The sequence below is a fragment of the Alosa pseudoharengus genome, unplaced genomic scaffold (genome assembly GCF_046254945.1).
Source record: "Alosa pseudoharengus isolate Yale_2024_CS ecotype anadromous, Long Island Sound unplaced genomic scaffold, YU_APseudo_1.1 YU_APseudo_1.1_scf_18, whole genome shotgun sequence".
In the NCBI taxonomy this organism is placed as follows: Eukaryota; Metazoa; Chordata; class Actinopteri; order Clupeiformes; family Clupeidae; genus Alosa; species Alosa pseudoharengus.
The window spans coordinates 35,198,446-35,270,534 of NW_027468650.1; positions in this window are offsets into that span (position 1 = coordinate 35,198,446).

Here is a 72,089-nt window from a genome sequence, read left to right on the forward strand (position 1 = left end):
CACACATGGGAAAGGCAGCGCTGTCCTACATAGCACGTTAAGAATGGCATCGACGGTTCGAATCCGGCCTGAAGCACCGTCCGGCAGTTTCCGCGGACTCACGTTGTTTTACGCGATGGTGCCCTCTGCTCAGCGTCTTCCCGATCGCCCGCGACATCTTATGAAGCAGAGAACCTGAGTGTTTGTAACTGTTTGCGTCCTGTTTCTTGTGTTTTTTTACTGAGGGCAATCATATGAATCATTGATATCCATTGCAACACCCAGAGGAGTAAAAAAGAATTTTACAAAATAGGGGAATGACGCGATCAGCGGACTTTGACCTACACACGCATGCACGCAGTAGCCGGCAGTCACGAGACTCTAATCATGTATAATGAGCACTATATTAATCAGCGTCTCCGTAGCACACATGGGAAAGGCAGCGCTGTGCTACATAGCACTTTAAGAATGGCATCGCCGGTTCGAATCCGGCCTGAAGCACCGTCCGGCAGTTTCCGTGGTCTCACGTTGTTTTACGCGACGGTGCCCTCTGCTCAGCGTCTTCCCGATCGCCCGCGACATCTTATGAAGCAGAGAACCTGAGTGTTTGTAACTGTTTGCGTCCTGTTTCTTGTGTTTTTTTACTGAGGGCAATCATATGAATCATTGATATCCATTGCAACATCCAGAGGAGTAAAAAATAATTTTACAAAATAGGGGAATGCCGCGATCAGCGGACTTTGACCTACGCACGCACGCAGTAGCCGGCAGTCACGAGACTCTTATCATGTATAATGAGCACTGCATTAATCAGCGTCTCCGTAGCACACATGGGAAAGGCAGCGCTGTGCTACATAGCACTTTAAGCCGGCAGTCACGAGACTCTTATCATGTATAATGAGCACTGCATTAATCAGCGTCTCCGTAGCACACATGGGAAAGGCAGCGCTGTGCTACATAGCACTTTAAGAATGGCATCGCCGGTTCGAATCCGGCCTGAAGCACCGTCCGGCAGTTTCCGTGGTCTCACGTTGTTTTACGCGACGGTGCCCTCTGCTCAGCGTCTTCCCGATCGCCCGCGACATCTTATGAAGCAGAGAACCTGAGTGTTTGTAACTGTTTGCGTCCTGTTTCTTGTGTTTTTTTACTGAGGGCAATCATATGAATCATTGATATCCATTGCAACATCCAGAGGAGTAAAAAATAATTTTACAAAATAGGGGAATGCCGCGATCAGCGGACTTTGACCTACGCACGCACGCAGTAGCCGGCAGTCACGAGACTCTAATCATGTATAATGAGCACTGCATTAATCAGCGTCTCCGTAGCACACATGGGAAAGGCAGCGCTGTGCTACATAGCACTTTAAGAATGGCATCGCCGGTTCGAATCCGGCCTGAAGCACCGTCCGGCAGTTTCCGCTGACTCACGTTGTTTTACGTGACGGTGCCCTCTGCTCAGAGTCTTCCCGATCGCCCGCGACATCTTATGAAGCAGAGAACCTGAGTGTTTGTAACTGTTTGCATCCTGTTTCTTGTGTTTTTTTACTGAGGGCAATCATATGAATCATTGATATCCATTGCAACACCCAGAGGAGTAAAAAAATATTTTACAAAATAGGGGAATGCCGCGATCAGCGGACTTTGACCTACGCACGCACGCAGTAGCCGGCAGTCACGAGACTCTAATCATGTATAATGAGCACTGCATTAATCAGCGTCTCCGTAGCACACATGGGAAAGGCAGCGCTGTGCTACATAGCACTTTAAGAATGGCATCGCCGGTTCGAATCCGGCCTGAAGCACCGTCCGGCAGTTTCCGTGGTCTCACGTTGTTTTACGCGACGGTGCCCTCTGCTCAGCGTCTTCCCGATCGCCCGCGACATCTTATGAAGCAGAGAACCTGAGTGTTTGTAACTGTTTGCGTCCTGTTTCTTGTGTTTTTTTACTGAGGGCAATCATATGAATCATTGATATCCATTGCAACATCCAGAGGAGTAAAAAATAATTTTACAAAATAGGGGAATGCCGCGATCAGCGGACTTTGACCTACGCACGCACGCAGTAGCCGGCAGTCACGAGACTCTAATCATGTATAATGAGCACTGCATTAATCAGCGTCTCCGTAGCACACATGGGAAAGGCAGCGCTGTGCTACATAGCACTTTAAGAATGGCATCGCCGGTTCGAATCCGGCCTGAAGCACCGTCCGGCAGTTTCCGTGGTCTCACGTTGTTTTACGCGACGGTGCCCTCTGCTCAGCGTCTTCCCGATCGCCCGCGACATCTTATGAAGCAGAGAACCTGAGTGTTTGTAACTGTTTGCGTCCTGTTTCTTGTGTTTTTTTACTGAGGGCAATCATATGAATCATTGATATCCATTGCAACATCCAGAGGAGTAAAAAATAATTTTACAAAATAGGGGAATGCCGCGATCAGCGGACTTTGACCTACGCACGCACGCACGCAGTAGCCGGCAGTCACGAGACTCTAATCATGTATAATGAGCACTGCATTAATCAGCGTCTCCGTAGCACACATGGGAAAGGCAGCGCTGTGCTACATAGCACTTTAAGAATGGCATCGCCGGTTCGAATCCGGCCTGAAGCACCGTCCGGCAGTTTCCGCTGACTCACGTTGTTTTACGTGACGGTGCCCTCTGCTCAGCGTCTTCCCGATCGCCCGCGACATCTTATGAAGCAGAGAACCTGAGTGTTTGCGTCCTGTTTCTTGTGTTTTTTTACTGAGGGCAATCATATGAATCATTGATATCCATTGCAACATCCAGAGGAGTAAAAAATAATTTTACAAAATAGGGGAATGCCGCGATCAGCGGACTTTGACCTACGCACGCACGCACGCAGTAGCCGGCAGTCACGAGACTCTAATCATGTATAATGAGCACTGCATTAATCAGCGTCTCCGTAGCACACATGGGAAAGGCAGCGCTGTCCTACATAGCACGTTAAGAATGGCATCGACGGTTCGAATCCGGCCTGAAGCACCGTCCGGCAGTTTCCGCGGACTCACGTTGTTTTACGCGATGGTGCCCTCTGCTCAGCGTCTTCCCGATCGCCCGCGACATCTTATGAAGCAGAGAACCTGAGTGTTTGCGTCCTGTTTCTTGTGTTTTTTTACTGAGGGCAATCATATGAATCATTGATATCCATTGCAACATCCAGAGGAGTAAAAAATAATTTTACAAAATAGGGGAATGCCGCGATCAGCGGACTTTGACCTACGCACGCACGCAGTAGCCGGCAGTCACGAGACTCTAATCATGTACAATGAGCACTGCATTAATCAGCGTCTCCGTAGCACACATGGGAAAGGCAGCGCTGTCCTACATAGCACGTTAAGAATGGCATCGACGGTTCGAATCCGGCCTGAAGCACCGTCCGGCAGTTTACGCGGACTCACGTTGTTTTACGCGATGGTGCCCTCTGCTCAGCGTCTTCCCGATCGCCCGCGACATCTTTTGAAGCAGAGAACCTGAGTGTTTGCGTCCTGTTTCTTGTGTTTTTTTACTGAGGGCAATCATATGAATCATTGATATCCATTGCAACATCCAGAGGAGTAAAAAATAATTTTACAAAATAGGGGAATGCCGCGATCAGCGGACTTTGACCTACGCACGCACGCAGTAGCCGGCAGTCACGAGACTCTAATCATGTATAATGAGCACTGCATTAATCAGCGTCTCCGTAGCACACATGGGAAAGGCAGCGCTGTGCTACATAGCACTTTAAGAATGGCATCGCCGGTTCGAATCCGGCCTGAAGCACCGTCCGGCAGTTTCCGTGGTCTCACGTTGTTTTACGCGACGGTGCCCTCTGCTCAGCGTCTTCCCGATCGCCCGCGACATCTTATGAAGCAGAGAACCTGAGTGTTTGTAACTGTTTGCGTCCTGTTTCTTGTGTTTTTTTACTGAGGGCAATCATATGAATCATTGATATCCATTGCAACACCCAGAGGAGTAAAAAATAATTTTACAAAATAGGGGAATGACGCGATCAGCGGACTTTGACCTACACACGCACGCACGCACGCAGTAGCCGGCAGTCACGAGACTCTAATCATGTATAATGAGCACTACATTAATCAGCGTCTCCGTAGCACACATGGGAAAGGCATCGCTGTGCTACATATCACTTTAAGAATGTCATCGCAGGTTCGAATCCGGCCTGAAGCACCGTCCGGCAGTTTCCGCGGACTCACGTTGTTTTACGCGACGGTGCCCTCTGCTCAGCGTCTTCCCGATCGCCCGCGACATCTTATGAAGCAGAGAACCTGAGTGTTTGTAACTGTTTGCGTCCTGTTTCTTGTGTTTTTTTACTGAGGGCAATCATATGAATCATTGATATCCATTGCAACACCCAGAGGAGTAAAAAATAATTTTACAAAATAGGGGAATGCCGCGATCAGCGGACTTTGACCTACACACGCACGCACGCACGCAGTAGCCGGCAGTCACGAGACTCTAATCATGTATAATGAGCACTGCATTAATCAGCGTCTCCGTAGCACACATGGGAAAGGCAGCGCTCTGCTACATAGCACTTTAAGAATGGCATCGCCGGTTCGAATCCGGCCTGAAGCACCGTCCGGCAGTTTCCGCTGACTCACGTTGTTTTACGTGACGGTGCCCTCTGCTCAGCGTCTTCCCGATCGCCCGCGACATCTTATGAAGCAGAGAACCTGAGTGTTTGTAACTGTTTGCGTCCTGTTTCTTGTGTTTTTTTACTGAGGGCAATCATATGAATCATTGATATCCATTGCAACACCCAGAGGAGTAAAAAAATATTTTACAAAATAGGGGAATGCCGCGATCAGCGGACTTTGACCTACGCACGCACGCACGCAGTAGCCGGCAGTCACGAGACTCTAATCATGTATAATGAGCACTGCATTAATCAGCGTCTCCGTAGCACACATGGGAAAGGCAGCGCTGTCCTACATAGCACGTTAAGAATGGCATCGACGGTTCGAATCCGGCCTGAAGCACCGTCCGGCAGTTTCCGCGGACTCACGTTGTTTTACGCGATGGTGCCCTCTGCTCAGCGTCTTCCCGATCGCCCGCGACATCTTATGAAGCAGAGAACCTGAGTGTTTGTAACTGTTTGCGTCCTGTTTCTTGTGTTTTTTTACTGAGGGCAATCATATGAATCATTGATATCCATTGCAACACCCAGAGGAGTAAAAAAGAATTTTACAAAATAGGGGAATGACGCGATCAGCGGACTTTGACCTACACACGCATGCACGCAGTAGCCGGCAGTCACGAGACTCTAATCATGTATAATGAGCACTACATTAATCAGCGTCTCCGTAGCACACATGGGAAAGGCAGCGCTGTGCTACATAGCACTTTAAGAATGGCATCGCCGGTTCGAATCCGGCCTGAAGCACCGTCCGGCAGTTTCCGTGGTCTCACGTTGTTTTACGCGACGGTGCCCTCTGCTCAGCGTCTTCCCGATCGCCCGCGACATCTTATGAAGCAGAGAACCTGAGTGTTTGTAACTGTTTGCGTCCTGTTTCTTGTGTTTTTTTACTGAGGGCAATCATATGAATCATTGATATCCATTGCAACATCCAGAGGAGTAAAAAATAATTTTACAAAATAGGGGAATGCTGCGATCAGCGGACTTTGACCTACGCACGCACGCAGTAGCCGGCAGTCACGAGACTCTAATCATGTATAATGAGCACTGCATTAATCAGCGTCTCCGTAGCACACATGGGAAAGGCAGCGCTGTGCTACATAGCACTTTAAGAATGGCATCGCCGGTTCGAATCCGGCCTGAAGCACCGTCCGGCAGTTTCCGTGGTCTCACGTTGTTTTACGCGACGGTGCCCTCTGCTCAGCGTCTTCCCGATCGCCCGCGACATCTTATGAAGCAGAGAACCTGAGTGTTTGTAACTGTTTGCGTCCTGTTTCTTGTGTTTTTTTACTGAGGGCAATCATATGAATCATTGATATCCATTGCAACACCCAGAGGAGTAAAAAATAATTTTACAAAATAGGGGAATGACGCGATCAGCGGACTTTGACCTACACACGCACGCACGCACGCAGTAGCCGGCAGTCACGAGACTCTAATCATGTATAATGAGCACTACATTAATCAGCGTCTCCGTAGCACACATGGGAAAGGCATCGCTGTGCTACATATCACTTTAAGAATGTCATCGCAGGTTCGAATCCGGCCTGAAGCACCGTCCGGCAGTTTCCGCGGACTCACGTTGTTTTACGCGATGGTGCCCTCTGCTCAGCGTCTTCCCGATCGCCCGCGACATCTTATGAAGCAGAGAACCTGAGTGTTTGTAACTGTTTGCGTCCTGTTTCTTGTGTTTTTTTACTGAGGGCAATCATATGAATCATTGATATCCATTGCAACATCCAGAGGAGTAAAAAATAATTTTACAAAATAGGGGAATGCCGCGATCAGCGGACTTTGACCTACGCACGCACGCAGGCAGTAGCCGGCAGTCACGAGACTCTAATCATGTATAATGAGCACTGCATTAATCAGCGTCTCCGTAGCACACATGGGAAAGGCAGCGCTGTCCTACATAGCACGTTAAGAATGGCATCGACGGTTCGAATCCGGCCTGAAGCACCGTCCGGCAGTTTCCGCGGACTCACGTTGTTTTACGCGATGGTGCCCTCTGCTCAGCGTCTTCCCGATCGCCCGCGACATCTTATGAAGCAGAGAACCTGAGTGTTTGTAACTGTTTGCGTCCTGTTTCTTGTGTTTTTTTACTGAGGGCAATCATATGAATCATTGATATCCATTGCAACATCCAGAGGAGTAAAAAATAATTTTACAAAATAGGGGAATGCCGCGATCAGCGGACTTTGACCTACGCACGCACGCACGCAGTAGCCGGCAGTCACGAGACTCTAATCATGTATAATGAGCACTGCATTAATCAGCGTCTCCGTAGCACACATGGGAAAGGCAGCGCTGTCCTACATAGCACGTTAAGAATGGCATCGACGGTTCGAATCCGGCCTGAAGCACCGTCCGGCAGTTTCCGCGGACTCACGTTGTTTTACGCGATGGTGCCCTCTGCTCAGCGTCTTCCCGATCGCCCGCGACATCTTATGAAGCAGAGAACCTGAGTGTTTGTAACTGTTTGCGTCCTGTTTCTTGTGTTTTTTTACTGAGGGCAATCATATGAATCATTGATATCCATTGCAACATCCAGAGGAGTAAAAAATAATTTTACAAAATAGGGGAATGCCGCGATCAGCGGACTTTGACCTACGCACGCACGCAGTAGCCGGCAGTCACGAGACTCTAATCATGTATAATGAGCACTGCATTAATCAGCGTCTCCGTAGCACACATGGGAAAGGCAGCGCTGTCCTACATAGCACGTTAAGAATGGCATCGACGGTTCGAATCCGGCCTGAAGCACCATCCGGCAGTTTCCGCGGACTCACGTTGTTTTACGCGATGGTGCCCTCTGCTCAGCGTCTTCCCGATCGCCCGCGACATCTTATGAAGCAGAGAACCTGAGTGTTTGCGTCCTGTTTCTTGTGTTTTTTTACTGAGGGCAATCATATGAATCATTGATATCCATTGCAACATCCAGAGGAGTAAAAAATAATTTTACAAAATAGGGGAATGCCGCGATCAGCGGACTTTGACCTACGCACGCACGCACGCAGTAGCCGGCAGTCACGAGACTCTAATCATGTATAATGAGCACTGCATTAATCAGCGTCTCCGTAGCACACATGGGAAAGGCAGCGCTGTCCTGCATAGCACGTTAAGAATGGCATCGACGGTTCGAATCCGGCCTGAAGCACCGTCCGGCAGTTTCCGCGGACTCACGTTGTTTTACGCGATGGTGCCCTCTGCTCAGCGTCTTCCCGATCGCCCGCGACATCTTATGAAGCAGAGAACCTGAGTGTTTGTAACTGTTTGCGTCCTGTTTCTTGTGTTTTTTTACTGAGGGCAATCATATGAATCATTGATATCCATTGCAACACCCAGAGGAGTAAAAAATAATTTTACAAAATAGGGGAATGACGCGATCAGCGGACTTTGACCTACACACGCATGCACGCAGTAGCCGACAGTCACGAGACTCTAATCATGTATAATGAGCACTACATTAATCAGCGTCTCCGTAGCACACATGGGAAAGGCAGCGCTGTGCTACATAGCACTTTAAGAATGGCATCGCCGGTTCGAATCCGGCCTGAAGCACCGTCCGGCAGTTTCCGTGGTCTCACGTTGTTTTACGCGACGGTGCCCTCTGCTCAGCGTCTTCCCGATCGCCCGCGACATCTTATGAAGCAGAGAACCTGAGTGTTTGTAACTGTTTGCGTCCTGTTTCTTGTGTTTTTTTACTGAGGGCAATCATATGAATCATTGATATCCATTGCAACACCCAGAGGAGTAAAAAATAATTTTACAAAATAGGGGAATGTCGCGATCAGCGGACTTTGACCTACGCACGCACGCAGGCAGTAGCCGGCAGTCACGAGACTCTAATCATGTATAATGAGCACTGCATTAATCAGCGTCTCCGTAGCACACATGGGAAAGGCAGCGCTGTCCTACATAGCACGTTAAGAATGGCATCGACGGTTCGAATCCGGCCTGAAGCACCGTCCGGCAGTTTCCGCGGACTCACGTTGTTTTACGCGATGGTGCCCTCTGCTCAGCGTCTTCCCGATCGCCCGCGACATCTTATGAAGCAGAGAACCTGAGTGTTTGTAACTGTTTGCGTCCTGTTTCTTGTGTTTTTTTACTGAGGGCAATCATATGAATCATTGATATCCATTGCAACACCCAGAGGAGTAAAAAATAATTTTACAAAATAGGGGAATGACGCGATCAGCGGACTTTGACCTACACACGCATGCACGCAGTAGCCGGCAGTCACGAGACTCTAATCATGTATAATGAGCACTACATTAATCAGCGTCTCCGTAGCACACATGGGAAAGGCAGCGCTGTGCTACATAGCACTTTAAGAATGGCATCGCCGGTTCGAATCCGGCCTGAAGCACCGTCCGGCAGTTTCCGTGGTCTCACGTTGTTTTACGCGACGGTGCCCTCTGCTCAGCGTCTTCCCGATCGCCCGCGACATCTTATGAAGCAGAGAACCTGAGTGTTTGTAACTGTTTGCGTCCTGTTTCTTGTGTTTTTTTACTGAGGGCAATCATATGAATCATTGATATCCATTGCAACATCCAGAGGAGTAAAAAATAATTTTACAAAATAGGGGAATGCCGCGATCAGCGGACTTTGACCTACGCACGCACGCAGTAGCCGGCAGTCACGAGACTCTAATCATGTATAATGAGCACTGCATTAATCAGCGTCTCCGTAGCACACATGGGAAAGGCAGCGCTGTCCTACATAGCACGTTAAGAATGGCATCGACGGTTCGAATCCGGCCTGAAGCACCGTCCGGCAGTTTCCGCGGACTCACGTTGTTTTACGCGATGGTGCCCTCTGCTCAGCGTCTTCCCGATCGCCCGCGACATCTTATGAAGCAGAGAACCTGAGTGTTTGCGTCCTGTTTCTTGTGTTTTTTTACTGAGGGCAATCATATGAATCATTGATATCCATTGCAACATCCAGAGGAGTAAAAAATAATTTTACAAAATAGGGGAATGCCGCGATCAGCGGACTTTGACCTACGCACGCACGCAGTAGCCGGCAGTCACGAGACTCTAATCATGTATAATGAGCACTGCATTAATCAGCGTCTCCGTAGCACACATGGGAAAGGCAGCGCTGTGCTACATAGCACTTTAAGAATGGCATCGCCGGTTCGAATCCGGCCTGAAGCACCGTCCGGCAGTTTCCGTGGTCTCACGTTGTTTTACGCGACGGTGCCCTCTGCTCAGCGTCTTCCCGATCGCCCGCGACATCTTATGAAGCAGAGAACCTGAGTGTTTGTAACTGTTTGCGTCCTGTTTCTTGTGTTTTTTTACTGAGGGCAATCATATGAATCATTGATATCCATTGCAACATCCAGAGGAGTAAAAAATAATTTTACAAAATAGGGGAATGCCGCGATCAGCGGACTTTGACCTACGCACGCACGCACGCAGTAGCCGGCAGTCACGAGACTCTAATCATGTATAATGAGCACTGCATTAATCAGCGTCTCCGTAGCACACATGGGAAAGGCAGCGCTGTGCTACATAGCACTTTAAGAATGGCATCGCCGGTTCGAATCCGGCCTGAAGCACCGTCCGGCAGTTTCCGCTGACTCACGTTGTTTTACGTGACGGTGCCCTCTGCTCAGCGTCTTCCCGATCGCCCGCGACATCTTATGAAGCAGAGAACCTGAGTGTTTGCGTCCTGTTTCTTGTGTTTTTTTACTGAGGGCAATCATATGAATCATTGATATCCATTGCAACATCCAGAGGAGTAAAAAATAATTTTACAAAATAGGGGAATGCCGCGATCAGCGGACTTTGACCTACGCACGCACGCACGCAGTAGCCGGCAGTCACGAGACTCTAATCATGTATAATGAGCACTGCATTAATCAGCGTCTCCGTAGCACACATGGGAAAGGCAGCGCTGTCCTACATAGCACGTTAAGAATGGCATCGACGGTTCGAATCCGGCCTGAAGCACCGTCCGGCAGTTTCCGCGGACTCACGTTGTTTTACGCGATGGTGCCCTCTGCTCAGCGTCTTCCCGATCGCCCGCGACATCTTATGAAGCAGAGAACCTGAGTGTTTGCGTCCTGTTTCTTGTGTTTTTTTACTGAGGGCAATCATATGAATCATTGATATCCATTGCAACATCCAGAGGAGTAAAAAATAATTTTACAAAATAGGGGAATGCCGCGATCAGCGGACTTTGACCTACGCACGCACGCAGTAGCCGGCAGTCACGAGACTCTAATCATGTATAATGAGCACTGCATTAATCAGCGTCTCCGTAGCACACATGGGAAAGGCAGCGCTGTCCTACATAGCACGTTAAGAATGGCATCGACGGTTCGAATCCGGCCTGAAGCACCGTCCGGCAGTTTACGCGGACTCACGTTGTTTTACGCGATGGTGCCCTCTGCTCAGCGTCTTCCCGATCGCCCGCGACATCTTATGAAGCAGAGAACCTGAGTGTTTGCGTCCTGTTTCTTGTGTTTTTTTACTGAGGGCAATCATATGAATCATTGATATCCATTGCAACATCCAGAGGAGTAAAAAATAATTTTACAAAATAGGGGAATGCCGCGATCAGCGGACTTTGACCTACGCACGCACGCAGTAGCCGGCAGTCACGAGACTCTAATCATGTATAATGAGCACTGCATTAATCAGCGTCTCCGTAGCACACATGGGAAAGGCAGCGCTGTGCTACATAGCACTTTAAGAATGGCATCGCCGGTTCGAATCCGGCCTGAAGCACCGTCCGGCAGTTTCCGTGGTCTCACGTTGTTTTACGCGACGGTGCCCTCTGCTCAGCGTCTTCCCGATCGCCCGCGACATCTTATGAAGCAGAGAACCTGAGTGTTTGTAACTGTTTGCGTCCTGTTTCTTGTGTTTTTTTACTGAGGGCAATCATATGAATCATTGATATCCATTGCAACATCCAGAGGAGTAAAAAATAATTTTACAAAATAGGGGAATGCCGCGATCAGCGGACTTTGACCTACGCACGCACGCACGCAGTAGCCGGCAGTCACGAGACTCTAATCATGTATAATGAGCACTGCATTAATCAGCGTCTCCGTAGCACACATGGGAAAGGCAGCGCTGTGCTACATAGCACTTTAAGAATGGCATCGCCGGTTCGAATCCGGCCTGAAGCACCGTCCGGCAGTTTCCGCTGACTCACGTTGTTTTACGTGACGGTGCCCTCTGCTCAGCGTCTTCCCGATCGCCCGCGACATCTTATGAAGCAGAGAACCTGAGTGTTTGCGTCCTGTTTCTTGTGTTTTTTTACTGAGGGCAATCATATGAATCATTGATATCCATTGCAACATCCAGAGGAGTAAAAAATAATTTTACAAAATAGGGGAATGCCGCGATCAGCGGACTTTGACCTACGCACGCACGCACGCAGTAGCCGGCAGTCACGAGACTCTAATCATGTATAATGAGCACTGCATTAATCAGCGTCTCCGTAGCACACATGGGAAAGGCAGCGCTGTCCTACATAGCACGTTAAGAATGGCATCGACGGTTCGAATCCGGCCTGAAGCACCGTCCGGCAGTTTCCGCGGACTCACGTTGTTTTACGCGATGGTGCCCTCTGCTCAGCGTCTTCCCGATCGCCCGCGACATCTTATGAAGCAGAGAACCTGAGTGTTTGCGTCCTGTTTCTTGTGTTTTTTTACTGAGGGCAATCATATGAATCATTGATATCCATTGCAACATCCAGAGGAGTAAAAAATAATTTTACAAAATAGGGGAATGCCGCGATCAGCGGACTTTGACCTACGCACGCACGCAGTAGCCGGCAGTCACGAGACTCTAATCATGTATAATGAGCACTGCATTAATCAGCGTCTCCGTAGCACACATGGGAAAGGCAGCGCTGTCCTACATAGCACGTTAAGAATGGCATCGACGGTTCGAATCCGGCCTGAAGCACCGTCCGGCAGTTTACGCGGACTCACGTTGTTTTACGCGATGGTGCCCTCTGCTCAGCGTCTTCCCGATCGCCCGCGACATCTTATGAAGCAGAGAACCTGAGTGTTTGCGTCCTGTTTCTTGTGTTTTTTTACTGAGGGCAATCATATGAATCATTGATATCCATTGCAACATCCAGAGGAGTAAAAAATAATTTTACAAAATAGGGGAATGCCGCGATCAGCGGACTTTGACCTACGCACGCACGCAGTAGCCGGCAGTCACGAGACTCTAATCATGTATAATGAGCACTGCATTAATCAGCGTCTCCGTAGCACACATGGGAAAGGCAGCGCTGTGCTACATAGCACTTTAAGAATGGCATCGCCGGTTCGAATCCGGCCTGAAGCACCGTCCGGCAGTTTCCGTGGTCTCACGTTGTTTTACGCGACGGTGCCCTCTGCTCAGCGTCTTCCCGATCGCCCGCGACATCTTATGAAGCAGAGAACCTGAGTGTTTGTAACTGTTTGCGTCCTGTTTCTTGTGTTTTTTTACTGAGGGCAATCATATGAATCATTGATATCCATTGCAACACCCAGAGGAGTAAAAAATAATTTTACAAAATAGGGGAATGACGCGATCAGCGGACTTTGACCTACACACGCACGCACGCACGCAGTAGCCGGCAGTCACGAGACTCTAATCATGTATAATGAGCACTACATTAATCAGCGTCTCCGTAGCACACATGGGAAAGGCATCGCTGTGCTACATATCACTTTAAGAATGTCATCGCAGGTTCGAATCCGGCCTGAAGCACCGTCCGGCAGTTTCCGCGGACTCACGTTGTTTTACGCGACGGTGCCCTCTGCTCAGCGTCTTCCCGATCGCCCGCGACATCTTATGAAGCAGAGAACCTGAGTGTTTGTAACTGTTTGCGTCCTGTTTCTTGTGTTTTTTTACTGAGGGCAATCATATGAATCATTGATATCCATTGCAACACCCAGAGGAGTAAAAAATAATTTTACAAAATAGGGGAATGCCGCGATCAGCGGACTTTGACCTACACACGCACGCACGCACGCAGTAGCCGGCAGTCACGAGACTCTAATCATGTATAATGAGCACTGCATTAATCAGCGTCTCCGTAGCACACATGGGAAAGGCAGCGCTGTGCTACATAGCACTTTAAGAATGGCATCGCCGGTTCGAATCCGGCCTGAAGCACCGTCCGGCAGTTTCCGCTGACTCACGTTGTTTTACGTGACGGTGCCCTCTGCTCAGCGTCTTCCCGATCGCCCGCGACATCTTATGAAGCAGAGAACCTGAGTGTTTGTAACTGTTTGCGTCCTGTTTCTTGTGTTTTTTTACTGAGGGCAATCATATGAATCATTGATATCCATTGCAACACCCAGAGGAGTAAAAAAATATTTTACAAAATAGGGGAATGCCGCGATCAGCGGACTTTGACCTACGCACGCACGCAGTAGCCGGCAGTCACGAGACTCTAATCATGTATAATGAGCACTGCATTAATCAGCGTCTCCGTAGCACACATGGGAAAGGCAGCGCTGTGCTACATAGCACTTTAAGAATGGCATCGCCGGTTCGAATCCGGCCTGAAGCACCGTCCGGCAGTTTCCGTGGTCTCACGTTGTTTTACGCGACGGTGCCCTCTGCTCAGCGTCTTCCCGATCGCCCGCGACATCTTATGAAGCAGAGAACCTGAGTGTTTGTAACTGTTTGCGTCCTGTTTCTTGTGTTTTTTTACTGAGGGCAATCATATGAATCATTGATATCCATTGCAACATCCAGAGGAGTAAAAAATCATTTTACAAAATAGGGGAATGCCGCGATCAGCGGACTTTGACCTACGCACGCACGCACGCAGTAGCCGGCAGTCACGAGACTCTAATCATGTATAATGAGCACTGCATTAATCAGCGTCTCCGTAGCACACATGGGAAAGGCAGCGCTGTCCTACATAGCACGTTAAGAATGGCATCGACGGTTCGAATCCGGCCTGAAGCACCGTCCGGCAGTTTCCGCGGACTCACGTTGTTTTACGCGATGGTGCCCTCTGCTCAGCGTCTTCCCGATCGCCCGCGACATCTTATGAAGCAGAGAACCTGAGTGTTTGTAACTGTTTGCGTCCTGTTTCTTGTGTTTTTTTACTGAGGGCAATCATATGAATCATTGATATCCATTGCAACACCCAGAGGAGTAAAAAAGAATTTTACAAAATAGGGGAATGACGCGATCAGCGGACTTTGACCTACACACGCATGCACGCAGTAGCCGGCAGTCACGAGACTCTAATCATGTATAATGAGCACTACATTAATCAGCGTCTCCGTAGCACACATGGGAAAGGCAGCGCTGTGCTACATAGCACTTTAAGAATGGCATCGCCGGTTCGAATCCGGCCTGAAGCACCGTCCGGCAGTTTCCGTGGTCTCACGTTGTTTTACGCGACGGTGCCCTCTGCTCAGCGTCTTCCCGATCGCCCGCGACATCTTATGAAGCAGAGAACCTGAGTGTTTGTAACTGTTTGCGTCCTGTTTCTTGTGTTTTTTTACTGAGGGCAATCATATGAATCATTGATATCCATTGCAACATCCAGAGGAGTAAAAAATAATTTTACAAAATAGGGGAATGCCGCGATCAGCGGACTTTGACCTACGCACGCACGCAGTAGCCGGCAGTCACGAGACTCTAATCATGTATAATGAGCACTGCATTAATCAGCGTCTCCGTAGCACACATGGGAAAGGCAGCGCTGTCCTACATAGCACGTTAAGAATGGCATCGACGGTTCGAATCCGGCCTGAAGCACCGTCCGGCAGTTTACGCGGACTCACGTTGTTTTACGCGATGGTGCCCTCTGCTCAGCGTCTTCCCGATCGCCCGCGACATCTTATGAAGCAGAGAACCTGAGTGTTTGCGTCCTGTTTCTTGTGTTTTTTTACTGAGGGCAATCATATGAATCATTGATATCCATTGCAACATCCAGAGGAGTAAAAAATAATTTTACAAAATAGGGGAATGCCGCGATCAGCGGACTTTGACCTACGCACGCACGCAGTAGCCGGCAGTCACGAGACTCTAATCATGTATAATGAGCACTGCATTAATCAGCGTCTCCGTAGCACACATGGGAAAGGCAGCGCTGTGCTACATAGCACTTTAAGAATGGCATCGCCGGTTCGAATCCGGCCTGAAGCACCGTCCGGCAGTTTCCGTGGTCTCACGTTGTTTTACGCGACGGTGCCCTCTGCTCAGCGTCTTCCCGATCGCCCGCGACATCTTATGAAGCAGAGAACCTGAGTGTTTGTAACTGTTTGCGTCCTGTTTCTTGTGTTTTTTTACTGAGGGCAATCATATGAATCATTGATATCCATTGCAACACCCAGAGGAGTAAAAAATAATTTTACAAAATAGGGGAATGACGCGATCAGCGGACTTTGACCTACACACGCACGCACGCACGCAGTAGCCGGCAGTCACGAGACTCTAATCATGTATAATGAGCACTACATTAATCAGCGTCTCCGTAGCACACATGGGAAAGGCATCGCTGTGCTACATATCACTTTAAGAATGTCATCGCAGGTTCGAATCCGGCCTGAAGCACCGTCCGGCAGTTTCCGCGGACTCACGTTGTTTTACGCGACGGTGCCCTCTGCTCAGCGTCTTCCCGATCGCCCGCGACATCTTATGAAGCAGAGAACCTGAGTGTTTGTAACTGTTTGCGTCCTGTTTCTTGTGTTTTTTTACTGAGGGCAATCATATGAATCATTGATATCCATTGCAACACCCAGAGGAGTAAAAAATAATTTTACAAAATAGGGGAATGCCGCGATCAGCGGACTTTGACCTACACACGCACGCACGCACGCAGTAGCCGGCAGTCACGAGACTCTAATCATGTATAATGAGCACTGCATTAATCAGCGTCTCCGTAGCACACATGGGAAAGGCAGCGCTGTGCTACATAGCACTTTAAGAATGGCATCGCCGGTTCGAATCCGGCCTGAAGCACCGTCCGGCAGTTTCCGCTGACTCACGTTGTTTTACGTGACGGTGCCCTCTGCTCAGCGTCTTCCCGATCGCCCGCGACATCTTATGAAGCAGAGAACCTGAGTGTTTGTAACTGTTTGCGTCCTGTTTCTTGTGTTTTTTTACTGAGGGCAATCATATGAATCATTGATATCCATTGCAACACCCAGAGGAGTAAAAAAATATTTTACAAAATAGGGGAATGCCGCGATCAGCGGACTTTGACCTACGCACGCACGCAGTAGCCGGCAGTCACGAGACTCTAATCATGTATAATGAGCACTGCATTAATCAGCGTCTCCGTAGCACACATGGGAAAGGCAGCGCTGTGCTACATAGCACTTTAAGAATGGCATCGCCGGTTCGAATCCGGCCTGAAGCACCGTCCGGCAGTTTCCGTGGTCTCACGTTGTTTTACGCGACGGTGCCCTCTGCTCAGCGTCTTCCCGATCGCCCGCGACATCTTATGAAGCAGAGAACCTGAGTGTTTGTAACTGTTTGCGTCCTGTTTCTTGTGTTTTTTTACTGAGGGCAATCATATGAATCATTGATATCCATTGCAACATCCAGAGGAGTAAAAAATCATTTTACAAAATAGGGGAATGCCGCGATCAGCGGACTTTGACCTACGCACGCACGCACGCAGTAGCCGGCAGTCACGAGACTCTAATCATGTATAATGAGCACTGCATTAATCAGCGTCTCCGTAGCACACATGGGAAAGGCAGCGCTGTCCTACATAGCACGTTAAGAATGGCATCGACGGTTCGAATCCGGCCTGAAGCACCGTCCGGCAGTTTCCGCGGACTCACGTTGTTTTACGCGATGGTGCCCTCTGCTCAGCGTCTTCCCGATCGCCCGCGACATCTTATGAAGCAGAGAACCTGAGTGTTTGTAACTGTTTGCGTCCTGTTTCTTGTGTTTTTTTACTGAGGGCAATCATATGAATCATTGATATCCATTGCAACACCCAGAGGAGTAAAAAAGAATTTTACAAAATAGGGGAATGACGCGATCAGCGGACTTTGACCTACACACGCATGCACGCAGTAGCCGGCAGTCACGAGACTCTAATCATGTATAATGAGCACTACATTAATCAGCGTCTCCGTAGCACACATGGGAAAGGCAGCGCTGTGCTACATAGCACTTTAAGAATGGCATCGCCGGTTCGAATCCGGCCTGAAGCACCGTCCGGCAGTTTCCGTGGTCTCACGTTGTTTTACGCGACGGTGCCCTCTGCTCAGCGTCTTCCCGATCGCCCGCGACATCTTATGAAGCAGAGAACCTGAGTGTTTGTAACTGTTTGCGTCCTGTTTCTTGTGTTTTTTTACTGAGGGCAATCATATGAATCATTGATATCCATTGCAACATCCAGAGGAGTAAAAAATAATTTTACAAAATAGGGGAATGCCGCGATCAGCGGACTTTGACCTACGCACGCACGCAGTAGCCGGCAGTCACGAGACTCTAATCATGTATAATGAGCACTGCATTAATCAGCGTCTCCGTAGCACACATGGGAAAGGCAGCGCTGTCCTACATAGCACGTTAAGAATGGCATCGACGGTTCGAATCCGGCCTGAAGCACCGTCCGGCAGTTTACGCGGACTCACGTTGTTTTACGCGATGGTGCCCTCTGCTCAGCGTCTTCCCGATCGCCCGCGACATCTTATGAAGCAGAGAACCTGAGTGTTTGCGTCCTGTTTCTTGTGTTTTTTTACTGAGGGCAATCATATGAATCATTGATATCCATTGCAACATCCAGAGGAGTAAAAAATAATTTTACAAAATAGGGGAATGCCGCGATCAGCGGACTTTGACCTACGCACGCACGCAGTAGCCGGCAGTCACGAGACTCTAATCATGTATAATGAGCACTGCATTAATCAGCGTCTCCGTAGCACACATGGGAAAGGCAGCGCTGTGCTACATAGCACTTTAAGAATGGCATCGCCGGTTCGAATCCGGCCTGAAGCACCGTCCGGCAGTTTCCGTGGTCTCACGTTGTTTTACGCGACGGTGCCCTCTGCTCAGCGTCTTCCCGATCGCCCGCGACATCTTATGAAGCAGAGAACCTGAGTGTTTGTAACTGTTTGCGTCCTGTTTCTTGTGTTTTTTTACTGAGGGCAATCATATGAATCATTGATATCCATTGCAACACCCAGAGGAGTAAAAAATAATTTTACAAAATAGGGGAATGACGCGATCAGCGGACTTTGACCTACACACGCACGCACGCACGCAGTAGCCGGCAGTCACGAGACTCTAATCATGTATAATGAGCACTACATTAATCAGCGTCTCCGTAGCACACATGGGAAAGGCATCGCTGTGCTACATATCACTTTAAGAATGTCATCGCAGGTTCGAATCCGGCCTGAAGCACCGTCCGGCAGTTTCCGCGGACTCACGTTGTTTTACGCGACGGTGCCCTCTGCTCAGCGTCTTCCCGATCGCCCGCGACATCTTATGAAGCAGAGAACCTGAGTGTTTGTAACTGTTTGCGTCCTGTTTCTTGTGTTTTTTTACTGAGGGCAATCATATGAATCATTGATATCCATTGCAACACCCAGAGGAGTAAAAAATAATTTTACAAAATAGGGGAATGCCGCGATCAGCGGACTTTGACCTACACACGCACGCACGCACGCAGTAGCCGGCAGTCACGAGACTCTAATCATGTATAATGAGCACTGCATTAATCAGCGTCTCCGTAGCACACATGGGAAAGGCAGCGCTGTGCTACATAGCACTTTAAGAATGGCATCGCCGGTTCGAATCCGGCCTGAAGCACCGTCCGGCAGTTTCCGCTGACTCACGTTGTTTTACGTGACGGTGCCCTCTGCTCAGCGTCTTCCCGATCGCCCGCGACATCTTATGAAGCAGAGAACCTGAGTGTTTGTAACTGTTTGCGTCCTGTTTCTTGTGTTTTTTTACTGAGGGCAATCATATGAATCATTGATATCCATTGCAACACCCAGAGGAGTAAAAAAATATTTTACAAAATAGGGGAATGCCGCGATCAGCGGACTTTGACCTACGCACGCACGCAGTAGCCGGCAGTCACGAGACTCTAATCATGTATAATGAGCACTGCATTAATCAGCGTCTCCGTAGCACACATGGGAAAGGCAGCGCTGTGCTACATAGCACTTTAAGAATGGCATCGCCGGTTCGAATCCGGCCTGAAGCACCGTCCGGCAGTTTCCGTGGTCTCACGTTGTTTTACGCGACGGTGCCCTCTGCTCAGCGTCTTCCCGATCGCCCGCGACATCTTATGAAGCAGAGAACCTGAGTGTTTGTAACTGTTTGCGTCCTGTTTCTTGTGTTTTTTTACTGAGGGCAATCATATGAATCATTGATATCCATTGCAACATCCAGAGGAGTAAAAAATAATTTTACAAAATAGGGGAATGCCGCGATCAGCGGACTTTGACCTACGCACGCACGCACGCAGTAGCCGGCAGTCACGAGACTCTAATCATGTATAATGAGCACTGCATTAATCAGCGTCTCCGTAGCACACATGGGAAAGGCAGCGCTGTCCTACATAGCACGTTAAGAATGGCATCGACGGTTCGAATCCGGCCTGAAGCACCGTCCGGCAGTTTCCGCGGACTCACGTTGTTTTACGCGATGGTGCCCTCTGCTCAGCGTCTTCCCGATCGCCCGCGACATCTTATGAAGCAGAGAACCTGAGTGTTTGTAACTGTTTGCGTCCTGTTTCTTGTGTTTTTTTACTGAGGGCAATCATATGAATCATTGATATCCATTGCAACACCCAGAGGAGTAAAAAAATATTTTACAAAATAGGGGAATGCCGCGATCAGCGGACTTTGACCTACGCACGCACGCAGTAGCCGGCAGTCACGAGACTCTAATCATGTATAATGAGCACTGCATTAATCAGCGTCTCCGTAGCACACATGGGAAAGGCAGCGCTGTGCTACATAGCACTTTAAGAATGGCATCGCCGGTTCGAATCCGGCCTGAAGCACCGTCCGGCAGTTTCCGTGGTCTCACGTTGTTTTACGCGACGGTGCCCTCTGCTCAGCGTCTTCCCGATCGCCCGCGACATCTTATGAAGCAGAGAACCTGAGTGTTTGTAACTGTTTGCGTCCTGTTTCTTGTGTTTTTTTACTGAGGGCAATCATATGAATCATTGATATCCATTGCAACATCCAGAGGAGTAAAAAATAATTTTACAAAATAGGGGAATGCCGCGATCAGCGGACTTTGACCTACGCACGCACGCACGCAGTAGCCGGCAGTCACGAGACTCTAATCATGTATAATGAGCACTGCATTAATCAGCGTCTCCGTAGCACACATGGGAAAGGCAGCGCTGTCCTACATAGCACGTTAAGAATGGCATCGACGGTTCGAATCCGGCCTGAAGCACCGTCCGGCAGTTTCCGCGGACTCACGTTGTTTTACGCGATGGTGCCCTCTGCTCAGCGTCTTCCCGATCGCCCGCGACATCTTATGAAGCAGAGAACCTGAGTGTTTGTAACTGTTTGCGTCCTGTTTCTTGTGTTTTTTTACTGAGGGCAATCATATGAATCATTGATATCCATTGCAACACCCAGAGGAGTAAAAAAGAATTTTACAAAATAGGGGAATGACGCGATCAGCGGACTTTGACCTACACACGCATGCACGCAGTAGCCGGCAGTCACGAGACTCTAATCATGTATAATGAGCACTACATTAATCAGCGTCTCCGTAGCACACATGGGAAAGGCAGCGCTGTGCTACATAGCACTTTAAGAATGGCATCGCCGGTTCGAATCCGGCCTGAAGCACCGTCCGGCAGTTTCCGTGGTCTCACGTTGTTTTACGCGACGGTGCCCTCTGCTCAGCGTCTTCCCGATCGCCCGCGACATCTTATGAAGCAGAGAACCTGAGTGTTTGTAACTGTTTGCGTCCTGTTTCTTGTGTTTTTTTACTGAGGGCAATCATATGAATCATTGATATCCATTGCAACATCCAGAGGAGTAAAAAATAATTTTACAAAATAGGGGAATGCCGCGATCAGCGGACTTTGACCTACGCACGCACGCAGTAGCCGGCAGTCACGAGACTCTAATCATGTATAATGAGCACTGCATTAATCAGCGTCTCCGTAGCACACATGGGAAAGGCAGCGCTGTGCTACATAGCACTTTAAGAATGGCATCGCCGGTTCGAATCCGGCCTGAAGCACCGTCCGGCAGTTTCCGTGGTCTCACGTTGTTTTACGCGACGGTGCCCTCTGCTCAGCGTCTTCCCGATCGCCCGCGACATCTTATGAAGCAGAGAACCTGAGTGTTTGTAACTGTTTGCGTCCTGTTTCTTGTGTTTTTTTACTGAGGGCAATCATATGAATCATTGATATCCATTGCAACACCCAGAGGAGTAAAAAATAATTTTACAAAATAGGGGAATGACGCGATCAGCGGACTTTGACCTACACACGCACGCACGCACGCAGTAGCCGGCAGTCACGAGACTCTAATCATGTATAATGAGCACTACATTAATCAGCGTCTCCGTAGCACACATGGGAAAGGCATCGCTGTGCTACATATCACTTTAAGAATGTCATCGCAGGTTCGAATCCGGCCTGAAGCACCGTCCGGCAGTTTCCGCGGACTCACGTTGTTTTACGCGACGGTGCCCTCTGCTCAGCGTCTTCCCGATCGCCCGCGACATCTTATGAAGCAGAGAACCTGAGTGTTTGTAACTGTTTGCGTCCTGTTTCTTGTGTTTTTTTACTGAGGGCAATCATATGAATCATTGATATCCATTGCAACACCCAGAGGAGTAAAAAATAATTTTACAAAATAGGGGAATGCCGCGATCAGCGGACTTTGACCTACACACGCACGCACGCACGCAGTAGCCGGCAGTCACGAGACTCTAATCATGTATAATGAGCACTGCATTAATCAGCGTCTCCGTAGCACACATGGGAAAGGCAGCGCTGTGCTACATAGCACTTTAAGAATGGCATCGCCGGTTCGAATCCGGCCTGAAGCACCGTCCGGCAGTTTCCGCTGACTCACGTTGTTTTACGTGACGGTGCCCTCTGCTCAGCGTCTTCCCGATCGCCCGCGACATCTTATGAAGCAGAGAACCTGAGTGTTTGTAACTGTTTGCGTCCTGTTTCTTGTGTTTTTTTACTGAGGGCAATCATATGAATCATTGATATCCATTGCAACACCCAGAGGAGTAAAAAAATATTTTACAAAATAGGGGAATGCCGCGATCAGCGGACTTTGACCTACGCACGCACGCAGTAGCCGGCAGTCACGAGACTCTAATCATGTATAATGAGCACTGCATTAATCAGCGTCTCCGTAGCACACATGGGAAAGGCAGCGCTGTGCTACATAGCACTTTAAGAATGGCATCGCCGGTTCGAATCCGGCCTGAAGCACCGTCCGGCAGTTTCCGTGGTCTCACGTTGTTTTACGCGACGGTGCCCTCTGCTCAGCGTCTTCCCGATCGCCCGCGACATCTTATGAAGCAGAGAACCTGAGTGTTTGTAACTGTTTGCGTCCTGTTTCTTGTGTTTTTTTACTGAGGGCAATCATATGAATCATTGATATCCATTGCAACATCCAGAGGAGTAAAAAATCATTTTACAAAATAGGGGAATGCCGCGATCAGCGGACTTTGACCTACGCACGCACGCAGGCAGTAGCCGGCAGTCACGAGACTCTAATCATGTATAATGAGCACTGCATTAATCAGCGTCTCCGTAGCACACATGGGAAAGGCAGCGCTGTCCTACATAGCACGTTAAGAATGGCATCGACGGTTCGAATCCGGCCTGAAGCACCGTCCGGCAGTTTCCGCGGACTCACGTTGTTTTACGCGATGGTGCCCTCTGCTCAGCGTCTTCCCGATCGCCCGCGACATCTTATGAAGCAGAGAACCTGAGTGTTTGTAACTGTTTGCGTCCTGTTTCTTGTGTTTTTTTACTGAGGGCAATCATATGAATCATTGATATCCATTGCAACATCCAGAGGAGTAAAAAATAATTTTACAAAATAGGGGAATGCCGCGATCAGCGGACTTTGACCTACGCACGCACGCAGGCAGTAGCCGGCAGTCACGAGACTCTAATCATGTATAATGAGCACTGCATTAATCAGCGTCTCCGTAGCACACATGGGAAAGGCAGCGCTGTCCTACATAGCACGTTAAGAATGGCATCGACGGTTCGAATCCGGCCTGAAGCACCGTCCGGCAGTTTCCGCGGACTCACGTTGTTTTACGCGATGGTGCCCTCTGCTCAGCGTCTTCCCGATCGCCCGCGACATCTTATGAAGCAGAGAACCTGAGTGTTTGTAACTGTTTGCGTCCTGTTTCTTGTGTTTTTTTACTGAGGGCAATCATATGAATCATTGATATCCATTGCAACATCCAGAGGAGTAAAAAATAATTTTACAAAATAGGGGAATGCCGCGATCAGCGGACTTTGACCTACGCACGCACGCACGCAGTAGCCGGCAGTCACGAGACTCTAATCATGTATAATGAGCACTGCATTAATCAGCGTCTCCGTAGCACACATGGGAAAGGCAGCGCTGTCCTACATAGCACGTTAAGAATGGCATCGACGGTTCGAATCCGGCCTGAAGCACCGTCCGGCAGTTTCCGCGGACTCACGTTGTTTTACGCGATGGTGCCCTCTGCTCAGCGTCTTCCCGATCGCCCGCGACATCTTATGAAGCAGAGAACCTGAGTGTTTGTAACTGTTTGCGTCCTGTTTCTTGTGTTTTTTTACTGAGGGCAATCATATGAATCATTGATATCCATTGCAACACCCAGAGGAGTAAAAAATAATTTTACAAAATAGGGGAATGACGCGATCAGCGGACTTTGACCTACACACGCATGCACGCAGTAGCCGGCAGTCACGAGACTCTAATCATGTATAATGAGCACTACATTAATCAGCGTCTCCGTAGCACACATGGGAAAGGCAGCGCTGTGCTACATAGCACTTTAAGAATGGCATCGCCGGTTCAAATCCGGCCTGAAGCACCGTCCGGCAGTTTCCGTGGTCTCACGTTGTTTTACGCGACGGTGCCCTCTGCTCAGCGTCTTCCCGATCGCCCGCGACATCTTATGAAGCAGAGAACCTGAGTGTTTGTAACTGTTTGCGTCCTGTTTCTTGTGTTTTTTTACTGAGGGCAATCATATGAATCATTGATATCCATTGCAACATCCAGAGGAGTAAAAAATAATTTTACAAAATAGGGGAATGCCGCGATCAGCGGACTTTGACCTACGCACGCACGCAGGCAGTAGCCGGCAGTCACGAGACTCTAATCATGTATAATGAGCACTGCATTAATCAGCGTCTCCGTAGCACACATGGGAAAGGCAGCGCTGTCCTACATAGCACGTTAAGAATGGCATCGACGGTTCGAATCCGGCCTGAAGCACCGTCCGGCAGTTTCCGCGGACTCACGTTGTTTTACGCGATGGTGCCCTCTGCTCAGCGTCTTCCCGATCGCCCGCGACATCTTATGAAGCAGAGAACCTGAGTGTTTGCGTCCTGTTTCTTGTGTTTTTTTACTGAGGGCAATCATATGAATCATTGATATCCATTGCAACATCCAGAGGAGTAAAAAATAATTTTACAAAATAGGGGAATGCCGCGATCAGCGGACTTTGACCTACGCACGCACGCAGTAGCCGGCAGTCACGAGACTCTAATCATGTATAATGAGCACTGCATTAATCAGCGTCTCCGTAGCACACATGGGAAAGGCAGCGCTGTGCTACATAGCACTTTAAGAATGGCATCGCCGGTTCGAATCCGGCCTGAAGCACCGTCCGGCAGTTTCCGTGGTCTCACGTTGTTTTACGCGACGGTGCCCTCTGCTCAGCGTCTTCCCGATCGCCCGCGACATCTTATGAAGCAGAGAACCTGAGTGTTTGTAACTGTTTGCGTCCTGTTTCTTGTGTTTTTTTACTGAGGGCAATCATATGAATCATTGATATCCATTGCAACACCCAGAGGAGTAAAAAATAATTTTACAAAATAGGGGAATGCCGCGATCAGCGGACTTTGACCTACACACGCACGCACGCACGCAGTAGCCGGCAGTCACGAGACTCTAATCATGTATAATGAGCACTGCATTAATCAGCGTCTCCGTAGCACACATGGGAAAGGCAGCGCTGTGCTACATAGCACTTTAAGAATGGCATCGCCGGTTCGAATCCGGCCTGAAGCACCGTCCGGCAGTTTCCGCTGACTCACGTTGTTTTACGTGACGGTGCCCTCTGCTCAGCGTCTTCCCGATCGCCCGCGACATCTTATGAAGCAGAGAACCTGAGTGTTTGTAACTGTTTGCGTCCTGTTTCTTGTGTTTTTTTACTGAGGGCAATCATATGAATCATTGATATCCATTGCAACACCCAGAGGAGTAAAAAAATATTTTACAAAATAGGGGAATGCCGCGATCAGCGGACTTTGACCTACGCACGCACGCACGCAGTAGCCGGCAGTCACGAGACTCTAATCATGTATAATGAGCACTGCATTAATCAGCGTCTCCGTAGCCCACATGGGAAAGGCAGCGCTGTCCTACATAGCACGTTAAGAATGGCATCGACGGTTCGAATCCGGCCTGAAGCACCGTCCGGCAGTTTCCGCGGACTCACGTTGTTTTACGCGATGGTGCCCTCTGCTCAGCGTCTTCCCGATCGCCCGCGACATCTTATGAAGCAGAGAACCTGAGTGTTTGTAACTGTTTGCGTCCTGTTTCTTGTGTTTTTTTACTGAGGGCAATCATATGAATCATTGATATCCATTGCAACACCCAGAGGAGTAAAAAAGAATTTTACAAAATAGGGGAATGACGCGATCAGCGGACTTTGACCTACACACGCATGCACGCAGTAGCCGGCAGTCACGAGACTCTAATCATGTATAATGAGCACTACATTAATCAGCGTCTCCGTAGCACACATGGGAAAGGCAGCGCTGTGCTACATAGCACTTTAAGAATGGCATCGCCGGTTCGAATCCGGCCTGAAGCACCGTCCGGCAGTTTCCGTGGTCTCACGTTGTTTTACGCGACGGTGCCCTCTGCTCAGCGTCTTCCCGATCGCCCGCGACATCTTATGAAGCAGAGAACCTGAGTGTTTGTAACTGTTTGCGTCCTGTTTCTTGTGTTTTTTTACTGAGGGCAATCATATGAATCATTGATATCCATTGCAACATCCAGAGGAGTAAAAAATAATTTTACAAAATAGGGGAATGCTGCGATCAGCGGACTTTGACCTACGCACGCACGCAGTAGCCGGCAGTCACGAGACTCTAATCATGTATAATGAGCACTGCATTAATCAGCGTCTCCGTAGCACACATGGGAAAGGCAGCGCTGTGCTACATAGCACTTTAAGAATGGCATCGCCGGTTCGAATCCGGCCTGAAGCACCGTCCGGCAGTTTCCGTGGTCTCACGTTGTTTTACGCGACGGTGCCCTCTGCTCAGCGTCTTCCCGATCGCCCGCGACATCTTATGAAGCAGAGAACCTGAGTGTTTGTAACTGTTTGCGTCCTGTTTCTTGTGTTTTTTTACTGAGGGCAATCATATGAATCATTGATATCCATTGCAACACCCAGAGGAGTAAAAAATAATTTTACAAAATAGGGGAATGACGCGATCAGCGGACTTTGACCTACACACGCACGCACGCACGCAGTAGCCGGCAGTCACGAGACTCTAATCATGTATAATGAGCACTACATTAATCAGCGTCTCCGTAGCACACATGGGATAGGCATCGCTGTGCTACATATCACTTTAAGAATGTCATCGCAGGTTCGAATCCGGCCTGAAGCACCGTCCGGCAGTTTCCGCGGACTCACGTTGTTTTACGCGACGGTGCCCTCTGCTCAGCGTCTTCCCGATCGCCCGCGACATCTTATGAAGCAGAGAACCTGAGTGTTTGTAACTGTTTGCGTCCTGTTTCTTGTGTTTTTTTACTGAGGGCAATCATATGAATCATTGATATCCATTGCAACACCCAGAGGAGTAAAAAATAATTTTACAAAATAGGGGAATGCCGCGATCAGCGGACTTTGACCTACACACGCACGCACGCAGTAGCCGGCAGTCACGAGACTCTAATCATGTATAATGAGCACTGCATTAATCAGCGTCTCCGTAGCACACATGGGAAAGGCAGCGCTGTGCTACATAGCACTTTAAGAATGGCATCGCCGGTTCGAATCCGGCCTGAAGCACCGTCCGGCAGTTTCCGCTGACTCACGTTGTTTTACGTGACGGTGCCCTCTGCTCAGCGTCTTCCCGATCGCCCGCGACATCTTATGAAGCAGAGAACCTGAGTGTTTGTAACTGTTTGCGTCCTGTTTCTTGTGTTTTTTTACTGAGGGCAATCATATGAATCATTGATATCCATTGCAACACCCAGAGGAGTAAAAAAATATTTTACAAAATAGGGGAATGCCGCGATCAGCGGACTTTGACCTACGCACGCACGCAGTAGCCGGCAGTCACGAGACTCTAATCATGTATAATGAGCACTGCATTAATCAGCGTCTCCGTAGCACACATGGGAAAGGCAGCGCTGTGCTACATAGCACTTTAAGAATGGCATCGCCGGTTCGAATCCGGCCTGAAGCACCGTCCGGCAGTTTCCGTGGTCTCACGTTGTTTTACGCGACGGTGCCCTCTGCTCAGCGTCTTCCCGATCGCCCGCGACATCTTATGAAGCAGAGAACCTGAGTGTTTGTAACTGTTTGCGTCCTGTTTCTTGTGTTTTTTTACTGAGGGCAATCATATGAATCATTGATATCCATTGCAACATCCAGAGGAGTAAAAAATAATTTTACAAAATAGGGGAATGCCGCGATCAGCGGACTTTGACCTACGCACGCACGCAGGCAGTAGCCGGCAGTCACGAGACTCTAATCATGTATAATGAGCACTGCATTAATCAGCGTCTCCGTAGCACACATGGGAAAGGCAGCGCTGTCCTACATAGCACGTTAAGAATGGCATCGACGGTTCGAATCCGGCCTGAAGCACCGTCCGGCAGTTTCCGCGGACTCACGTTGTTTTACGCGATGGTGCCCTCTGCTCAGCGTCTTCCCGATCGCCCGCGACATCTTATGAAGCAGAGAACCTGAGTGTTTGTAACTGTTTGCGTCCTGTTTCTTGTGTTTTTTTACTGAGGGCAATCATATGAATCATTGATATCCATTGCAACATCCAGAGGAGTAAAAAATAATTTTACAAAATAGGGGAATGCCGCGATCAGCGGACTTTGACCTACGCACGCACGCACGCAGTAGCCGGCAGTCACGAGACTCTAATCATGTATAATGAGCACTGCATTAATCAGCGTCTCCGTAGCACACATGGGAAAGGCAGCGCTGTCCTACATAGCACGTTAAGAATGGCATCGACGGTTCGAATCCGGCCTGAAGCACCGTCCGGCAGTTTCCGCGGACTCACGTTGTTTTACGCGATGGTGCCCTCTGCTCAGCGTCTTCCCGATCGCCCGCGACATCTTATGAAGCAGAGAACCTGAGTGTTTGTAACTGTTTGCGTCCTGTTTCTTGTGTTTTTTTACTGAGGGCAATCATATGAATCATTGATATCCATTGCAACACCCAGAGGAGTAAAAAATTATTTTACAAAATAGGGGAATGACGCGATCAGCGGACTTTGACCTACACACGCATGCACGCAGTAGCCGGCAGTCACGAGACTCTAATCATGTATAATGAGCACTACATTAATCAGCGTCTCCGTAGCACACATGGGAAAGGCAGCGCTGTGCTACATAGCACTTTAAGAATGGCATCGCCGGTTCGAATCCGGCCTGAAGCACCGTCCGGCAGTTTCCGCGGACTCACGTTGTTTTACGCGACGGTGCCCTCTGCTCAGCGTCTTCCCGATCGCCCGCGACATCTTATGAAGCAGAGAACCTGAGTGTTTGTAACTGTTTGCGTCCTGTTTCTTGTGTTTTTTTACTGAGGGCAATCATATGAATCATTGATATCCATTGCAACACCCAGAGGAGTAAAAAATTATTTTACAAAATAGGGGAATGCCGCGATCAGCGACTTTGACCTACGCACTGCACGCACGCAGTAGCCGGCAGTCACGAGACTCTAATCATGTATAATGAGCACTTCATTAATCAGCGTCTCCGTAGCACACATGGGAAAGGCATCGCTGTGCTACATATCACTTTAAGAATGTCATCGCAGGTTCGAATCCGGCCTGAAGCACCGTCCGGCAGTTTCCGCGGACTCACGTTGTTTTACGCGACGGTGCCCTCTGCTCAGCGTCTTCCCGATCGCCCGCGACATCTTATGAAGCAGAGAACCTGAGTGTTTGTAACTGTTTGCGTCCTGTTTCTTGTGTTTTTTTACTGAGGGCAATCATATGAATCATTGATATCCATTGCAACACCCAGAGGAGTAAAAAATAATTTTACAAAATAGGGGAATGACGCGATCAGCGGACTTTGACCTACACACGCACGCACGCACGCAGTAGCCGGCAGTCACGAGACTCTAATCATGTATAATGAGCACTACATTAATCAGCGTCTCCGTAGCACACATGGGAAAGGCAGCGCTGTGCTACATAGCACTTTAAGAATGGCATCGCCGGTTCGAATCCGGCCTGAAGCACCGTCCGGCAGTTTCCGCGGACTCACGTTGTTTTACGCGACGGTGCCCTCTGCTCAGCGTCTTCCCGATCGCCCGCGACATCTTATGAAGCAGAGAACCTGGGTGTTTGTAACTGTTTGCGTCCTGTTACTTGTGTTTTTTTACTGAGGGCAATCATATGAATCATTGATATCCATTGCAACACCCAGAGGAGTAAAAAATAATTTTACAAAATAGGGGAATGCCGATCAGCGGACTTTGACCTACGCACGCACGCACGCAGTAGCCGGCAGTCACGAGACTCTAATCATGTATAATGAGCACTGCATTAATCAGCGTCTCCATAGCACACATGGGAAAGGCAGCGCTGTGCTACATAGCACTTTAACCATGTCATCGCAGGTTCGAATCCGGCCTTAAGCACCGTCCGCCAGTTTCCGTGGTCTCACGTTGTTTTACGCGACGGTGCCCTCTGCTCAGCGTCTTCCCGATCACCCGCGACATCTTATGAAGCAGAGTTTGTAACTGTTTGCGTCCTGTTTCTTGTGCTTTTTTACTGAGGGCAATCATATGAATCATTGATATCCATTGCAACACCCAGAGGAGTAAAAAATAATTTTACAAAATAGGGGAATGCCGCGATCAGCGGACTTTGACCTACACACGCACGCACGCACGCAGTAGCCGGCAGTCACGAGACTCTAATCATGTATAATGAGCACTACATTAATCAGCGTCTCCGTAGCACACATGGGAAAGGCATCGCTGTGCTACATATCACTTTAAGAATGTCATCGCAGGTTCGAATCCAGCCTGAAGCACCGTCCGGCAGATTCCGCGGACTCACGTTGTTTTACGCGACGGTGCCCTCTGCTCAGCGTCTTCCCGATCGCCCGCGACATCTTATGAAGCAGAGAACCTGAGTGTTTGTAACTGTTTGCGTCCTGTTTCTTGTGTTTTTTTACTGAGGGCAATCATATGAATCATTGATATCCATTGCAACATCCAGAGGAGTAAAAAATAATTTTACAAAATAGGGGAATGCCGCGATCAGCGGACTTTGACCTACGCACGCACGCACGCAGTAGCCGGCAGTCACGAGACTCTAATCATGTATAATGAGCACTGCATTAATCAGCGTCTCCGTAGCACACATGGGAAAGGCAGCGCTGTGCTACATAGCACTTTAAGAATGGCATCGCCGGTTCGAATCCGGCCTGAAGCACCGTCCGGCAGTTTCCGCTGACTCACGTTGTTTTAAGTGACGGTGCCCTCTGCTCAGCGTCTTCCCGATCGCCCGCGACATCTTATGAAGCAGAGAACCTGAGTGTTTGTAACTGTTTGCGTCCTGTTTCTTGTGTTTTTTTACTGAGGGCAATCATATGAATCATTGATATCCATTGCAACACCCAGAGGAGTAAAAAAATATTTTACAAAATAGGGGAATGCCGCGATCAGCGGACTTTGACCTACGCACGCACGCAGTAGCCGGCAGTCACGAGACTCTAATCATGTATAATGAGCACTTCATTAATCAGCGTCTCCGTAGCACACATGGGAAAGGCAGCGCTGTGCTACATAGCACTTTAAGAATGGCATCGCCGGTTCGAATCCGGCCTGAAGCACCGTCCGGCAGTTTCCGCGGACTCACGTTGTTTTACGCGACGGTGCCCTCTGCTCAGCGTCTTCCCGATCGCCCGCGACATCTTATGAAGCAGAGAACCTGAGTGTTTGTAACTGTTTGCGTCCTGTTTCTTGTGTTTTTTTACTGAGGGCAATCATATGAATCATTGATATCCATTGCAACATCCAGAGGAGTAAAAAATAATTTTACAAAATAGGGGAATGCCGCGATCAGCGGACTTTGACCTACGCACGCACGCACGCAGTAGCCGGCAGTCACGAGACTCTAATCATGTATAATGAGCACTGCATTAATCAGCGTCTCCGTAGCACACATGGGAAAGGCAGCGCTGTGCTACATAGCACTTTAAGAATGGCATCGCCGGTTCGAATCCGGCCTGAAGCACCGTCCGGCAGTTTCCGCTGACTCACGTTGTTTTACGTGACGGTGCCCTCTGCTCAGCGTCTTCCCGATCGCCCGCGACATCTTATGAAGCAGAGAACCTGAGTGTTTGTAACTGTTTGCGTCCTGTTTCTTGTGTTTTTTTACTGAGGGCAATCATATGAATCATTGATATCCATTGCAACACCCAGAGGAGTAAAAAAATATTTTACAAAATAGGGGAATGCCGCGATCAGCGGACTTTGACCTACGCACGCACGCAGTAGCCGGCAGTCACGAGACTCTAATCATGTATAATGAGCACTTCATTAATCAGCGTCTCCGTAGCACACATGGGAAAGGCAGCGCTGTGCTACATAGCACTTTAAGAATGGCATCGCCGGTTCGAATCCGGCCTGAAGCACCGTCCGGCAGTTTCCGCGGACTCACGTTGTTTTACGCGACGGTGCCCTCTGCTCAGCGTCTTCCCGATCGCCCGCGACATCTTATGAAGCAGAGAACCTGAGTGTTTGTAACTGTTTGCGTCCTGTTTCTTGTTTTTTTTTACTGAGGGCAATCATATGAATCATTGATATCCATTGCAACATCCAGAGGAGTAAAAAATAATTTTACAAAATAGGGGAATGCCGCGATCAGCGGACTTTGACCTACGCACGCACGCACGCAGTAGCCCGGCAGTCACGAGACTCTAATCATGTATAATGAGCACTGCATTAATCAGCGTCTCCGTAGCACACATGGGAAAGGCAGCGCTGTGCTACATAGCACTTTAAGAATGGCATCGCCGGTTCGAATCCGGCCTGAAGCACCGTCCGGCAGTTTCCGTGGTCTCACGTTGTTTTACGCGACGGTGCCCTCTGCTCAGCGTCTTCCCGATCGCCCGCGACATCTTATGAAGCAGAGAACCTGAGTGTTTGTAACTGTTTGCGTCCTGTTTCTTGTGTTTTTTTACTGAGGGCAATCATATGAATCATTGATATCCATTGCAACATCCAGAGGAGTAAAAAATAATTTTACAAAATAGGGGAATGCCGCGATCAGCGGACTTTGACCTACGCACGCACGCACGCAGTAGCCGGCAGTCACGAGACTCTAATCATGTATAATGAGCACTGCATTAATCAGCGTCTCCGTAGCACACATGGGAAAGGCAGCGCTGTCCTACATAGCACGTTAAGAATGGCATCGACGGTTCGAATCCGGCCTGAAGCACCGTCCGGCAGTTTCCGCGGACTCACGTTGTTTTACGCGATGGTGCCCTCTGCTCAGCGTCTTCCCGATCGCCCGCGACATCTTATGAAGCAGAGAACCTGAGTGTTTGCGTCCTGTTTCTTGTGTTTTTTTACTGAGGGCAATCATATGAATCATTGATATCCATTGCAACATCCAGAGGAGTAAAAAATAATTTTACAAAATAGGGGAATGCCGCGATCAGCGGACTTTGACCTACGGACGCACGCAGTAGCCGGCAGTCACGAGACTCTAATCATGTATAATGAGCACTGCATTAATCAGCGTCTCCGTAGCACACATGGGAAAGGCAGCGCTGTGCTACATAGCACTTTAAGAATGGCATCGCCGGTTCGAATCTGGCCTGAAGCACCGTCCGGCAGTTTCCGCGGACTCACGTTGTTTTACGCGACGGTGCCCTCTGCTCAGCGTCTTCCCGATCGCCCGCGACATCTTATGAAGCAGAGAACCTGAGTGTTTGTAACTGTTTGCGTCCTGTTTCTTGTTTTTTTTTACTGAGGGCAATCATATGAATCATTGATATCCATTGCAACATCCAGAGGAGTAAAAAATAATTTTACAAAATAGGGGAATGCCGCGATCAGCGGACTTTGACCTACGCACGCACGCACGCAGTAGCCGGCAGTCACGAGACTCTAATCATGTATAATGAGCACTGCATTAATCAGCGTCTCCGTAGCACACATGGGAAAGGCAGCGCTGTGCTACATAGCACTTTAAGAATGGCATCGCCGGTTCGAATCCGGCCTGAAGCACCGTCCGGCAGTTTCCGCGGACTCACGTTGTTTTTCGCGACGGTGCCCTCTGCTCAGCGTCTTCCCGATCGCCCGCGACATCTTATGAAGCAGAGAACCTGAGTGTTTGTAACTGTTTGCGTCCTGTTTCTTGTTTTTTTTTACTGAGGGCAATCATATGAATCATTGATATCCATTGCAACATCCAGAGGAGTAAAAAATAATTTTACAAAATAGGGGAATGCCGCGATCAGCGGACTTTGACCTACGCACGCACGCACGCAGTAGCCGGCAGTCACGAGACTCTAATCATGTATAATGAGCACTGCATTAATCAGCGTCTCCGTAGCACACATGGGAAAGGCAGCGCTGTGCTACATAGCACTTTAAGAATGGCATCGCCGGTTCGAATCCGGCCTGAAGCACCGTCCGGCAGTTTCCGTGGTCTCACGTTGTTTTACGCGACGGTGCCCTCTGCTCAGCGTCTTCCCGATCGCCCGCGACATCTTATGAAGCAGAGAACCTGAGTGTTTGTAACTGTTTGCGTCCTGTTTCTTGTGTTTTTTTACTGAGGGCAATCATATGAATCATTGATATCCATTGCAACATCCAGAGGAGTAAAAAATAATTTTACAAAATAGGGGAATGCCGCGATCAGCGGACTTTGACCTACGCACGCACGCACGCAGTAGCCGGCAGTCACGAGACTCTAATCATGTATAATGAGCACTGCATTAATCAGCGTCTCCGTAGCACACATGGGAAAGGCAGCGCTGTCCTACATAGCACGTTAAGAATGGCATCGACGGTTCGAATCCGGCCTGAAGCACCGTCCGGCAGTTTCCGCGGACTCACGTTGTTTTACGCGATGGTGCCCTCTGCTCAGCGTCTTCCCGATCGCCCGCGACATCTTATGAAGCAGAGAACCTGAGTGTTTGTAACTGTTTGCGTCCTGTTTCTTGTGTTTTTTTACTGAGGGCAATCATATGAATCATTGATATCCATTGCAACACCCAGAGGAGTAAAAAAGAATTTTACAAAATAGGGGAATGACGCGATCAGCGGACTTTGACCTACACACGCATGCACGCAGTAGCCGGCAGTCACGAGACTCTAATCATGTATAATGAGCACTACATTAATCAGCGTCTCCGTAGCACACATGGGAAAGGCAGCGCTGTGCTACATAGCACTTTAAGAATGGCATCGCCGGTTCGAATCCGGCCTGAAGCACCGTCCGGCAGTTTCCGTGGTCTCACGTTGTTTTACGCGACGGTGCCCTCTGCTCAGCGTCTTCCCGATCGCCCGCGACATCTTATGAAGCAGAGAACCTGAGTGTTTGTAACTGTTTGCGTCCTGTTTCTTGTGTTTTTTTACTGAGGGCAATCATATGAATCATTGATATCCATTGCAACATCCAGAGGAGTAAAAAATAATTTTACAAAATAGGGGAATGCTGCGATCAGCGGACTTTGACCTACGCACGCACGCAGTAGCCGGCAGTCACGAGACTCTAATCATGTATAATGAGCACTGCATTAATCAGCGTCTCCGTAGCACACATGGGAAAGGCAGCGCTGTGCTACATAGCACTTTAAGAATGGCATCGCCGGTTCGAATCCGGCCTGAAGCACCGTCCGGCAGTTTCCGTGGTCTCACGTTGTTTTACGCGACGGTGCCCTCTGCTCAGCGTCTTCCCGATCGCCCGCGACATCTTATGAAGCAGAGAACCTGAGTGTTTGTAACTGTTTGCGTCCTGTTTCTTGTGTTTTTTTACTGAGGGCAATCATATGAATCATTGATATCCATTGCAACACCCAGAGGAGTAAAAAATAATTTTACAAAATAGGGGAATGACGCGATCAGCGGACTTTGACCTACACACGCACGCACGCACGCAGTAGCCGGCAGTCACGAGACTCTAATCATGTATAATTAGCACTACATTAATCAGCGTCTCCGTAGCACACATGGGAAAGGCATCGCTGTGCTACATATCACTTTAAGAATGTCATCGCAGGTTCGAATCCGGCCTGAAGCACCGTCCGGCAGTTTCCGCGGACTCACGTTGTTTTACGCGACGGTGCCCTCTGCTCAGCGTCTTCCCGATCGCCCGCGACATCTTATGAAGCAGAGAACCTGAGTGTTTGTAACTGTTTGCGTCCTGTTTCTTGTGTTTTTTTACTGAGGGCAATCATATGAATCATTGATATCCATTGCAACACCCAGAGGAGTAAAAAATAATTTTACAAAATAGGGGAATGCCGCGATCAGCGGACTTTGACCTACACACGCACGCACGCAGTAGCCGGCAGTCACGAGACTCTAATCATGTATAATGAGCACTGCATTAATCAGCGTCTCCGTAGCACACATGGGAAAGGCAGCGCTGTGCTACATAGCACTTTAAGAATGGCATCGCCGGTTCGAATCCGGCCTGAAGCACCGTCCGGCAGTTTCCGCTGACTCACGTTGTTTTACGTGACGGTGCCCTCTGCTCAGCGTCTTCCCGATCGCCCGCGACATCTTATGAAGCAGAGAACCTGAGTGTTTGTAACTGTTTGCGTCCTGTTTCTTGTGTTTTTTTACTGAGGGCAATCATATGAATCATTGATATCCATTGCAACACCCAGAGGAGTAAAAAAATATTTTACAAAATAGGGGAATGCCGCGATCAGCGGACTTTGACCTACGCACGCACGCAGTAGCCGGCAGTCACGAGACTCTAATCATGTATAATGAGCACTTCATTAATCAGCGTCTCCGTAGCACACATGGGAAAGGCAGCGCTGTGCTACATAGCACTTTAAGAATGGCATCGCCGGTTCGAATCCGGCCTGAAGCACCGTCCGGCAGTTTCCGTGGTCTCACGTTGTTTTACGCGACGGTGCCCTCTGCTCAGCGTCTTCCCGATCGCCCGCGACATCTTATGAAGCAGAGAACCTGAGTGTTTGTAACTGTTTGCGTCCTGTTTCTTGTGTTTTTTTACTGAGGGCAATCATATGAATCATTGATATCCATTGCAACATCCAGAGGAGTAAAAAATAATTTTACAAAATAGGGGAATGCTGCGATCAGCGGACTTTGACCTACGCACGCACGCAGTAGCCGGCAGTCACGAGACTCTAATCATGTATAATGAGCACTGCATTAATCAGCGTCTCCGTAGCACACATGGGAAAGGCAGCGCTGTGCTACATAGCACTTTAAGAATGGCATCGCCGGTTCGAATCCGGCCTGAAGCACCGTCCGGCAGTTTCCGTGGTCTCACGTTGTTTTACGCGACGGTGCCCTCTGCTCAGCGTCTTCCCGATCGCCCGCGACATCTTATGAAGCAGAGAACCTGAGTGTTTGTAACTGTTTGCGTCCTGTTTCTTGTGTTTTTTTACTGAGGGCAATCATATGAATCATTGATATCCATTGCAACACCCAGAGGAGTAAAAAATAATTTTACAAAATAGGGGAATGACGCGATCAGCGGACTTTGACCTACACACGCACGCACGCACGCAGTAGCCGGCAGTCACGAGACTCTAATCATGTATAATTAGCACTACATTAATCAGCGTCTCCGTAGCACACATGGGAAAGGCATCGCTGTGCTACATATCACTTTAAGAATGTCATCGCAGGTTCGAATCCGGCCTGAAGCACCGTCCGGCAGTTTCCGCGGACTCACGTTGTTTTACGCGACGGTGCCCTCTGCTCAGCGTCTTCCCGATCGCCCGCGACATCTTATGAAGCAGAGAACCTGAGTGTTTGTAACTGTTTGCGTCCTGTTTCTTGTGTTTTTTTACTGAGGGCAATCATATGAATCATTGATATCCATTGCAACACCCAGAGGAGTAAAAAATAATTTTACAAAATAGGGGAATGCCGCGATCAGCGGACTTTGACCTACACACGCACGCACGCAGTAGCCGGCAGTCACGAGACTCTAATCATGTATAATGAGCACTGCATTAATCAGCGTCTCCGTAGCACACATGGGAAAGGCAGCGCTGTGCTACATAGCACTTTAAGAATGGCATCGCCGGTTCGAATCCGGCCTGAAGCACCGTCCGGCAGTTTCCGCTGACTCACGTTGTTTTACGTGACGGTGCCCTCTGCTCAGCGTCTTCCCGATCGCCCGCGACATCTTATGAAGCAGAGAACCTGAGTGTTTGTAACTGTTTGCGTCCTGTTTCTTGTGTTTTTTTACTGAGGGCAATCATATGAATCATTGATATCCATTGCAACACCCAGAGGAGTAAAAAAATATTTTACAAAATAGGGGAATGCCGCGATCAGCGGACTTTGACCTACGCACGCACGCAGTAGCCGGCAGTCACGAGACTCTAATCATGTATAATGAGCACTTCATTAATCAGCGTCTCCGTAGCACACATGGGAAAGGCAGCGCTGTGCTACATAGCACTTTAAGAATGGCATCGCCGGTTCGAATCCGGCCTGAAGCACCGTCCGGCAGTTTCCGCGGACTCACGTTGTTTTACGCGACGGTGCCCTCTGCTCAGCGTCTTCCCGATCGCCCGCGACATCTTATGAAGCAGAGAACCTGGGTGTTTGTAACTGTTTACGTCCTGTTACTTGTGTTTTTTTACTGAGGGCAATCATATGAATCATTGATATCCATTGCAACACCCAGAGGAGTAAAAAATAATTTTACAAAATAGGGGAATGCCGATCAGCGGACTTTGACCTACGCACGCAGGCACGCAGTAGCCGGCAGTCACGAGACTCTAATCATGTATAATGAGCACTGCATTAATCAGCGTCTCCGTTGCACACATGGGAAAGGCAGCGCTGTCCTACATAGCACGTTAAGAATGGCATCGACGGTTCGAATCCGGCCTGAAGCACCGTCCGGCAGTTTCCGCGGACTCACGTTGTTTTACGCGACGGTGCCCTCTGCTCAGCGTCTTCCCGATCGCCCGCGACATCTTATGAAGCAGAGAACCTGAGTGTTTGCGTCCTGTTTCTTGTGTTTTTTTACTGAGGGCAATCATATGAATCATTGATATCCATTGCAACATCCAGAGGAGTAAAAAATAATTTTACAAAATAGGGGAATGCCGCGATCAGCGGACTTTGACCTACGCACGCACGCAGTAGCCGGCAGTCACGAGACTCTAATCATGTATAATGAGCACTGCATTAATCAGCGTCTCCGTAGCACACATGGGAAAGGCAGCGCTGTCCTACATAGCACGTTAAGAATGGCATCGACGGTTCGAATCCGGCCTGAAGCACCGTCCGGCAGTTTCCGCGGACTCACGTTGTTTTACGCGATGGTGCCCTCTGCTCAGCGTCTTCCCGATCGCCCGCGACATCTTATGAAGCAGAGAACCTGAGTGTTTGCGTCCTGTTTCTTGTGTTTTTTTACTGAGGGCAATCATATGAATCATTGATATCCATTGCAACATCCAGAGGAGTAAAAAATAATTTTACAAAATAGGGGAATGCCGCGATCAGCGGACTTTGACCTACGCACGCACGCAGTAGCCGGCAGTCACGAGACTCTAATCATGTATAATGAGCACTGCATTAATCAGCGTCTCCGTAGCACACATGGGAAAGGCAGCGCTGTGCTACATAGCACTTTAAGAATGGCATCGCCGGTTCGAATCCGGCCTGAAGCACCGTCCGGCAGTTTCCGTGGTCTCACGTTGTTTTACGCGACGGTGCCCTCTGCTCAGCGTCTTCCCGATCGCCCGCGACATCTTATGAAGCAGAGAACCTGAGTGTTTGTAACTGTTTGCGTCCTGTTTCTTGTGTTTTTTTACTGAGGGCAATCATATGAATCATTGATATCCATTGCAACATCCAGAGGAGTAAAAAATAATTTTACAAAATAGGGGAATGCCGCGATCAGCGGACTTTGACCTACGCACGCACGCACGCAGTAGCCGGCAGTCACGAGACTCTAATCATGTATAATGAGCACTGCATTAATCAGCGTCTCCGTAGCACACATGGGAAAGGCAGCGCTGTCCTACATAGCACGTTAAGAATGGCATCGACGGTTCGAATCCGGCCTGAAGCACCGTCCGGCAGTTTCCGCGGACTCACGTTGTTTTACGCGATGGTGCCCTCTGCTCAGCGTCTTCCCGATCACCCGCGACATCTTATGAAGCAGAGAACCTGAGTGTTTGTAACTGTTTGCGTCCTGTTTCTTGTGTTTTTTTACTGAGGGCAATCATATGAATCATTGATATCCATTGCAACACCCAGAGGAGTAAAAAATAATTTTACAAAATAGGGGAATGACGCGATCAGCGGACTTTGACCTACACACGCATGCACGCAGTAGCCGGCAGTCACGAGACTCTAATCATGTATAATGAGCACTACATTAATCAGCGTCTCCGTAGCACACATGGGAAAGGCAGCGCTGTGCTACATAGCACTTTAAGAATGGCATCGCCGGTTCGAATCCGGCCTGAAGCACCGTCCGGCAGTTTCCGTGGACTCACGTTGTTTTACGCGACGGTGCCCTCTGCTCAGCGTCTTCCCGATCGCCCGCGACATCTTATGAAGCAGAGAACCTGAGTGTTTGTAACTGTTTGCGTCCTGTTTCTTGTGTTTTTTTACTGAGGGCAATCATATGAATCATTGATATCCATTGCAACATCCAGAGGAGTAAAAAATAATTTTACAAAATAGGGGAATGCCGCGATCAGCGGACTTTGACCTACGCACGCCCGCACGCAGTAGCCGGCAGTCACGAGACTCTAATCATGTATAATGAGCACTGCATTAATCAGCGTCTCCGTAGCACACATGGGAAAGGCAGCGCTGTCCTACATAGCACGTTAAGAATGGCATCGACGGTTCGAATCCGGCCTGAAGCACCGTCCGGCAGTTTCCGCGGACTCACGTTGTTTTACGCGATGGTGCCCTCTGCTCAGCGTCTTCCCGATCGCCCGCGACATCTTATGAAGCAGAGAACCTGAGTGTTTGTAACTGTTTGCGTCCTGTTTCTTGTGTTTTTTTACTGAGGGCAATCATATGAATCATTGATATCCATTGCAACACCCAGAGGAGTAAAAAAGAATTTTACAAAATAGGGGAATGACGCGATCAGCGGACTTTGACCTACACACGCATGCACGCAGTAGCCGGCAGTCACGAGACTCTAATCATGTATAATGAGCACTACATTAATCAGCGTCTCCGTAGCACACATGGGAAAGGCAGCGCTGTGCTACATAGCACTTTAAGAATGGCATCGCCGGTTCGAATCCGGCCTGAAGCACCGTCCGGCAGTTTCCGTGGTCTCACGTTGTTTTACGCGACGGTGCCCTCTGCTCAGCGTCTTCCCGATCGCCCGCGACATCTTATGAAGCAGAGAACCTGAGTGTTTGTAACTGTTTGCGTCCTGTTTCTTGTGTTTTTTTACTGAGGGCAATCATATGAATCATTGATATCCATTGCAACATCCAGAGGAGTAAAAAATAATTTTACAAAATAGGGGAATGCTGCGATCAGCGGACTTTGACCTACGCACGCACGCAGTAGCCGGCAGTCACGAGACTCTAATCATGTATAATGAGCACTGCATTAATCAGCGTCTCCGTAGCACACATGGGAAAGGCAGCGCTGTGCTACATAGCACTTTAAGAATGGCATCGCCGGTTCGAATCCGGCCTGAAGCACCGTCCGGCAGTTTCCGTGGTCTCACGTTGTTTTACGCGACGGTGCCCTCTGCTCAGCGTCTTCCCGATTGCCCGCGACATCTTATGAAGCAGAGAACCTGAGTGTTTGTAACTGTTTGCGTCCTGTTTCTTGTGTTTTTTTACTGAGGGCAATCATATGAATCATTGATATCCATTGCAACACCCAGAGGAGTAAAAAATAATTTTACAAAATAGGGGAATGACGCGATCAGCGGACTTTGACCTACACACGCACGCACGCACGCAGTAGCCGGCAGTCACGAGACTCTAATCATGTATAATTAGCACTACATTAATCAGCGTCTCCGTAGCACACATGGGAAAGGCATCGCTGTGCTACATATCACTTTAAGAATGTCATCGCAGGTTCGAATCCGGCCTGAAGCACCGTCCGGCAGTTTCCGCGGACTCACGTTGTTTTACGCGACGGTGCCCTCTGCTCAGCGTCTTCCCGATCGCCCGCGACATCTTATGAAGCAGAGAACCTGAGTGTTTGTAACTGTTTGCGTCCTGTTTCTTGTGTTTTTTTACTGAGGGCAATCATATGAATCATTGATATCCATTGCAACACCCAGAGGAGTAAAAAATAATTTTACAAAATAGGGGAATGCCGCGATCAGCGGACTTTGACCTACACACGCACGCACGCAGTAGCCGGCAGTCACGAGACTCTAATCATGTATAATGAGCACTACATTAATCAGCGTCTCCGTAGCACACATGGGAAAGGCAGCGCTGTGCTACATAGCACTTTAAGAATGGCATCGCCGGTTCGAATCCGGCCTGAAGCACCGTCCGGCAGTTTCCGCGGACTCACGTTGTTTTACGCGACGGTGCCCTCTGCTCAGCGTCTTCCCGATCGCCCGCGACATCTTATGAAGCAGAGAACCTGAGTGTTTGTAACTGTTTGCGTCCTGTTTCTTGTGTTTTTTTACTGAGGGCAATCATATGAATCATTGATATCCATTGCAACATCCAGAGGAGTAAAAAATAATTTTACAAAATAGGGGAATGCCGCGATCAGCGGACTTTGACCTACGCACGCACGCACGCAGTAGCCGGCAGTCACGAGACTCTAATCATGTATAATGAGCACTGCATTAATCAGCGTCTCCGTAGCACACATGGGAAAGGCAGCGCTGTCCTACATAGCACGTTAAGAATGGCATCGACGGTTCGAATCCGGCCTGAAGCACCGTCCGGCAGTTTCCGCGGACTCACGTTGTTTTACGCGATGGTGCCCTCTGCTCAGCGTCTTCCCGATCGCCCGCGACATCTTATGAAGCAGAGAACCTGAGTGTTTGTAACTGTTTGCGTCCTGTTTCTTGTGTTTTTTTACTGAGGGCAATCATATGAATCATTGATATCCATTGCAACACCCAGAGGAGTAAAAAAGAATTTTACAAAATAGGGGAATGACGCGATCAGCGGACTTTGACCTACACACGCATGCACGCAGTAGCCGGCAGTCACGAGACTCTAATCATGTATAATGAGCACTACATTAATCAGCGTCTCCGTAGCACACATGGGAAAGGCAGCGCTGTGCTACATAGCACTTTAAGAATGGCATCGCCGGTTCGAATCCGGCCTGAAGCACCGTCCGGCAGTTTCCGTGGTCTCACGTTGTTTTACGCGACGGTGCCCTCTGCTCAGCGTCTTCCCGATCGCCCGCGACATCTTATGAAGCAGAGAACCTGAGTGTTTGTAACTGTTTGCGTCCTGTTTCTTGTGTTTTTTTACTGAGGGCAATCATATGAATCATTGATATCCATTGCAACATCCAGAGGAGTAAAAAATAATTTTACAAAATAGGGGAATGCTGCGATCAGCGGACTTTGACCTACGCACGCACGCAGTAGCCGGCAGTCACGAGACTCTAATCATGTATAATGAGCACTGCATTAATCAGCGTCTCCGTAGCACACATGGGAAAGGCAGCGCTGTGCTACATAGCACTTTAAGAATGGCATCGCCGGTTCGAATCCGGCCTGAAGCACCGTCCGGCAGTTTCCGTGGTCTCACGTTGTTTTACGCGACGGTGCCCTCTGCTCAGCGTCTTCCCGATCGCCCGCGACATCTTATGAAGCAGAGAACCTGAGTGTTTGTAACTGTTTGCGTCCTGTTTCTTGTGTTTTTTTACTGAGGGCAATCATATGAATCATTGATATCCATTGCAACACCCAGAGGAGTAAAAAATAATTTTACAAAATAGGGGAATGACGCGATCAGCGGACTTTGACCTACACACGCACGCACGCACGCAGTAGCCGGCAGTCAGGAGACTCTAATCATGTATAATTAGCACTACATTAATCAGCGTCTCCGTAGCACACATGGGAAAGGCATCGCTGTGCTACATATCACTTTAAGAATGTCATCGCAGGTTCGAATCCGGCCTGAAGCACCGTCCGGCAGTTTCCGCGGACTCACGTTGTTTTACGCGACGGTGCCCTCTGCTCAGCGTCTTCCCGATCGCCCGCGACATCTTATGAAGCAGAGAACCTGAGTGTTTGTAACTGTTTGCGTCCTGTTTCTTGTGTTTTTTTACTGAGGGCAATCATATGAATCATTGATATCCATTGCAACACCCAGAGGAGTAAAAAATAATTTTACAAAATAGGGGAATGCCGCGATCAGCGGACTTTGACCTACACACGCACGCACGCAGTAGCCGGCAGTCACGAGACTCTAATCATGTATAATGAGCACTGCATTAATCAGCGTCTCCGTAGCACACATGGGAAAGGCAGCGCTGTGCTACATAGCACTTTAAGAATGGCATCGCCGGTTCGAATCCGGCCTGAAGCACCGTCCGGCAGTTTCCGCTGACTCACGTTGTTTTACGTGACGGTGCCCTCTGCTCAGCGTCTTCCCGATCGCCCGCGACATCTTATGAAGCAGAGAACCTGAGTGTTTGCGTCCTGTTTCTTGTGTTTTTTTACTGAGGGCAATCATATGAATCATTGATATCCATTGCAACATCCAGAGGAGTAAAAAATAATTTTACAAAATAGGGGAATGCCGCGATCAGCGGACTTTGACCTACGCACGCACGCAGTAGCCGGCAGTCACGAGACTCTAATCATGTATAATGAGCACTGCATTAATCAGCGTCTCCGTAGCACACATGGGAAAGGCAGCGCTGTGCTACATAGCACTTTAAGAATGGCATCGCCGGTTCGAATCCGGCCTGAAGCACCGTCCGGCAGTTTCCGTGGTCTCACGTTGTTTTACGCGACGGTGCCCTCTGCTCAGCGTCTTCCCGATCGCCCGCGACATCTTATGAAGCAGAGAACCTGAGTGTTTGTAACTGTTTGCGTCCTGTTTCTTGTGTTTTTTTACTGAGGGCAATCATATGAATCATTGATATCCATTGCAACATCCAGAGGAGTAAAAAATAATTTTACAAAATAGGGGAATGCCGCGATCAGCGGACTTTGACCTACGCACGCACGCAGTAGCCGGCAGTCACGAGACTCTAATCATGTATAATGAGCACTGCATTAATCAGCGTCTCCGTAGCACACATGGGAAAGGCAGCGCTGTCCTACATAGCACGTTAAGAATGGCATCGACGGTTCGAATCCGGCCTGAAGCACCGTCCGGCAGTTTCCGCGGACTCACGTTGTTTTACGCGATGGTGCCCTCTGCTCAGCGTCTTCCCGATCGCCCGCGACATCTTATGAAGCAGAGAACCTGAGTGTTTGCGTCCTGTTTCTTGTGTTTTTTTACTGAGGGCAATCATATGAATCATTGATATCCATTGCAACATCCAGAGGAGTAAAAAATAATTTTACAAAATAGGGGAATGCCGCGATCAGCGGACTTTGACCTACGCACGCACGCAGTAGCCGGCAGTCACGAGACTCTAATCATGTATAATGAGCACTGCATTAATCAGCGTCTCCGTAGCACACATGGGAAAGGCAGCGCTGTGCTACATAGCACTTTAAGAATGGCATCGCCGGTTCGAATCCGGCCTGAAGCACCGTCCGGCAGTTTCCGTGGTCTCACGTTGTTTTACGCGACGGTGCCCTCTGCTCAGCGTCTTCCCGATCGCCCGCGACATCTTATGAAGCAGAGAACCTGAGTGTTTGTAACTGTTTGCGTCCTGTTTCTTGTGTTTTTTTACTGAGGGCAATCATATGAATCATTGATATCCATTGCAACATCCAGAGGAGTAAAAAATAATTTTACAAAATAGGGGAATGCCGCGATCAGCGGACTTTGACCTACGCACGCACGCAGTAGCCGGCAGTCACGAGACTCTAATCATGTATAATGAGCACTGCATTAATCAGCGTCTCCGTAGCACACATGGGAAAGGCAGCGCTGTCCTACATAGCACGTTAAGAATGGCATCGACGGTTCGAATCCGGCCTGAAGCACCGTCCGGCAGTTTCCGCGGACTCACGTTGTTTTACGCGATGGTGCCCTCTGCTCAGCGTCTTCCCGATCGCCCGCGACATCTTATGAAGCAGAGAACCTGAGTGTTTGCGTCCTGTTTCTTGTGTTTTTTTACTGAGGGCAATCATATGAATCATTGATATCCATTGCAACATCCAGAGGAGTAAAAAATAATTTTACAAAATAGGGGAATGCCGCGATCAGCGGACTTTGACCTACGCACGCACGCAGTAGCCGGCAGTCACGAGACTCTAATCATGTATAATGAGCACTGCATTAATCAGCGTCTCCGTAGCACACATGGGAAAGGCAGCGCTGTGCTACATAGCACTTTAAGAATGGCATCGCCGGTTCGAATCCGGCCTGAAGCACCGTCCGGCAGTTTCCGTGGTCTCACGTTGTTTTACGCGACGGTGCCCTCTGCTCAGCGTCTTCCCGATCGCCCGCGACATCTTATGAAGCAGAGAACCTGAGTGTTTGTAACTGTTTGCGTCCTGTTTCTTGTGTTTTTTTACTGAGGGCAATCATATGAATCATTGATATCCATTGCAACATCCAGAGGAGTAAAAAATAATTTTACAAAATAGGGGAATGCCGCGATCAGCGGACTTTGACCTACGCACGCACGCATGCAGTAGCCGGCAGTCACGAGACTCTAATCATGTATAATGAGCACTGCATTAATCAGCGTCTCCGTAGCACACATGGGAAAGGCAGCGCTGTCCTACATAGCACGTTAAGAATGGCATCGACGGTTCGAATCCGGCCTGAAGCACCGTCCGGCAGTTTCCGCCGACTCACGTTGTTTTACGCGATGGTGCCCTCTGCTCAGCGTCTTCCCGATCGCCCGCGACATCTTATGAAGCAGAGAACCTGAGTGTTTGCGTCCTGTTTCTTGTGTTTTTTTACTGAGGGCAATCATATGAATCATTGATATCCATTGCAACATCCAGAGGAGTAAAAAATAATTTTACAAAATAGGGGAATGCCGCGATCAGCGGACTTTGACCTACGCACGCACGCAGTAGCCGGCAGTCACGAGACTCTAATCATGTATAATGAGCACTGCATTAATCAGCGTCTCCGTAGCACACATGGGAAAGGCAGCGCTGTGCTACATAGCACTTTAAGAATGGCATCGCCGGTTCGAATCCGGCCTGAAGCACCGTCCGGCAGTTTCCGTGGTCTCACGTTGTTTTACGCGACGGTGCCCTCTGCTCAGCGTCTTCCCGATCGCCCGCGACATCTTATGAAGCAGAGAACCTGAGTGTTTGTAACTGTTTGCGTCCTGTTTCTTGTGTTTTTTTACTGAGGGCAATCATATGAATCATTGATATCCATTGCAACATCCAGAGGAGTAAAAAATAATTTTACAAAATAGGGGAATGCCGCGATCAGCGGACTTTGACCTACGCACGCACGCAGTAGCCGGCAGTCACGAGACTCTAATCATGTATAATGAGCACTGCATTAATCAGCGTCTCCGTAGCACACATGGGAAAGGCAGCGCTGTGCTACATAGCACTTTAAGAATGGCATCGCCGGTTCGAATCCGGCCTGAAGCACCGTCCGGCAGTTTCCGTGGTCTCACGTTGTTTTACGCGACGGTGCCCTCTGCTCAGCGTCTTCCCGATCGCCCGCGACATCTTATGAAGCAGAGAACCTGAGTGTTTGTAACTGTTTGCGTCCTGTTTCTTGTGTTTTTTTACTGAGGGCAATCATATGAATCATTGATATCCATTGCAACACCCAGAGGAGTAAAAAATAATTTTACAAAATAGGGGAATGACGCGATCAGCGGACTTTGACCTACACACGCACGCACGCACGCAGTAGCCGGCAGTCACGAGACTCTAATCATGTATAATTAGCACTACATTAATCAGCGTCTCCGTAGCACACATGGGAAAGGCATCGCTGTGCTACATATCACTTTAAGAATGTCATCGCAGGTTCGAATCCGGCCTGAAGCACCGTCCGGCAGTTTCCGCGGACTCACGTTGTTTTACGCGACGGTGCCCTCTGCTCAGCGTCTTCCCGATCGCCCGCGACATCTTATGAAGCAGAGAACCTGAGTGTTTGTAACTGTTTGCGTCCTGTTTCTTGTGTTTTTTTACTGAGGGCAATCATATGAATCATTGATATCCATTGCAACACCCAGAGGAGTAAAAAATAATTTTACAAAATAGGGGAATGCCGCGATCAGCGGACTTTGACCTACACACGCACGCACGCAGTAGCCGGCAGTCACGAGACTCTAATCATGTATAATGAGCACTGCATTAATCAGCGTCTCCGTAGCACACATGGGAAAGGCAGCGCTGTGCTACATAGCACTTTAAGAATGGCATCGCCGGTTCGAATCCGGCCTGAAGCACCGTCCGGCAGTTTCCGCTGACTCACGTTGTTTTACGTGACGGTGCCCTCTGCTCAGCGTCTTCCCGATCGCCCGCGACATCTTATGAAGCAGAGAACCTGAGTGTTTGTAACTGTTTGCGTCCTGTTTCTTGTGTTTTTTTACTGAGGGCAATCATATGAATCATTGATATCCATTGCAACACCCAGAGGAGTAAAAAAATATTTTACAAAATAGGGGAATGCCGCGATCAGCGGACTTTGACCTACGCACGCACGCAGTAGCCGGCAGTCACGAGACTCTAATCATGTATAATGAGCACTTCATTAATCAGCGTCTCCGTAGCACACATGGGAAAGGCAGCGCTGTGCTACATAGCACTTTAAGAATGGCATCGCCGGTTCGAATCCGGCCTGAAGCACCGTCCGGCAGTTTCCGCGGACTCACGTTGTTTTACGCGACGGTGCCCTCTGCTCAGCGTCTTCCCGATCGCCCGCGACATCTTATGAAGCAGAGAACCTGGGTGTTTGTAACTGTTTACGTCCTGTTACTTGTGTTTTTTTTACTGAGGGCAATCATATGAATCATTGATATCCATTGCAACACCCAGAGGAGTAAAAAATAATTTTACAAAATAGGGGAATGCCGATCAGCGGACTTTGACCTACGCACGCAGGCACGCAGTAGCCGGCAGTCACGAGACTCTAATCATGTATAATGAGCACTGCATTAATCAGCGTCTCCGTTGCACACATGGGAAAGGCAGCGCTGTCCTACATAGCACGTTAAGAATGGCATCGACGGTTCGAATCCGGCCTGAAGCACCGTCCGGCAGTTTCCGCGGACTCACGTTGTTTTACGCGACGGTGCCCTCTGCTCAGCGTCTTCCCGATCGCCCGCGACATCTTATGAAGCAGAGAACCTGAGTGTTTGCGTCCTGTTTCTTGTGTTTTTTTACTGAGGGCAATCATATGAATCATTGATATCCATTGCAACATCCAGAGGAGTAAAAAATAATTTTACAAAATAGGGGAATGCCGCGATCAGCGGACTTTGACCTACGCACGCACGCAGTAGCCGGCAGTCACGAGACTCTAATCATGTATAATGAGCACTGCATTAATCAGCGTCTCCGTAGCACACATGGGAAAGGCAGCGCTGTCCTACATAGCACGTTAAGAATGGCATCGACGGTTCGAATCCGGCCTGAAGCACCGTCCGGCAGTTTCCGCGGACTCACGTTGTTTTACGCGATGGTGCCCTCTGCTCAGCGTCTTCCCGATCGCCCGCGACATCTTATGAAGCAGAGAACCTGAGTGTTTGCGTCCTGTTTCTTGTGTTTTTTTACTGAGGGCAATCATATGAATCATTGATATCCATTGCAACATCCAGAGGAGTAAAAAATAATTTTACAAAATAGGGGAATGCCGCGATCAGCGGACTTTGACCTACGCACGCACGCAGTAGCCGGCAGTCACGAGACTCTAATCATGTATAATGAGCACTGCATTAATCAGCGTCTCCGTAGCACACATGGGAAAGGCAGCGCTGTGCTACATAGCACTTTAAGAATGGCATCGCCGGTTCGAATCCGGCCTGAAGCACCGTCCGGCAGTTTCCGTGGTCTCACGTTGTTTTACGCGACGGTGCCCTCTGCTCAGCGTCTTCCCGATCGCCCGCGACATCTTATGAAGCAGAGAACCTGAGTGTTTGTAACTGTTTGCGTCCTGTTTCTTGTGTTTTTTTACTGAGGGCAATCATATGAATCATTGATATCCATTGCAACACCCAGAGGAGTAAAAAAATATTTTACAAAATAGGGGAATGCCGCGATCAGCGGACTTTGACCTACGCACGCACGCAGTAGCCGGCAGTCACGAGACTCTAATCATGTATAATGAGCACTTCATTAATCAGCGTCTCCGTAGCACACATGGGAAAGGCAGCGCTGTGCTACATAGCACTTTAAGAATGGCATCGCCGGTTCGAATCCGGCCTGAAGCACCGTCCGGCAGTTTCCGCGGACTCACGTTGTTTTACGCGACGGTGCCCTCTGCTCAGCGTCTTCCCGATCGCCCGCGACATCTTATGAAGCAGAGAACCTGAGTGTTTGTAACTGTTTGCGTCCTGTTTCTTGTGTTTTTTTACTGAGGGCAATCATATGAATCATTGATATCCATTGCAACATCCAGAGGAGTAAAAAATAATTTTACAAAATAGGGGAATGCCGCGATCAGCGGACTTTGACCTACGCACGCACGCACGCAGTAGCCGGCAGTCACGAGACTCTAATCATGTATAATGAGCACTGCATTAATCAGCGTCTCCGTAGCACACATGGGAAAGGCAGCGCTGTGCTACATAGCACTTTAAGAATGGCATCGCCGGTTCGAATCCGGCCTGAAGCACCGTCCGGCAGTTTCCGCTGACTCACGTTGTTTTACGTGACGGTGCCCTCTGCTCAGCGTCTTCCCGATCGCCCGCGACATCTTATGAAGCAGAGAACCTGAGTGTTTGTAACTGTTTGCGTCCTGTTTCTTGTGTTTTTTTACTGAGGGCAATCATATGAATCATTGATATCCATTGCAACACCCAGAGGAGTAAAAAAATATTTTACAAAATAGGGGAATGCCGCGATCAGCGGACTTTGACCTACGCACGCACGCAGTAGCCGGCAGTCACGAGACTCTAATCATGTATAATGAGCACTTCATTAATCAGCGTCTCCGTAGCACACATGGGAAAGGCAGCGCTGTGCTACATAGCACTTTAAGAATGGCATCGCCGGTTCGAATCCGGCCTGAAGCACCGTCCGGCAGTTTCCGCGGACTCACGTTGTTTTACGCGACGGTGCCCTCTGCTCAGCGTCTTCCCGATCGCCCGCGACATCTTATGAAGCAGAGAACCTGAGTGTTTGTAACTGTTTGCGTCCTGTTTCTTGTTTTTTTTTACTGAGGGCAATCATATGAATCATTGATATCCATTGCAACATCCAGAGGAGTAAAAAATAATTTTACAAAATAGGGGAATGCCGCGATCAGCGGACTTTGACCTACGCACGCACGCACGCAGTAGCCCGGCAGTCACGAGACTCTAATCATGTATAATGAGCACTGCATTAATCAGCGTCTCCGTAGCACACATGGGAAAGGCAGCGCTGTGCTACATAGCACTTTAAGAATGGCATCGCCGGTTCGAATCCGGCCTGAAGCACCGTCCGGCAGTTTCCGTGGTCTCACGTTGTTTTACGCGACGGTGCCCTCTGCTCAGCGTCTTCCCGATCGCCCGCGACATCTTATGAAGCAGAGAACCTGAGTGTTTGTAACTGTTTGCGTCCTGTTTCTTGTGTTTTTTTACTGAGGGCAATCATATGAATCATTGATATCCATTGCAACATCCAGAGGAGTAAAAAATAATTTTACAAAATAGGGGAATGCCGCGATCAGCGGACTTTGACCTACGCACGCACGCACGCAGTAGCCGGCAGTCACGAGACTCTAATCATGTATAATGAGCACTGCATTAATCAGCGTCTCCGTAGCACACATGGGAAAGGCAGCGCTGTCCTACATAGCACGTTAAGAATGGCATCGACGGTTCGAATCCGGCCTGAAGCACCGTCCGGCAGTTTCCGCGGACTCACGTTGTTTTACGCGATGGTGCCCTCTGCTCAGCGTCTTCCCGATCGCCCGCGACATCTTATGAAGCAGAGAACCTGAGTGTTTGCGTCCTGTTTCTTGTGTTTTTTTACTGAGGGCAATCATATGAATCATTGATATCCATTGCAACATCCAGAGGAGTAAAAAATAATTTTACAAAATAGGGGAATGCCGCGATCAGCGGACTTTGACCTACGGACGCACGCAGTAGCCGGCAGTCACGAGACTCTAATCATGTATAATGAGCACTGCATTAATCAGCGTCTCCGTAGCACACATGGGAAAGGCAGCGCTGTGCTACATAGCACTTTAAGAATGGCATCGCCGGTTCGAATCTGGCCTGAAGCACCGTCCGGCAGTTTCCGCGGACTCACGTTGTTTTACGCGACGGTGCCCTCTGCTCAGCGTCTTCCCGATCGCCCGCGACATCTTATGAAGCAGAGAACCTGAGTGTTTGTAACTGTTTGCGTCCTGTTTCTTGTTTTTTTTTACTGAGGGCAATCATATGAATCATTGATATCCATTGCAACATCCAGAGGAGTAAAAAATAATTTTACAAAATAGGGGAATGCCGCGATCAGCGGACTTTGACCTACGCATGCACGCACGCAGTAGCCGGCAGTCACGAGACTCTAATCATGTATAATGAGCACTGCATTAATCAGCGTCTCCGTAGCACACATGGGAAAGGCAGCGCTGTGCTACATAGCACTTTAAGAATGGCATCGCCGGTTCGAATCCGGCCTGAAGCACCGTCCGGCAGTTTCCGCGGACTCACGTTGTTTTTCGCGACGGTGCCCTCTGCTCAGCGTCTTCCCGATCGCCCGCGACATCTTATGAAGCAGAGAACCTGAGTGTTTGTAACTGTTTGCGTCCTGTTTCTTGTTTTTTTTTACTGAGGGCAATCATATGAATCATTGATATCCATTGCAACATCCAGAGGAGTAAAAAATAATTTTACAAAATAGGGGAATGCCGCGATCAGCGGACTTTGACCTACGCACGCACGCACGCAGTAGCCGGCAGTCACGAGACTCTAATCATGTATAATGAGCACTGCATTAATCAGCGTCTCCGTAGCACACATGGGAAAGGCAGCGCTGTGCTACATAGCACTTTAAGAATGGCATCGCCGGTTCGAATCCGGCCTGAAGCACCGTCCGGCAGTTTCCGTGGTCTCACGTTGTTTTACGCGACGGTGCCCTCTGCTCAGCGTCTTCCCGATCGCCCGCGACATCTTATGAAGCAGAGAACCTGAGTGTTTGTAACTGTTTGCGTCCTGTTTCTTGTGTTTTTTTACTGAGGGCAATCATATGAATCATTGATATCCATTGCAACATCCAGAGGAGTAAAAAATAATTTTACAAAATAGGGGAATGCCGCGATCAGCGGACTTTGACCTACGCACGCACGCACGCAGTAGCCGGCAGTCACGAGACTCTAATCATGTATAATGAGCACTGCATTAATCAGCGTCTCCGTAGCACACATGGGAAAGGCAGCGCTGTCCTACATAGCACGTTAAGAATGGCATCGACGGTTCGAATCCGGCCTGAAGCACCGTCCGGCAGTTTCCGCGGACTCACGTTGTTTTACGCGATGGTGCCCTCTGCTCAGCGTCTTCCCGATCGCCCGCGACATCTTATGAAGCAGAGAACCTGAGTGTTTGTAACTGTTTGCGTCCTGTTTCTTGTGTTTTTTTACTGAGGGCAATCATATGAATCATTGATATCCATTGCAACACCCAGAGGAGTAAAAAAGAATTTTACAAAATAGGGGAATGACGCGATCAGCGGACTTTGACCTACACACGCATGCACGCAGTAGCCGGCAGTCACGAGACTCTAATCATGTATAATGAGCACTACATTAATCAGCGTCTCCGTAGCACACATGGGAAAGGCAGCGCTGTGCTACATAGCACTTTAAGAATGGCATCGCCGGTTCGAATCCGGCCTGAAGCACCGTCCGGCAGTTTCCGTGGTCTCACGTTGTTTTACGCGACGGTGCCCTCTGCTCAGCGTCTTCCCGATCGCCCGCGACATCTTATGAAGCAGAGAACCTGAGTGTTTGTAACTGTTTGCGTCCTGTTTCTTGTGTTTTTTTACTGAGGGCAATCATATGAATCATTGATATCCATTGCAACATCCAGAGGAGTAAAAAATAATTTTACAAAATAGGGGAATGCTGCGATCAGCGGACTTTGACCTACGCACGCACGCAGTAGCCGGCAGTCACGAGACTCTAATCATGTATAATGAGCACTGCATTAATCAGCGTCTCCGTAGCACACATGGGAAAGGCAGCGCTGTGCTACATAGCACTTTAAGAATGGCATCGCCGGTTCGAATCCGGCCTGAAGCACCGTCCGGCAGTTTCCGTGGTCTCACGTTGTTTTACGCGACGGTGCCCTCTGCTCAGCGTCTTCCCGATCGCCCGCGACATCTTATGAAGCAGAGAACCTGAGTGTTTGTAACTGTTTGCGTCCTGTTTCTTGTGTTTTTTTACTGAGGGCAATCATATGAATCATTGATATCCATTGCAACACCCAGAGGAGTAAAAAATAATTTTACAAAATAGGGGAATGACGCGATCAGCGGACTTTGACCTACACACGCACGCACGCACGCAGTAGCCGGCAGTCACGAGACTCTAATCATGTATAATTAGCACTACATTAATCAGCGTCTCCGTAGCACACATGGGAAAGGCATCGCTGTGCTACATATCACTTTAAGAATGTCATCGCAGGTTCGAATCCGGCCTGAAGCACCGTCCGGCAGTTTCCGCGGACTCACGTTGTTTTACGCGACGGTGCCCTCTGCTCAGCGTCTTCCCGATCGCCCGCGACATCTTATGAAGCAGAGAACCTGAGTGTTTGTAACTGTTTGCGTCCTGTTTCTTGTGTTTTTTTACTGAGGGCAATCATATGAATCATTGATATCCATTGCAACACCCAGAGGAGTAAAAAATAATTTTACAAAATAGGGGAATGCCGCGATCAGCGGACTTTGACCTACACACGCACGCACGCAGTAGCCGGCAGTCACGAGACTCTAATCATGTATAATGAGCACTGCATTAATCAGCGTCTCCGTAGCACACATGGGAAAGGCAGCGCTGTGCTACATAGCACTTTAAGAATGGCATCGCCGGTTCGAATCCGGCCTGAAGCACCGTCCGGCAGTTTCCGCTGACTCACGTTGTTTTACGTGACGGTGCCCTCTGCTCAGCGTCTTCCCGATCGCCCGCGACATCTTATGAAGCAGAGAACCTGAGTGTTTGTAACTGTTTGCGTCCTGTTTCTTGTGTTTTTTTACTGAGGGCAATCATATGAATCATTGATATCCATTGCAACACCCAGAGGAGTAAAAAAATATTTTACAAAATAGGGGAATGCCGCGATCAGCGGACTTTGACCTACGCACGCACGCAGTAGCCGGCAGTCACGAGACTCTAATCATGTATAATGAGCACTTCATTAATCAGCGTCTCCGTAGCACACATGGGAAAGGCAGCGCTGTGCTACATAGCACTTTAAGAATGGCATCGCCGGTTCGAATCCGGCCTGAAGCACCGTCCGGCAGTTTCCGCGGACTCACGTTGTTTTACGCGACGGTGCCCTCTGCTCAGCGTCTTCCCGATCGCCCGCGACATCTTATGAAGCAGAGAACCTGGGTGTTTGTAACTGTTTACGTCCTGTTACTTGTGTTTTTTTACTGAGGGCAATCATATGAATCATTGATATCCATTGCAACACCCAGAGGAGTAAAAAATAATTTTACAAAATAGGGGAATGCCGATCAGCGGACTTTGACCTACGCACGCAGGCACGCAGTAGCCGGCAGTCACGAGACTCTAATCATGTATAATGAGCACTGCATTAATCAGCGTCTCCGTAGCACACATGGGAAAGGCAGCGCTGTCCTACATAGCACGTTAAGAATGGCATCGACGGTTCGAATCCGGCCTGAAGCACCGTCCGGCAGTTTCCGCGGACTCACGTTGTTTTACGCGATGGTGCCCTCTGCTCAGCGTCTTCCCGATCGCCCGCGACATCTTATGAAGCAGAGAACCTGAGTGTTTGTAACTGTTTGCGTCCTGTTTCTTGTGTTTTTTTACTGAGGGCAATCATATGAATCATTGATATCCATTGCAACACCCAGAGGAGTAAAAAATAATTTTACAAAATAGGGGAATGACGCGATCAGCGGACTTTGACCTACACACGCATGCACGCAGTAGCCGGCAGTCACGAGACTCTAATCATGTATAATGAGCACTACATTAATCAGCGTCTCCGTAGCACACATGGGAAAGGCAGCGCTGTGCTACATAGCACTTTAAGAATGGCATCGCCGGTTCAAATCCGGCCTGAAGCACCGTCCGGCAGTTTCCGTGGTCTCACGTTGTTTTACGCGACGGTGCCCTCTGCTCAGCATCTTCCCGATCGCCCGCGACATCTTATGAAGCAGAGAACCTGAGTGTTTGTAACTGTTTGCGTCCTGTTTCTTGTGTTTTTTTACTGAGGGCAATCATATGAATCATTGATATCCATTGCAACATCCAGAGGAGTAAAAAATAATTTTACAAAATAGGGGAATGCCGCGATCAGCGGACTTTGACCTACGCACGCACGCAGGCAGTAGCCGGCAGTCACGAGACTCTAATCATGTATAATGAGCACTGCATTAATCAGCGTCTCCGTAGCACACATGGGAAAGGCAGCGCTGTCCTACATAGCACGTTAAGAATGGCATCGACGGTTCGAATCCGGCCTGAAGCACCGTCCGGCAGTTTCCGCGGACTCACGTTGTTTTACGCGATGGTGCCCTCTGCTCAGCGTCTTCCCGATCGCCCGCGACATCTTATGAAGCAGAGAACCTGAGTGTTTGTAACTGTTTGCGTCCTGTTTCTTGTGTTTTTTTACTGAGGGCAATCATATGAATCATTGATATCCATTGCAACACCCAGAGGAGTAAAAAATAATTTTACAAAATAGGGGAATGACGCGATCAGCGGACTTTGACCTACACACGCATGCACGCAGTAGCCGGCAGTCACGAGACTCTAATCATGTATAATGAGCACTACATTAATCAGCGTCTCCGTAGCACACATGGGAAAGGCAGCGCTGTGCTACATAGCACTTTAAGAATGGCATCGCCGGTTCGAATCCGGCCTGAAGCACCGTCCGGCAGTTTCCGTGGTCTCACGTTGTTTTACGCGACGGTGCCCTCTGCTCAGCGTCTTCCCGATCGCCCGCGACATCTTATGAAGCAGAGAACCTGAGTGTTTGTAACTGTTTGCGTCCTGTTTCTTGTGTTTTTTTACTGAGGGCAATCATATGAATCATTGATATCCATTGCAACATCCAGAGGAGTAAAAAATAATTTTACAAAATAGGGGAATGCCGCGATCAGCGGACTTTGACCTACGCATGCACGCAGTAGCCGGCAGTCACGAGACTCTAATCATGTATAATGAGCACTGCATTAATCAGCGTCTCCGTAGCACACATGGGAAAGGCAGCGCTGTCCTACATAGCACGTTAAGAATGGCATCGACGGTTCGAATCCGGCCTGAAGCACCATCCGGCAGTTTCCGCGGACTCACGTTGTTTTACGCGATGGTGCCCTCTGCTCAGCGTCTTCCCGATCGCCCGCGACATCTTATGAAGCAGAGAACCTGAGTGTTTGCGTCCTGTTTCTTGTGTTTTTTTACTGAGGGCAATCATATGAATCATTGATATCCATTGCAACATCCAGAGGAGTAAAAAATAATTTTACAAAATAGGGGAATGCCGCGATCAGCGGACTTTGACCTACGCACGCACGCAGTAGCCGGCAGTCACGAGACTCTAATCATGTATAATGAGCACTGCATTAATCAGCGTCTCCGTAGCACACATGGGAAAGGCAGCGCTGTGCTACATAGCACTTTAAGAATGGCATCGCCGGTTCGAATCCGGCCTGAAGCACCGTCCGGCAGTTTCCGTGGTCTCACGTTGTTTTACGCGACGGTGCCCTCTGCTCAGCGTCTTCCCGATCGCCCGCGACATCTTATGAAGCAGAGAACCTGAGTGTTTGTAACTGTTTGCGTCCTGTTTCTTGTGTTTTTTTACTGAGGGCAATCATATGAATCATTGATATCCATTGCAACACCCAGAGGAGTAAAAAATAATTTTACAAAATAGGGGAATGACGCGATCAGCGGACTTTGACCTACACACGCACGCACGCACGCAGTAGCCGGCAGTCACGAGACTCTAATCATGTATAATGAGCACTACATTAATCAGCGTCTCCGTAGCACACATGGGAAAGGCATCGCTGTGCTACATATCACTTTAAGAATGTCATCGCAGGTTCGAATCCGGCCTGAAGCACCGTCCGGCAGTTTCCGCGGACTCACGTTGTTTTACGCGACGGTGCCCTCTGCTCAGCGTCTTCCCGATCGCCCGCGACATCTTATGAAGCAGAGAACCTGAGTGTTTGTAACTGTTTGCGTCCTGTTTCTTGTGTTTTTTTACTGAGGGCAATCATATGAATCATTGATATCCATTGCAACACCCAGAGGAGTAAAAAATAATTTTACAAAATAGGGGAATGCCGCGATCAGCGGACTTTGACCTACACACGCACGCACGCACGCAGTAGCCGGCAGTCACGAGACTCTAATCATGTATAATGAGCACTGCATTAATCAGCGTCTCCGTAGCACACATGGGAAAGGCAGCGCTGTGCTACATAGCACTTTAAGAATGGCATCGCCGGTTCGAATCCGGCCTGAAGCACCGTCCGGCAGTTTCCGCTGACTCACGTTGTTTTACGTGACGGTGCCCTCTGCTCAGCGTCTTCCCGATCGCCCGCGACATCTTATGAAGCAGAGAACCTGAGTGTTTGTAACTGTTTGCGTCCTGTTTCTTGTGTTTTTTTACTGAGGGCAATCATATGAATCATTGATATCCATTGCAACACCCAGAGGAGTAAAAAAATATTTTACAAAATAGGGGAATGCCGCGATCAGCGGACTTTGACCTACGCACGCACGCACGCAGTAGCCGGCAGTCACGAGACTCTAATCATGTATAATGAGCACTGCATTAATCAGCGTCTCCGTAGCCCACATGGGAAAGGCAGCGCTGTCCTACATAGCACGTTAAGAATGGCATCGACGGTTCGAATCCGGCCTGAAGCACCGTCCGGCAGTTTCCGCGGACTCACGTTGTTTTACGCGATGGTGCCCTCTGCTCAGCGTCTTCCCGATCGCCCGCGACATCTTATGAAGCAGAGAACCTGAGTGTTTGTAACTGTTTGCGTCCTGTTTCTTGTGTTTTTTTACTGAGGGCAATCATATGAATCATTGATATCCATTGCAACACCCAGAGGAGTAAAAAAGAATTTTACAAAATAGGGGAATGACGCGATCAGCGGACTTTGACCTACACACGCATGCACGCAGTAGCCGGCAGTCACGAGACTCTAATCATGTATAATGAGCACTACATTAATCAGCGTCTCCGTAGCACACATGGGAAAGGCAGCGCTGTGCTACATAGCACTTTAAGAATGGCATCGCCGGTTCGAATCCGGCCTGAAGCACCGTCCGGCAGTTTCCGTGGTCTCACGTTGTTTTACGCGACGGTGCCCTCTGCTCAGCGTCTTCCCGATCGCCCGCGACATCTTATGAAGCAGAGAACCTGAGTGTTTGTAACTGTTTGCGTCCTGTTTCTTGTGTTTTTTTACTGAGGGCAATCATATGAATCATTGATATCCATTGCAACATCCAGAGGAGTAAAAAATAATTTTACAAAATAGGGGAATGCTGCGATCAGCGGACTTTGACCTACGCACGCACGCAGTAGCCGGCAGTCACGAGACTCTAATCATGTATAATGAGCACTGCATTAATCAGCGTCTCCGTAGCACACATGGGAAAGGCAGCGCTGTGCTACATAGCACTTTAAGAATGGCATCGCCGGTTCGAATCCGGCCTGAAGCACCGTCCGGCAGTTTCCGTGGTCTCACGTTGTTTTACGCGACGGTGCCCTCTGCTCAGCGTCTTCCCGATCGCCCGCGACATCTTATGAAGCAGAGAACCTGAGTGTTTGTAACTGTTTGCGTCCTGTTTCTTGTGTTTTTTTACTGAGGGCAATCATATGAATCATTGATATCCATTGCAACACCCAGAGGAGTAAAAAATAATTTTACAAAATAGGGGAATGACGCGATCAGCGGACTTTGACCTACACACGCACGCACGCACGCAGTAGCCGGCAGTCACGAGACTCTAATCATGTATAATGAGCACTACATTAATCAGCGTCTCCGTAGCACACATGGGATAGGCATCGCTGTGCTACATATCACTTTAAGAATGTCATCGCAGGTTCGAATCCGGCCTGAAGCACCGTCCGGCAGTTTCCGCGGACTCACGTTGTTTTACGCGACGGTGCCCTCTGCTCAGCGTCTTCCCGATCGCCCGCGACATCTTATGAAGCAGAGAACCTGAGTGTTTGTAACTGTTTGCGTCCTGTTTCTTGTGTTTTTTTACTGAGGGCAATCATATGAATCATTGATATCCATTGCAACACCCAGAGGAGTAAAAAATAATTTTACAAAATAGGGGAATGCCGCGATCAGCGGACTTTGACCTACACACGCACGCACGCAGTAGCCGGCAGTCACGAGACTCTAATCATGTATAATGAGCACTGCATTAATCAGCGTCTCCGTAGCACACATGGGAAAGGCAGCGCTGTGCTACATAGCACTTTAAGAATGGCATCGCCGGTTCGAATCCGGCCTGAAGCACCGTCCGGCAGTTTCCGCTGACTCACGTTGTTTTACGTGACGGTGCCCTCTGCTCAGCGTCTTCCCGATCGCCCGCGACATCTTATGAAGCAGAGAACCTGAGTGTTTGTAACTGTTTGCGTCCTGTTTCTTGTGTTTTTTTACTGAGGGCAATCATATGAATCATTGATATCCATTGCAACACCCAGAGGAGTAAAAAAATATTTTACAAAATAGGGGAATGCCGCGATCAGCGGACTCTGACCTACGCACGCACGCAGTAGCCGGCAGTCACTAGACTCTAATCATGTATAATGAGCACTGCATTAATCAGCGTCTCCGTAGCACACATGGGAAAGGCAGCGCTGTCCTACATAGCACGTTAAGAATGGCATCGACGGTTCGAATCCGGCCTGAAGCACCGTCCGGCAGTTTCCGCGGACTCACGTTGTTTTACGCGATGGTGCCCTCTGCTCAGCGTCTTCCCGATCGCCCGCGACATCTTATGAAGCAGAGAACCTGAGTGTTTGTAACTGTTTGCGTCCTGTTTCTTGTGTTTTTTTACTGAGGGCAATCATATGAATCATTGATATCCATTGCAACACCCAGAGGAGTAAAAAATAATTTTACAAAATAGGGGAATGACGCGATCAGCGGACTTTGACCTACACACGCATGCACGCAGTAGCCGGCAGTCACGAGACTCTAATCATGTATAATGAGCACTACATTAATCAGCGTCTCCGTAGCACACATGGGAAAGGCAGCGCTGTGCTACATAGCACTTTAAGAATGGCATCGCCGGTTCAAATCCGGCCTGAAGCACCGTCCGGCAGTTTCCGTGGTCTCACGTTGTTTTACGCGACGGTGCCCTCTGCTCAGCGTCTTCCCGATCGCCCGCGACATCTTATGAAGCAGAGAACCTGAGTGTTTGTAACTGTTTGCGTCCTGTTTCTTGTGTTTTTTTACTGAGGGCAATCATATGAATCATTGATATCCATTGCAACATCCAGAGGAGTAAAAAATAATTTTACAAAATAGGGGAATGCCGCGATCAGCGGACTTTGACCTACGCACGCACGCAGGCAGTAGCCGGCAGTCACGAGACTCTAATCATGTATAATGAGCACTGCATTAATCAGCGTCTCCGTAGCACACATGGGAAAGGCAGCGCTGTCCTACATAGCACGTTAAGAATGGCATCGACGGTTCGAATCCGGCCTGAAGCACCGTCCGGCAGTTTCCGCGGACTCACGTTGTTTTACGCGATGGTGCCCTCTGCTCAGCGTCTTCCCGATCGCCCGCGACATCTTATGAAGCAGAGAACCTGAGTGTTTGTAACTGTTTGCGTCCTGTTTCTTGTGTTTTTTTACTGAGGGCAATCATATGAATCATTGATATCCATTGCAACACCCAGAGGAGTAAAAAATAATTTTACAAAATAGGGGAATGACGCGATCAGCGGACTTTGACCTACACACGCATGCACGCAGTAGCCGGCAGTCACGAGACTCTAATCATGTATAATGAGCACTACATTAATCAGCGTCTCCGTAGCACACATGGGAAAGGCAGCGCTGTGCTACATAGCACTTTAAGAATGGCATCGCCGGTTCGAATCCGGCCTGAAGCACCGTCCGGCAGTTTCCGTGGTCTCACGTTGTTTTACGCGACGGTGCCCTCTGCTCAGCGTCTTCCCGATCGCCCGCGACATCTTATGAAGCAGAGAACCTGAGTGTTTGTAACTGTTTGCGTCCTGTTTCTTGTGTTTTTTTACTGAGGGCAATCATATGAATCATTGATATCCATTGCAACATCCAGAGGAGTAAAAAATAATTTTACAAAATAGGGGAATGCCGCGATCAGCGGACTTTGACCTACGCATGCACGCAGTAGCCGGCAGTCACGAGACTCTAATCATGTATAATGAGCACTGCATTAATCAGCGTCTCCGTAGCACACATGGGAAAGGCAGCGCTGTCCTACATAGCACGTTAAGAATGGCATCGACGGTTCGAATCCGGCCTGAAGCACCATCCGGCAGTTTCCGCGGACTCACGTTGTTTTACGCGATGGTGCCCTCTGCTCAGCGTCTTCCCGATCGCCCGCGACATCTTATGAAGCAGAGAACCTGAGTGTTTGCGTCCTGTTTCTTGTGTTTTTTTACTGAGGGCAATCATATGAATCATTGATATCCATTGCAACATCCAGAGGAGTAAAAAATAATTTTACAAAATAGGGGAATGCCGCGATCAGCGGACTTTGACCTACGCACGCACGCAGTAGCCGGCAGTCACGAGACTCTAATCATGTATAATGAGCACTGCATTAATCAGCGTCTCCGTAGCACACATGGGAAAGGCAGCGCTGTGCTACATAGCACTTTAAGAATGGCATCGCCGGTTCGAATCCGGCCTGAAGCACCGTCCGGCAGTTTCCGTGGTCTCACGTTGTTTTACGCGACGGTGCCCTCTGCTCAGCGTCTTCCCGATCGCCCGCGACATCTTATGAAGCAGAGAACCTGAGTGTTTGTAACTGTTTGCGTCCTGTTTCTTGTGTTTTTTTACTGAGGGCAATCATATGAATCATTGATATCCATTGCAACACCCAGAGGAGTAAAAAATAATTTTACAAAATAGGGGAATGACGCGATCAGCGGACTTTGACCTACACACGCACGCACGCACGCAGTAGCCGGCAGTCACGAGACTCTAATCATGTATAATGAGCACTACATTAATCAGCGTCTCCGTAGCACACATGGGAAAGGCATCGCTGTGCTACATATCACTTTAAGAATGTCATCGCAGGTTCGAATCCGGCCTGAAGCACCGTCCGGCAGTTTCCGCGGACTCACGTTGTTTTACGCGACGGTGCCCTCTGCTCAGCGTCTTCCCGATCGCCCGCGACATCTTATGAAGCAGAGAACCTGAGTGTTTGTAACTGTTTGCGTCCTGTTTCTTGTGTTTTTTTACTGAGGGCAATCATATGAATCATTGATATCCATTGCAACACCCAGAGGAGTAAAAAATAATTTTACAAAATAGGGGAATGCCGCGATCAGCGGACTTTGACCTACACACGCACGCACGCACGCAGTAGCCGGCAGTCACGAGACTCTAATCATGTATAATGAGCACTGCATTAATCAGCGTCTCCGTAGCACACATGGGAAAGGCAGCGCTGTGCTACATAGCACTTTAAGAATGGCATCGCCGGTTCGAATCCGGCCTGAAGCACCGTCCGGCAGTTTCCGCTGACTCACGTTGTTTTACGTGACGGTGCCCTCTGCTCAGCGTCTTCCCGATCGCCCGCGACATCTTATGAAGCAGAGAACCTGAGTGTTTGTAACTGTTTGCGTCCTGTTTCTTGTGTTTTTTTACTGAGGGCAATCATATGAATCATTGATATCCATTGCAACACCCAGAGGAGTAAAAAAATATTTTACAAAATAGGGGAATGCCGCGATCAGCGGACTTTGACCTACGCACGCACGCACGCAGTAGCCGGCAGTCACGAGACTCTAATCATGTATAATGAGCACTGCATTAATCAGCGTCTCCGTAGCCCACATGGGAAAGGCAGCGCTGTCCTACATAGCACGTTAAGAATGGCATCGACGGTTCGAATCCGGCCTGAAGCACCGTCCGGCAGTTTCCGCGGACTCACGTTGTTTTACGCGATGGTGCCCTCTGCTCAGCGTCTTCCCGATCGCCCGCGACATCTTATGAAGCAGAGAACCTGAGTGTTTGTAACTGTTTGCGTCCTGTTTCTTGTGTTTTTTTACTGAGGGCAATCATATGAATCATTGATATCCATTGCAACACCCAGAGGAGTAAAAAAGAATTTTACAAAATAGGGGAATGACGCGATCAGCGGACTTTGACCTACACACGCATGCACGCAGTAGCCGGCAGTCACGAGACTCTAATCATGTATAATGAGCACTACATTAATCAGCGTCTCCGTAGCACACATGGGAAAGGCAGCGCTGTGCTACATAGCACTTTAAGAATGGCATCGCCGGTTCGAATCCGGCCTGAAGCACCGTCCGGCAGTTTCCGTGGTCTCACGTTGTTTTACGCGACGGTGCCCTCTGCTCAGCGTCTTCCCGATCGCCCGCGACATCTTATGAAGCAGAGAACCTGAGTGTTTGTAACTGTTTGCGTCCTGTTTCTTGTGTTTTTTTACTGAGGGCAATCATATGAATCATTGATATCCATTGCAACATCCAGAGGAGTAAAAAATAATTTTACAAAATAGGGGAATGCTGCGATCAGCGGACTTTGACCTACGCACGCACGCAGTAGCCGGCAGTCACGAGACTCTAATCATGTATAATGAGCACTGCATTAATCAGCGTCTCCGTAGCACACATGGGAAAGGCAGCGCTGTGCTACATAGCACTTTAAGAATGGCATCGCCGGTTCGAATCCGGCCTGAAGCACCGTCCGGCAGTTTCCGTGGTCTCACGTTGTTTTACGCGACGGTGCCCTCTGCTCAGCGTCTTCCCGATCGCCCGCGACATCTTATGAAGCAGAGAACCTGAGTGTTTGTAACTGTTTGCGTCCTGTTTCTTGTGTTTTTTTACTGAGGGCAATCATATGAATCATTGATATCCATTGCAACACCCAGAGGAGTAAAAAATAATTTTACAAAATAGGGGAATGACGCGATCAGCGGACTTTGACCTACACACGCACGCACGCACGCAGTAGCCGGCAGTCACGAGACTCTAATCATGTATAATGAGCACTACATTAATCAGCGTCTCCGTAGCACACATGGGATAGGCATCGCTGTGCTACATATCACTTTAAGAATGTCATCGCAGGTTCGAATCCGGCCTGAAGCACCGTCCGGCAGTTTCCGCGGACTCACGTTGTTTTACGCGACGGTGCCCTCTGCTCAGCGTCTTCCCGATCGCCCGCGACATCTTATGAAGCAGAGAACCTGAGTGTTTGTAACTGTTTGCGTCCTGTTTCTTGTGTTTTTTTACTGAGGGCAATCATATGAATCATTGATATCCATTGCAACACCCAGAGGAGTAAAAAATAATTTTACAAAATAGGGGAATGCCGCGATCAGCGGACTTTGACCTACACACGCACGCACGCAGTAGCCGGCAGTCACGAGACTCTAATCATGTATAATGAGCACTGCATTAATCAGCGTCTCCGTAGCACACATGGGAAAGGCAGCGCTGTGCTACATAGCACTTTAAGAATGGCATCGCCGGTTCGAATCCGGCCTGAAGCACCGTCCGGCAGTTTCCGCTGACTCACGTTGTTTTACGTGACGGTGCCCTCTGCTCAGCGTCTTCCCGATCGCCCGCGACATCTTATGAAGCAGAGAACCTGAGTGTTTGTAACTGTTTGCGTCCTGTTTCTTGTGTTTTTTTACTGAGGGCAATCATATGAATCATTGATATCCATTGCAACACCCAGAGGAGTAAAAAAATATTTTACAAAATAGGGGAATGCCGCGATCAGCGGACTTTGACCTACGCACGCACGCAGTAGCCGGCAGTCACGAGACTCTAATCATGTATAATGAGCACTGCATTAATCAGCGTCTCCGTAGCACACATGGGAAAGGCAGCGCTGTGCTACATAGCACTTTAAGAATGGCATCGCCGGTTCGAATCCGGCCTGAAGCACCGTCCGGCAGTTTCCGCTGACTCACGTTGTTTTACGTGACGGTGCCCTCTGCTCAGCGTCTTCCCGATCGCCCGCGACATCTTATGAAGCAGAGAACCTGAGTGTTTGTAACTGTTTGCGTCCTGTTTCTTGTGTTTTTTTACTGAGGGCAATCATATGAATCATTGATATCCATTGCAACACCCAGAGGAGTAAAAAAATATTTTACAAAATAGGGGAATGCCGCGATCAGCGGACTTTGACCTACGCACGCACGCACGCAGTAGCCGGCAGTCACGAGACTCTAATCATGTATAATGAGCACTGCATTAATCAGCGTCTCCGTAGCCCACATGGGAAAGGCAGCGCTGTCCTACATAGCACGTTAAGAATGGCATCGACGGTTCGAATCCGGCCTGAAGCACCGTCCGGCAGTTTCCGCGGACTCACGTTGTTTTACGCGATGGTGCCCTCTGCTCAGCGTCTTCCCGATCGCCCGCGACATCTTATGAAGCAGAGAACCTGAGTGTTTGTAACTGTTTGCGTCCTGTTTCTTGTGTTTTTTTACTGAGGGCAATCATATGAATCATTGATATCCATTGCAACACCCAGAGGAGTAAAAAAGAATTTTACAAAATAGGGGAATGACGCGATCAGCGGACTTTGACCTACACACGCATGCACGCAGTAGCCGGCAGTCACGAGACTCTAATCATGTATAATGAGCACTACATTAATCAGCGTCTCCGTAGCACACATGGGAAAGGCAGCGCTGTGCTACATAGCACTTTAAGAATGGCATCGCCGGTTCGAATCCGGCCTGAAGCACCGTCCGGCAGTTTCCGTGGTCTCACGTTGTTTTACGCGACGGTGCCCTCTGCTCAGCGTCTTCCCGATCGCCCGCGACATCTTATGAAGCAGAGAACCTGAGTGTTTGTAACTGTTTGCGTCCTGTTTCTTGTGTTTTTTTACTGAGGGCAATCATATGAATCATTGATATCCATTGCAACATCCAGAGGAGTAAAAAATAATTTTACAAAATAGGGGAATGCTGCGATCAGCGGACTTTGACCTACGCACGCACGCAGTAGCCGGCAGTCACGAGACTCTAATCATGTATAATGAGCACTGCATTAATCAGCGTCTCCGTAGCACACATGGGAAAGGCAGCGCTGTGCTACATAGCACTTTAAGAATGGCATCGCCGGTTCGAATCCGGCCTGAAGCACCGTCCGGCAGTTTCCGTGGTCTCACGTTGTTTTACGCGACGGTGCCCTCTGCTCAGCGTCTTCCCGATCGCCCGCGACATCTTATGAAGCAGAGAACCTGAGTGTTTGTAACTGTTTGCGTCCTGTTTCTTGTGTTTTTTTACTGAGGGCAATCATATGAATCATTGATATCCATTGCAACATCCAGAGGAGTAAAAAATAATTTTACAAAATAGGGGAATGCCGCGATCAGCGGACTTTGACCTACGCACGCACGCAGGCAGTAGCCGGCAGTCACGAGACTCTAATCATGTATAATGAGCACTGCATTAATCAGCGTCTCCGTAGCACACATGGGAAAGGCAGCGCTGTCCTACATAGCACGTTAAGAATGGCATCGACGGTTCGAATCCGGCCTGAAGCACCGTCCGGCAGTTTCCGCGGACTCACGTTGTTTTACGCGATGGTGCCCTCTGCTCAGCGTCTTCCCGATCGCCCGCGACATCTTATGAAGCAGAGAACCTGAGTGTTTGTAACTGTTTGCGTCCTGTTTCTTGTGTTTTTTTACTGAGGGCAATCATATGAATCATTGATATCCATTGCAACACCCAGAGGAGTAAAAAATAATTTTACAAAATAGGGGAATGACGCGATCAGCGGACTTTGACCTACACACGCATGCACGCAGTAGCCGGCAGTCACGAGACTCTAATCATGTATAATGAGCACTACATTAATCAGCGTCTCCGTAGCACACATGGGAAAGGCAGCGCTGTGCTACATAGCACTTTAAGAATGGCATCGCCGGTTCGAATCCGGCCTGAAGCACCGTCCGGCAGTTTCCGTGGTCTCACGTTGTTTTACGCGACGGTGCCCTCTGCTCAGCGTCTTCCCGATCGCCCGCGACATCTTATGAAGCAGAGAACCTGAGTGTTTGTAACTGTTTGCGTCCTGTTTCTTGTGTTTTTTTACTGAGGGCAATCATATGAATCATTGATATCCATTGCAACATCCAGAGGAGTAAAAAATAATTTTACAAAATAGGGGAATGCCGCGATCAGCGGACTTTGACCTACGCATGCACGCAGTAGCCGGCAGTCACGAGACTCTAATCATGTATAATGAGCACTGCATTAATCAGCGTCTCCGTAGCACACATGGGAAAGGCAGCGCTGTCCTACATAGCACGTTAAGAATGGCATCGACGGTTCGAATCCGGCCTGAAGCACCATCCGGCAGTTTCCGCGGACTCACGTTGTTTTACGCGATGGTGCCCTCTGCTCAGCGTCTTCCCGATCGCCCGCGACATCTTATGAAGCAGAGAACCTGAGTGTTTGCGTCCTGTTTCTTGTGTTTTTTTACTGAGGGCAATCATATGAATCATTGATATCCATTGCAACATCCAGAGGAGTAAAAAATAATTTTACAAAATAGGGGAATGCCGCGATCAGCGGACTTTGACCTACGCACGCACGCAGTAGCCGGCAGTCACGAGACTCTAATCATGTATAATGAGCACTGCATTAATCAGCGTCTCCGTAGCACACATGGGAAAGGCAGCGCTGTGCTACATAGCACTTTAAGAATGGCATCGCCGGTTCGAATCCGGCCTGAAGCACCGTCCGGCAGTTTCCGTGGTCTCACGTTGTTTTACGCGACGGTGCCCTCTGCTCAGCGTCTTCCCGATCGCCCGCGACATCTTATGAAGCAGAGAACCTGAGTGTTTGTAACTGTTTGCGTCCTGTTTCTTGTGTTTTTTTACTGAGGGCAATCATATGAATCATTGATATCCATTGCAACACCCAGAGGAGTAAAAAATAATTTTACAAAATAGGGGAATGACGCGATCAGCGGACTTTGACCTACACACGCACGCACGCACGCAGTAGCCGGCAGTCACGAGACTCTAATCATGTATAATGAGCACTACATTAATCAGCGTCTCCGTAGCACACATGGGAAAGGCATCGCTGTGCTACATATCACTTTAAGAATGTCATCGCAGGTTCGAATCCGGCCTGAAGCACCGTCCGGCAGTTTCCGCGGACTCACGTTGTTTTACGCGACGGTGCCCTCTGCTCAGCGTCTTCCCGATCGCCCGCGACATCTTATGAAGCAGAGAACCTGAGTGTTTGTAACTGTTTGCGTCCTGTTTCTTGTGTTTTTTTACTGAGGGCAATCATATGAATCATTGATATCCATTGCAACACCCAGAGGAGTAAAAAATAATTTTACAAAATAGGGGAATGCCGCGATCAGCGGACTTTGACCTACACACGCACGCACGCACGCAGTAGCCGGCAGTCACGAGACTCTAATCATGTATAATGAGCACTGCATTAATCAGCGTCTCCGTAGCACACATGGGAAAGGCAGCGCTGTGCTACATAGCACTTTAAGAATGGCATCGCCGGTTCGAATCCGGCCTGAAGCACCGTCCGGCAGTTTCCGCTGACTCACGTTGTTTTACGTGACGGTGCCCTCTGCTCAGCGTCTTCCCGATCGCCCGCGACATCTTATGAAGCAGAGAACCTGAGTGTTTGTAACTGTTTGCGTCCTGTTTCTTGTGTTTTTTTACTGAGGGCAATCATATGAATCATTGATATCCATTGCAACACCCAGAGGAGTAAAAAAATATTTTACAAAATAGGGGAATGCCGCGATCAGCGGACTTTGACCTACGCACGCACGCACGCAGTAGCCGGCAGTCACGAGACTCTAATCATGTATAATGAGCACTGCATTAATCAGCGTCTCCGTAGCCCACATGGGAAAGGCAGCGCTGTCCTACATAGCACGTTAAGAATGGCATCGACGGTTCGAATCCGGCCTGAAGCACCGTCCGGCAGTTTCCGCGGACTCACGTTGTTTTACGCGATGGTGCCCTCTGCTCAGCGTCTTCCCGATCGCCCGCGACATCTTATGAAGCAGAGAACCTGAGTGTTTGTAACTGTTTGCGTCCTGTTTCTTGTGTTTTTTTACTGAGGGCAATCATATGAATCATTGATATCCATTGCAACACCCAGAGGAGTAAAAAAGAATTTTACAAAATAGGGGAATGACGCGATCAGCGGACTTTGACCTACACACGCATGCACGCAGTAGCCGGCAGTCACGAGACTCTAATCATGTATAATGAGCACTACATTAATCAGCGTCTCCGTAGCACACATGGGAAAGGCAGCGCTGTGCTACATAGCACTTTAAGAATGGCATCGCCGGTTCGAATCCGGCCTGAAGCACCGTCCGGCAGTTTCCGTGGTCTCACGTTGTTTTACGCGACGGTGCCCTCTGCTCAGCGTCTTCCCGATCGCCCGCGACATCTTATGAAGCAGAGAACCTGAGTGTTTGTAACTGTTTGCGTCCTGTTTCTTGTGTTTTTTTACTGAGGGCAATCATATGAATCATTGATATCCATTGCAACATCCAGAGGAGTAAAAAATAATTTTACAAAATAGGGGAATGCTGCGATCAGCGGACTTTGACCTACGCACGCACGCAGTAGCCGGCAGTCACGAGACTCTAATCATGTATAATGAGCACTGCATTAATCAGCGTCTCCGTAGCACACATGGGAAAGGCAGCGCTGTGCTACATAGCACTTTAAGAATGGCATCGCCGGTTCGAATCCGGCCTGAAGCACCGTCCGGCAGTTTCCGTGGTCTCACGTTGTTTTACGCGACGGTGCCCTCTGCTCAGCGTCTTCCCGATCGCCCGCGACATCTTATGAAGCAGAGAACCTGAGTGTTTGTAACTGTTTGCGTCCTGTTTCTTGTGTTTTTTTACTGAGGGCAATCATATGAATCATTGATATCCATTGCAACACCCAGAGGAGTAAAAAATAATTTTACAAAATAGGGGAATGACGCGATCAGCGGACTTTGACCTACACACGCACGCACGCACGCAGTAGCCGGCAGTCACGAGACTCTAATCATGTATAATGAGCACTACATTAATCAGCGTCTCCGTAGCACACATGGGATAGGCATCGCTGTGCTACATATCACTTTAAGAATGTCATCGCAGGTTCGAATCCGGCCTGAAGCACCGTCCGGCAGTTTCCGCG